This window comes from Castanea sativa, chromosome 7 (genome assembly GCF_040712315.1).
Source record: "Castanea sativa cultivar Marrone di Chiusa Pesio chromosome 7, ASM4071231v1".
Lineage (NCBI taxonomy): Eukaryota > Viridiplantae > Streptophyta > Magnoliopsida > Fagales > Fagaceae > Castanea > Castanea sativa.
Window position 1 is genome coordinate 44,648,497 of NC_134019.1, and position 72,089 is coordinate 44,720,585.

The 72,089-nt window shown below is 34.9% G+C and overlaps 1 long non-coding RNA gene and 4 other non-coding genes across 5 annotated transcripts; 1 reads left to right on the forward strand and 4 right to left on the reverse strand.

Annotated features, from left to right (window-relative positions):
* Positions 1-22,234: 22,234 nt before the first annotated feature.
* On the reverse strand, positions 22,235-22,348 carry LOC142605422 (U5 spliceosomal RNA). Its single transcript, XR_012839046.1, has one exon. It is a non-coding gene; the product is annotated as a U5 spliceosomal RNA (small nuclear RNA).
* Positions 22,349-34,336: 11,988 nt separating this feature from the next.
* Positions 34,337-34,450, reverse strand: LOC142605420 (U5 spliceosomal RNA). Its single transcript, XR_012839045.1, has one exon. It is a non-coding gene; the product is annotated as a U5 spliceosomal RNA (small nuclear RNA).
* A 2,274-nt stretch (positions 34,451-36,724) lies between these two features.
* On the reverse strand, positions 36,725-36,837 carry LOC142605417 (U5 spliceosomal RNA). Its single transcript, XR_012839042.1, has one exon. It is a non-coding gene; the product is annotated as a U5 spliceosomal RNA (small nuclear RNA).
* A 2,873-nt stretch (positions 36,838-39,710) lies between these two features.
* Positions 39,711-39,827, reverse strand: LOC142605425 (U5 spliceosomal RNA). The gene has a single exon (XR_012839047.1). It is a non-coding gene; the product is annotated as a U5 spliceosomal RNA (small nuclear RNA).
* Positions 39,828-40,020: 193 nt separating this feature from the next.
* Positions 40,021-41,707, forward strand: LOC142642326 (uncharacterized). Its single transcript, XR_012845640.1, has 2 exons — positions 40,021-40,139; positions 41,312-41,707. It is a non-coding gene; the product is annotated as an uncharacterized LOC142642326 (long non-coding RNA).
* The last annotated feature ends 30,382 nt before the right edge of the window (positions 41,708-72,089 follow it).

Here is a 72,089-nt window from a genome sequence, read left to right on the forward strand (position 1 = left end):
GGACTAGGAGGTCTTCGAAGGAAGTTTTTGATCAGGTTCTAAATCAAATACAAGGCTTTAGAAAATTCTTATGTGTATCTATTGAAGTATAGAGGAGCAAGTGTATCTATTGTTGCTATAGGGACTAGATGGCGGAATAATGGAAATTTGAGATTATTCCATCATAGTCATGGTCATTTGCCAAAAGGGGCAAGAGAATCAAGGATCCTAACATCTTCCATTAACTGTGATGCAATAAGTAGAGGGGTAGTTATAAGAGGTGAGATCCAAGGAAGGAAATAGCTAGGTTGCTGCAATTTCAATAATGAAGTTACAAATGATTTTTTCAAATGTTAGAGGTTCAAATGATTCTGCGGTGCAAGTAGACATGAAGAACGTGCTAAGGTCACGGAAAGGTGTTATTTTCTTGCAGCAACTGCAACTGAACAGTTAACATATATAGGAGATTGTGAGGGTTTTTTTATTTTTTTTTAAGCGGGGTGGAGTGGCTGGGGTTTAGGGGGGGTACCAGTACCATTTGTGATTTGATTGACTTTTGGGAGCTACTGGAAGCATCTGAATTAATCTCATGTGGGATAGACGAGTGACAGAAAGTTCAATTGCACAGTGGAAATTAACATTCTTTGTCTCATGCTTGTTTTGAAATGTGGAGAATAATCTTGAACGAATATTTTCTGTAATATATGGACCTAATGATGATAGGGTGAGGTTAACCTGTGAACAGAATTGAAAAAAGTTTTGGGATAGATGAGCAGCAGCTTGTGATCAGGAGGCAATTTTAATGTTTTGAGGTTCGCAAATGAATGATTAGGCTGAAAAATATTTGAGTGTGTGTTTGGAAGCTCATTTGTTTAAAGTGAGAAAGAGAAAAGCTGAGCGTAAAAGATGCTGGATAAAAATAAGCTGGTGTGCTTGGGATAGACGTGGCTTATATTGCTCATTGTAATTTGGAAAATTACTGAAATGGAGAAACCCATTTGACTTAGAGTTTGTCATCATTTTTTCTTGTCCATTTTTTATGTCATAATAATAATAACTAGTCGCTAACCCATGTTATGCACATAAACTTACGTATTTGTGAGGTAAATTAAAATAATTTTATAAAATCTTAAATTGATTAAGAAACTATACCATTGCATGATTTACTCTTATATAATTTCAATTTGTTTTACAAATTGTTGAAGAAGCCATTGCTTGAACATGCAATGGCTTATAAAAAATTTGTCAGACAAGTTTAGATACTGCAAAAAAATAACTCAAAAATTCAGATATTAAAACTTTTGAAAAACCAAAAAATATTAAAGAAAAATTATTAATGTTTGAGTTTAAGTTGGACTTGTTAGAGAAATAGAGTTTCACTCCTTGTTAAGTTTGGATTAAACAAAAATATATATTTTTTTTTAAATGATGAGTTTGAGTTTAAGTTGGACTTATCAGAGAGATAGAATTTCACTCCTTGTTAAGTTTGGACTAAACAAAAATAATTTTGTTTAAAAAAAGTGATGAGTTTGAATTCAAGCTGGATTTGTTAGAAAAATAGAGTTTCACTCCTTATTAAATTTGGACTAAACAAAAATAATTTTATTTAAATAATAAATATTGCGCTAATGTAGAAAATTGTGAGAGTTTCAGAGGTTTCGGTTATATATATATATAATAATGATAATAATAATAATAATAATATATTATTATTATTATTATTATTATTATTAATCATAATAATAACAATAATAACAACACCAAGGATTTAGTTGCCTGTTCTAATTAATAATACTATGGTTAATAATAATAAGTTAATAACATTGTTATATTCCCCTTTTTACTTATCACGGCTACAAATTAAAGTACTTCAAAAATCTGAAATAATATACTATGTAACCACTTAAATATGAATACAACACTACAATAATTTGTAAATTTTATCAAATAAGACAATTTGGAGAATATTAAAATTTACAACCCACACATGGATTACCTAGAGGCTAACACTATGCCCCTTTGTGTTTCAGTCATAACTCAGAATTGTAAGCAATTATTTTCACAGAATGACACGAACCAACAAAACATCAAAACAAGGTACAACCTAAGAACTTAGTTTCAAATACACGCCAATGAAGAATATCGTCGTAACTAGTTTTATACCCTTTCAATACACCATTACACAATTGTATCCATTCAATAAGACATTACACAGTCTAACATAAAGGACTCATACTTAACATTATGAAGATTCTTTAAGAAAATGCAACTTGACAAAATTACAAATTCAATATTTAATAAACATCATCTTCATCATCAAAGGTGAGTGGAGATGGTCTACTGGGTTATTAAGCACTTAAAATCCTCCTATCTTCTTGTCAACAACAACTGCAGATACACCAACATCAAACAATAGTATCACCTTCATCATCATGATTATTAGATATTATTCTAATTTAGTTTCATTTAATTTTTAGATTCAATTGTATTATTATTGCTCAACTGGATTTATTTTAGGTCTTGGTAATTAATTAATTTATTAGTATTTTATTTAATTTCCTATAGTCAAAGGCTACTATTGTAATTCAACAACTGACTTTCCTAAGTGCGCTAGACTTAGGGTCTGGTCCTAGTAGTCTATAGGACCGTTTGGATAGAACTTATTTTGCTGAAACTGAAAACTGAAAACTGAAAATACTGTAGCAAAATAATTTTTAAATGTGTGAATAGTACCGTGGGACCCATTTTTAATGAAAAAGTTGTTAAAAAATGAAATTTGTGGGACCCATAAACAGTGCATTTGTGCACTGTTCATGGCTGAATAGTCAAACCTTGCGGCTGGGTTTGAAAAAAAAAAAAAAAAAAAAAAAAAAAAAAAAAAAGAAGGAAGCAAAACGCAAACGCAGCCATAAAAGCTGTATCCAAACGGGCAATATATATGCGTATTATTGTACTCCTATGGAGTATGGAGACATTTTACAATTTGATTGATTAATAAATTTCTCTTAGAATTTTTCCAATAGTCGATCTAGTGCTGAATCTTAGGGTTGCTCTTTCTTGCATGGTGCTAACTCCAAGCAAGCCTAGAAGGTAACTCCTAGGTTATCAATCTTTTTATTTTTGTTCTTCAATTTTGTTGTTTCATTCATTTTGATTGTCTTGCATCATTATCATCATCTCTAACATGAGGACCGCCATCTCCACAAAACACCTTAACCAACAAGTCAAAATCTTGAACATAACTATTAATAAATTGCATATACAAGGTTCTCCTATATTGCTTAAAGCAAGCAACATTTTACCCATTTGCAATTTCACTAACAATAAAATTCCAATGAACATTGAAATAGTAAGGTGAGGAAGGCATTGTTTACCTTAGCAACCGTAGCCCAAGTAGCATTATCAACCACAACTCCACTTGTGGCATCCTCAAATCCTATCGTCATAACCCTACTCCAATGGTAACGGTTGCGTCTAAATTCCTCGTATTTGTTTTTAACTTGTGTATATCTTGCATATGCAATATCTATTATTCATACTTGGACAATATTTTCCCATCGCCTCCTAGGTGGTTTAGGGAACTTAAGAAAGATGGTGTATAAGATATCTAGAAAGATGTGTCGTGGGCTGAGTCTTCCCATCCAACACAAACAAAGTGAAGAGCTGTTTAAAATCACATGCACATATGCAATTCATTGTTGGATACCCTTTTCTTCAAATGTATAGAATTTGCTTGTGTGCAGGTACGACAACTAGGACATGGACACCATCAATTGCACAGATGCAATCATAATATACCACCATAATATACAAAATTAAAAATTTGGCTGCATGTCCAATATATGAATCAATTCATGAAACACACTAACTACATACATGGGACCAAAGTACCTTAAAATGAAGAATGTTGTTGACTTCCATGTATACATTCAAGAATTGTGGGAAAAGTAGGTCATGCATATGTCCGCTAGCAGCTCAAGCGTGTAATGCAAATGTCAACTTACTGTCTAACCCAAATGTTGAAAACCATCTTTAAGTAATCTACTAGTGTAGCTAATAAGGTTGAAAAACTGCAAAGGGACTTTCTTTAAGAAGGTATGAGGGGTGAATCTAAGCAACATTTGGTAGAATGGGATAAAGTGTGTGTTCCTATGGCCAATGGTGGTTTGGGGATAAGGAGGCTAACTACTTTCAATAAAGCTTTATTAGGAAAATGGCTATGGCGCTTCAAGGTATAGCAGAATCGACTTTGGAGGAGGGTGATAGCTATGAAGTTTAGGGAAGAGTGGGGGGATGGACTTCTAAGTTGGGAAGGGTTGTTCATGGTTGTGGTTTGTGGAGAGACATTCATATGGGTTGAGAGGATTTTAGTAAACATACTCGGTTTGAGATTGAGGTGGAGAATAGAGTGAAATTCTAGCATGATTGTTGGTGTGGGCTAATCAAAACAAACCTAAAGCCCCACAGTCTCAAGGCACAAATAAACCAACGTGGGGACGGCGACCACTAGAAGACTCAAGAAACACTCCTGGCCTGGCAAAGAAGAATGAAACTGAGAGAGTTTCCTTCCTAGAGAAATCAAAATCAACCATTAAGAGAGGAAAAAGGAGTCTTACCATACAGAAGGTGCAGGAACTCTCTTTTAGTTTCAGACTCTACACTCAATGTATAACGAAGAAGAAGAAGAATATGAGAAGGCTTTTTGATAAAAATGGAAATGAAATCAATGTGCGGGAAACTCAAGGAAAACTCACACGTACAGCTAACACAAACATGGAACATGGCGATCAGCTGACAAAAATGTCGCCCCACAATAAATATGATGGGACAAGAATCTCGAGGCACGTACAAAGTGATCCACCCAAAACAGACTTTCCATATTCCTTAGCTCGTCCAGACAATAGACAACAAAGGAATGAGGGCGGAAACTGACAAGTAGCATATAAATGGTTGTCCATTACTTGTAAATCATCCATTACAATGACGAGTTAAGGTATGAACGAGCGTAAGTGCATTAACTCTAGGCAGCAATTAATGACTAAGCAATGAATAGCACAAAACCATCACCATTATCTAATAATGCAGAATTAAGGACCGGTTACGAATAGAAAATGTTGGAGTTAATTTGCAATCATTAAGCATTGATTACCCAGCAGCAACATAATAGTATATTGAGTATTAACTCAACCTAAGGCTATATAAAGCCAAGAAAAATAGATAAAAGGACATGAACACACAACTGCTACATAAATCATAGTTTTTCCAAAGAGAATAAGTTAACTTAAGCATTGGAGGGTCCTTAGTAGGCCCCAAACCTGTGTCCTAATCTATTTAGTGCTTTTTGTGATACATGTTTTACAGGTCGTGCATCATACTAATGAGGGGCATGCTGATGTGATACTCTTCTTCGCTTGCTAGAAATCGAGTCTTTGAAACTCGATTTCCATTTAGGTGGCATATTCATAAATAACTTGCAAGTATTTTAATTAAAAAAAAAACTGCCAATACAAATCGAGTTTCAAAGGCTCGATGTATGTGTAAATCGAGTTTCAGGGACTCAATTTTCACTAAGAATTTTTCCAGTGGCAATTGGCCGTAAATAGATTTGAACTCTCGGCCTGGCATACTCGCTGCTGGTGAACTTGAGTACTAAATAGAAATTGAGTTTCAAATACTCGAGTTCTACTAGAAATTTTTTTTTTTTAGAACTCTATTTGAAACTAACAAAACTATGAAATTAACTTGTACGTATCTATCTTAAACTTCAATGTTTAATTTGAAACTTCTAGAATTAAATAGTTTAGTTTAAAAATTTTAAAGTTGTAAGATTATTTGACTCGTTACCACGAGAGCAGTGTTCCATTCCACGAGATGCCTACAGGCAAAGTCCATTTCAAATCGCGCGGACTCAGATTGCACAACGAACCTTCACCGTCCAATCTCGAATCGAGTGACTCAGACCTTGATTCAAAAAAGAGCCGAAACCAGCAGAAATGTCCTTTGGGGCATGGACCTCACTTCTTTCTCTAACCATCAAATCAGACGTATCCTCAGGTAACTAAAAGCCCCCAAGCCTGCTTTCATTATTGCATAAAAATGCCATTGTACTTTTCTCAAACACCATGAATGCGTGCTTGTTTTCATTTCAGGGTGGCTTCTCTTGACGAAGAGGTTTTCGAAGCTCTAATGCTAGTGAAGGTGGTTGCTTGAATTTTTTGGTTAGTTAGTTTGTTAATATTCTTTCTTCTTGTTGAAAAGTTTTTGGCTATGTGATTGATGTTGAACATAAGGTGTTTGCTATTTTGTCGCAAAGATTAGGGTCTGATGTTCGAGAAGGCAAGCGAAGGCAGTTCAATTATATTCGTACTCAAATTTATTCTTTTACTCATATTATGAAACTATAGTTGTGTTCTTCTTGAAACTTGCTTGGAAATGTGTTGATGTTGTTGGCTTGGAAAAACATGTTATAATGGTTTCTAGCTTTGACATAACATTAATTATTAGTGTCCTAGGCATTGTACCAGTTTAGTTCCAAACCGGTTTGGAGCTATCTTCCCCCAGACTATTATGTGGCAATTGAAGAGACCATTCAATTGTAGCTTTAGTCACATGACTTTTTGATCATGTCATGTGACTTGTTTAGTTTTATAAATCGCCACGGAGTGGGTTGAAGGAGATTCTTCCAAATTTGTTTGAAGTTATTCTTTGTTGGTCTGGGCCTATCTATTCTTTTGAAAGATTAAAAGACAAATAGTGAATAGAAGATATCTACTAGCTCAGCTTGTTAGATGTTTGAGTTATTTGGATGACCTAACCTGAAGTCTACACAAGCTTGGACAACGTTAATTAAACTCGATAACTTTCAGTAATTTTAGAATTAGCTGAAACTTGGAGATTTCAAACTTTCTTCATTGTAAGAGTTCAAAATTTAGAGTAGTTTGCTTCAGTTATGTCAAGGTGCACCCTGCATCAATTTATCAAAAAAAAAAGAAGGTGCACCATGCATCTGTTACAAAAATGCAAGTACTATAAGTTACTCTCTCATATAATGTGTTGACTATATTTTGTGTTCAATGGCAATGCCTAACTCTGTTATTTCTCAAAGATACCGTCAAAGTTTAGTGGTAAGCATCCAGATCACATAGATCTCCATATAATGCAATTGTACTTATCTAATGTCTTCATAAATATTTTCCTTTTTCCTGTATTTCACTTGATACTTGTTCTTATTATGTTGAAATTTCTTAGAATGTAACTTGTCATGCTCCTAAACTACTGAACTGGATTGTATGCTCTATGGTTCACATGTATGTTTTGTTAATGAGGATACTTAATTTTTGTTTGGTAAACTGCTACGGGAAGTGCAACCTGAATTGATGGATACTTTAATCCAGGCTACAAAAGATGGTAACGAGAGTAGACTAAACTATGAAACCTGAAATCTATATAGAAGAGGAGTGATAGATCATGTAATTACAAGGTGAATATTTGAGAGAAAAGAGAATATTAGTGGCAAATTACCATGATGAAGCTTGGCTGAAACCTCAAAATTAGATAATTACACATGACTGTGGGAGCTATCTTTAATACTTTCTTCTGTGAAATCTTTAAAAACCACGCATTTGCATCTCTGTTGTTGCTCTGAGAGATCCTGCCATGTTTCAGGATTTTCAAAATGTACAAAAAATTATGCCTTCTGTTTTGCACTTCACTTGAACACCACATCCATCCAAATTACATTTTCTCTTATTTTATTTTATTTCATTTATTTCCAATCCCATACCTATTAGCACCTTACTCATTTTCCTAGAAAAGGAAAAAGAAAAGAATTTTTGGAGTTGTAAAATTATGTAGGATGAAATGGTAATTGTACAATTTCAAATTTCAATCATCTGCCTGTGTCTTCTTTTGAAACTCATAAAATTTCTTTCAAGTTCAATGCAGGGAGTATCTGAATCTGCTTTTGAAGAAGCTTTACATACTCTACTGCCTCTTCTAACATATCTGCTGTGTTTGTTTGCTGCAAGTGACAATAAAAATTCCAAATTTAAAAATTGCCGCTAAGTCTGGATGCAAAGAGATTTTATGCTTCATTCAAAAATTAAAAATTCAAAAGGTGATTAATATATTCTTCTTTCATGATTCAAGATTGAGTTTTACAAAGTACCAAACCTGACTATGCAATTTGAAGCCAATTTAGATTTTATAATACCTTTTATTATAAGTACATTTTATTTTTTTTGATATCACCCTATGTAGCAAGATTGTGAAAAACCTTCTCTCTCTCTCTCTCTCTCTCTCTCTCCTGAAATCTAAAACAGAAAAAGATATTAGTGAGTTTTAAACTGAATTCTCCCAACTAACTGGAATGGACTCAATCATTCTATTCAGTTCTTTAAAGTGACATCTCCATTACCATCTTATTTGATAACCAAGATACATCAGGCAATTAGAAAAAATTATGACCACAAATTATATTTAGTATTGCAACAATAATCAGAAGATTAATTGGTTAATTTTGCTCAACATACTTGACATCCTTAACCTTCAAATATGCATCTTGTTTGTTTTTTTGCTTTAAAAAAAAAATATGGATGCAAAATATGACAGGTTAACTACAAAACCAATCCGCAAAAAAAAAGGTGTTACTTCGAAAAATCCCTCTATACCATATTCATCTCCTCCAGTCATGCAATTTACACAGACAAATCTGTTTGTAAAGCAATTTATTATACAGTGTGAATAGGAAGAAGAACGTTGTCTCCAACATTGGATGAGAAAAATCATAACATTAGGAGAAGCCAAAAGTAAAACATAAAAAAAAATAAATAAATAAACAAAAAAAAAAAAAAAAAATTCTTCTGACTCACCAATATGATTAGGGTTGCACATTGTAGCCCATTTATAAGGTCCAACCAAAATGGAAAGTGGTCACTTCTTAAGATTAGTTCCATTCCCAAGATAAGCATGTAACATCAATCCTCTCCCAAAAAAATTGAAATTGTTTATAAAAATAATGATTTAGCTCTAAAAAGACAATCCCCTTAAGTATCTTAATATATGACTGCACAAAATATGTTGAGAAGATAACTAATTTTTCCTGATATCCAAACACATTAAGGCATGAAGAGAAGAGAAAGGAAGGAGGAGGGAGGAGAGGGAAGGGAAGGGAAGGGAAAGAAATACATATTCATTTGCTTGGTTTGCAACAGGGAAAGGGAAGGAAAAATAACTATTACACGGGCCCCATGTTAAAGATTCTCTCTTCTCTCATATTTTCCTCTCAATTTGGGAGGAAATGAAATGGTGGGCCAGGGAGGAAACCAATTCCCTCAGCTTTTCCTTTCTCTTCATTCTTTTTGTCTAACCGAACAAAGGAGTTTGCTTCCTTTCCCTCCATTGCTTTCCCTTCTCTCCTCTTTCCTCCAATCCAAACAAAGGGTAATGTAACTAGCTTTGCAGCATATGGGAAAATTTAAAAACACACACAAAGCCTAAATTGTCCGGTGAAGGTTGAAATGAGGAAACAATAAATTTGGAATTTTCCACCTATATCGATATATTTTTTTTTTGGGTCTTTATTTTAGCTAGTAATTGACTATATATGATAAGTTGATACTGGTTATATACTAGCCTAAGAAGTGCGGAGGCATGATTATGTACTAGTTGAGAATTAAAATATTCGGTTTAAAATAATAAGTATTGAAATTAGCATTATAAATTAAAGAAGAAAAGGAAAATCAAATAATAAGTATTGAAATTAGCATTATAATTAAAATAAGAAAATGAATATCATATATGAATAGTGTGCCCTTTGTTATTTTTGTTAGATGAAGTTTCTTTTATTTTTCTTTTCCTGGCTTATAAAATATACGAAGTTGGAACCATTATTTGTTAGTATAAACAAAGTTGTGAAGAAACACAATCATTGGTCTAAGCAAAAGCTATGGCCCCTGGGAATAGTATAACTTCGTCACTGTGTTTCATCCATATAAACAACTTCCAATTGATTTAAAGTATAAAAAATGACAAAAAAAAATTATGCTTCAAAAGAAAACTTAATTACATTAAATCCCAATTGTTATTTTTGCTATGTTGAAGCTCTAAAATTCCTCTTTTGAGAAGTTTGTCGTGTCAATAGTAGTAGCTATTGTGGTGTTTTATGCTTGTACCATGATCTGTGTGTGTGTGTGTATATATATATATATACAGAGAGAGAGAGAGAGAGAGAGAGAGAGAGAGAGAGAGTACGGTAACATACAAAAAAATGTAGCAAATCAACCAAAAGTTAAAATAATTTACTCATATATTTCATATGTTATTCATACTTCACTCATACATTTTATATGTTTTTGCAAACATTAATTATTATGTATGTGCGGTGGATTCCTACAATATTGGCAGCAACATGCGCTCCGAAAGCAACAAATTGGCTGCCCTTGTGTGCTTCCAATAAAAGCTAAGAATGCCATTAATACAATCATAAAAGCCTTCACAACAATTTGTTTGTAGCCTTCCATTAAAACTTACTCTTGAAATTCTCCAGATAACAAGTGTTAATCGACTTCGTTTGTAGAATGAAAGATGTGTAACTTTTTTATAGAAAAATATGGAATCGGCACAACTAATTGACAATTCTTGTGTTCATAAATAGGTGAAATATTAATTTTGATATGGAAACTCTTGAGAACACACTAAAGAGCTTATTTATTGAATTTCTGTTTTTCCACCCTTATTGAAGAGTTTAATGAACGTTTCCTCTCTCTCTCTCTCTCTCTCTCTCTCTCCACATAAATTGTAATTTATTAATCACTTGCTGCTTGAGCCATTTCTTATATGATAAGAGCACTTACATCAATCTCTACAAGGTTTTAGCTAAAATAATCCTAAATACTTTTATGTTGCTATTTTAACAAGTAGACACCTACATCAACCTTCATATACTTTTTCTTTATCCATATAATTTTTTTCTCTCTCCTATCTCTATCCAATTTTCAGCCAAAAAACACAAATCACCGTGCTATACCAACCAGCCCAAACCACCACCCACACAAGCCACCACAAACCACACCAAAGAGCCACCTACCATCCAAACTGCCACCCACACAAACAATTACAAACCAAAATCTCTTCAACCACATAGAACAAAAAATTTCTTCACTTTTATAATTTTCCCAAGAATATAAGATAGAAAAAATAGAAAACAGTGACCTATTAAATCCACAATAATTAAGACAAAGTGGTGGTTGTGATGATCTTCAAATAACCAATTGCCCTCTTATTTCTTTCAATCTCCATATACCCATTTCGTAAAATCCATCATCATTAATTTGCGTCAATCCACCACATCTAACCAAAAAGCAAACCTACAAGAACTTCTAAACTTGTTGATGATTTGGACACCCTTTTAAGTGAATCACAAAACCCATAAATTGGGCACTAGTTTTGTCGAGAGGTAGGTTGGTGGGAAACAAGAAAGAGAGAGAGAGAGAGAGAGAGAGAGAGAGAGAGAGAGAGAGAGAGAGAGAGAGAGAGCTTCGGAATAAAAAATAATTTTCCTTTTGATGTAGTGATGAATAGTCCTCAATACATGTAGCAAGATACTATTCATTGTTAAGTATTTGATAAATTGTTAACATTGATGTAGGGTAATTTTGGTTGAGTTTAGCTAAATTTTTGTTGAAAAACTATTTAATTTGGTGAGGCTAGTGCTAATGCTCTTAAAAAGAATTGGGAAACATTGTAGCAAACACTTGAAAGTAAAAGTAGTAATTGTCCACTGAAAGTAAAAGCTATACACGTGAACCTCGAGCCTTTGGCAAAACCCGAGCATGAAGTGTTTAGCTTACCACCCCATATGGAAGGAGTCTCACAAAAGTGAGAGATGAGTTCGTCTCTAGACACAGTCCGGAGACGATCACAGCTAAGGTAGTTAGGATGCGCTACCCTAGGAACATGTAGTACCACAAATATAAGATTCGAAGTAATTACAATACGTGTACCTCTAAATCGCATAGCGAATTGAGGCATAAAGGTATCGATGCTGTGTATGTTGGAGTAAAACTCCTAAATAAACACGACGGGGCACCGCATGGGTTTCTGACAGAGAGATTCCCATCACCAAGTCCAAATGACATCAGGTTGCGGAATGTCGGCAAAATTCGACAGAATAACCTGGCATTCCGGATGAACACCACGGGCCTGGAAGTTCTCAAAGAAGTCCTTTTGGGCCTTCTCATCATGGAACCAAATATGAAAGGGAAGATTAGAAGAAGAAGAAGACCTGGAACCTTGAAGAGGATTTTGAGTCGGAATGGATTTGCGCTGTTTAGGGGCCATAGCGTAATCTATCTGAGAGAGAGAGAGAGAGAGAGAGAGAGAGAGAGAGAGAGAACAAAAATACAACACAACTAAGAATAGGAATAAAAAGACAGAACATATGCATGAAGAATGCATAAACATGTGACGTGCAAAAATTAAAAGCATCATGGGCAGAAACCCAATCCAACCTAATAGCACTCACAAGTTTAATCAAGCACACAATCCTAAAATGCACGAAACATTGTTATAATGTATAGAAGATGCAATGCACGAACATATAACAACAATTTCACAAAGCCCAACCCAAAAATTTTAGGAAAAACTCAAAAACCCCAAATTTTTTTGAAAAACCCAAAAACCTAGATCTAAAATGCATGAATGCATGAAAAAAGAAGAAGATGAGAACACTTACTAGGTGTTTGGAGCTTGATCTAGTCCAAAGAACATGCAGGTGAGGAGATTTGAGAGTGAGAAAGAGGTTTGGGGCGAGAGAGAAGTAAGATCTGTCGAGAGAGAAATGAGAAAAGTGAATTTTGAATCATGCCTGTCCTTTAAATAGAAAACGCAACTCGATGGATCGAAGATTCTATCGAGAATTTGTCAAGATGCTGTCGAGGATCTGTAGACGGCAAAAGTCACCTCGATGGATCGAAGATTCTATCGAGAATTTGTCAAGATGCTGTTGAGGATCTGTAGACGGCAAAAGTCACCTCGATGGATCGAAAAATCTGTCAAGAATCTATTTAGCAGACAGAGAGCATAAGAATTTTTCTCAATGGATTGAAGAAGCTGTCGAGATTCTATTGAGATGAAACCCAGAAACTTCAATGGATCGAGAATCTGTCGAGGATCTATCAAGAAAAGAGAAAGATAGCTCGATAGAAAGGAATTCATCGAGGAGCTGTCGAGCTTGAAGAAAGAAGGTTTTTCAAGGGAGGAAAAACATATAAAGATGAATGCAACAAACAAGCTACTAAAACAAAGATCCAAGCGACATATTAAGCTCTCAAAACATCTCTCAACATACATGCAAAGCATACATAGATCCAAACATACACACACACACACACACACACACAACAAGTCTAACCAATTTTATAGTTCAAAAACAAGTTAAGACAGTTTGATGAGCCTATATTAACACATGTATTTCCTGTGTTGGCCAAATCACATTGTACCTACACATGTATCAAACGTAGCAAAGAGTATGCGTGTTGTGTGTGAAAACATAGTAAGAGTACATAAGAGTCTCATATTATGAAGATTTGAGACTAAAGAAAATCAATTATTTACACACAATCATAACTGCTCGATGGGGACTATCACCTTTGAGATACATTCTATTACTCTCATATCTCCTAGAAACACGATTGCAATCATATTAAAAGCATTTTCTTTCTTCTTTTTCTTCACATATTTTTCTTTTAAGCATAGCATGCATGGGTATATAAGAGAGAGAAAAGAAGTACCCATTTATGTAAGCTAAAACATCCCAATTTTGCTGTGTCTAAGCACACAGATATTATTCATGATTGGCGGGCTTTAGTGATGAAATGGTTATTTATGTATTTCTCTTAAGATTTTTTAGTCCTTCCTATCCAAAAAAGTGATATGAGTATGAGATATAAGAGACAATCTTAATCGTAATTATCACAAACACGAGCCACAAGCTCACTTGCTTAGTTGTGCATTGAGATGCTCATCTAAGCTTCAAGAGATACAAAATTTAGAAAACTTTGTTTCAATGGCATCCATGGTACACAAGTACCAATATACACAAACACACACTGTTTTTGTATTTTTTTTGATTTTTCAATTTTTTTTATGAAAAACAAATAAAGCAAAACTGAAAACAACCAAAACAAAAACATGAAAGAAAATACACAAAGCACAAAGCATAAAAGAGAGAGAAAGTGATTTAATCACTTGGAGCCTTTTTCCTTCCACAGTTTGGAATTAAAGGAAGATCCTTTCCTAGAGTTAAACTATTTTTCTGGAGGTGAGGGGGAAGAATTGAAATCATTCAAATTCGAGAGGAACATGAAGGACTTGAGAAGATCTCCAAGAGGACCCAAAGATGGTGGAATCTGACCTTGACCACTAGATGATGACACACTATTTCTCTGTTGAATGGCAAACCACTTATAGCAATTTGGACGAGTGTGTCCTAAAGCTCCATAGTGATGACAGAAATGCGACTTCTTTGATTGAGACTTTTTATTATTATCCTTCTTATTTCTAAAGTTTCTAGTATCTTTCTTTTCAACCTTAGGGGGTGCTCCTAAAATAGATTTGCTCTTGTCTAAGTTCTCACTAACTATTTCAGTTTTAGTTATATTATTCTCAGCATCATTATCATTAGTAGGTGAAACAAAAACAATCTTACTAGAAGAGGAAATATTAGGAGAAGAGAATTCATACTCCAAACCGGTTTTATCAAAAGTAGCTTTCTGAAAACTTAGCGTCTCATCGAGCTTTGCACTAGAAGTCCTTTCCAATTGAGTTCTGACTTGAAACAGCTCCACTTCAAGCTTCTTGGTCCTTTCAGTCAAGAAATTGTTCTCAAATCACAGTGCTCCAATAGTTTGATTGGCTTCATCAACCTTGGTAGAGAGCTCCTTTCAATCTAGCTCCACATTGCTTAGCTTCTTGGTGGCCAACTTATACAGTTTCTCATGCTTTTCAAAAACCTTGTACAATTTTACATAGGTTGTATGGATGTCATCTTATTCATCAATTTTCTCAAACTTAGATTCCACCAAGTCTTCTTCATCATCTACTATTTCTGTAATCCTTTCAGTAGGATCAACTGTAGCAGTGAAAGCACTCAAGATTCCCTCTTCATCACTGTCATTTAACTCAGTCTCAGGCTTGACATCATTCAAGGTAGCAGCAAGAGCCTTACTTTTCCCAATTGACTTGAGATATGTTGGACATTCTTGTTTCATTTGTCCAAAACCTTTACATTGGAAGCACTTTGGTCTGGAGGGAATAGTGTAACGTCATCCTTAACATCCTTCTTCCCTCTATCTTGACCTTTGAATTGAGAAGAATTGGATTGCTTACGGTCCTTGTCAAAACCTTTCACATTGGCATTCTTCATGAACTTCTTAAATTGCCTAGTGATGTAGGACTTCATCTTGGAATCTTCATCATCTGAAGACTCATTAGTTTCATTACTTTTGGCGTTCAGTGCCATGTTCTTACTTTTGGTTCCTTTCCCAAGTCTAGTCAAACCCAATTCATAGATTTGCAAGTTTCCAATCAACTCTGTCAGAGGAATAAGCTTTTGAGTATTGTATAAGTAAGGAATAAATTATAGAAAACTATAGGGATACACCCAAACCCATGCTTTTGCTAAATTTTACAACATGTTTAAATATAAACTTGTAATTGGTACCCAATAATTCCACTGTAATCATAACCCGTGAGCTAAAAAGCCCAATAACAGCTATGAAGCCCATTAACTTGAAGCCCAAATTTTCTTGCTGTAATCCAAGAAAATATTAGTAATCAGAAGTTCAGAACCACTATTGTCTCTCTCTCTCACCCCCTTGTTGGAGTTCCAAAATGATGTCGTTATGGAAGATGACGGTGCAGCAACCTCTTCTACTACTATAACTACAACTACAACAACACTCAATGCCAATGCATTCTTCTTTCTTCATTTCATTGAACACGATGAATTAGAAGAAGAAGAGTATGAGTAACAAAAGACCCACATCAATTCACAAAGGAGAACCCACGTCTATGGCTGACAATTCCCTACGTTAAACTCTTCCCCTTCTATTTATAGTAACCCTCCATTCTCTTCTCTTTCTCAGACTCATAAAATCCTCAAAATTTTCTCTCTCTTTCTTTGTGTGTGTAAGGCTGTGAGCAATGGCTCACCTAAGCTTTGTGGTTTTGGTTTTGGCATTGTCTCTTGGCTCCACATTCGCAAACTCTCCAGCTCCCTCTCCATCATTGTCTCCTGCTAAGCCACCAACTGTGCCTCATTCTGCACCAACTCTATTACCAATTGTGCCTCATTCTACTACAACTTCGACATTAACTACGCCTCATACTTCTCCAACTCTGTCTCCAAATGCATTGCCACTGGCCTAATCGTCGTCTCCAAAGGCCACTCATTTTCCACCTCCACCCTCTCACTCTCATGCTCCTTCAAAACCTTCTGCTCTGTCACCAGCCACTCCTCCCCTATCGATCGCAACTCTACCAGTCGATGCGTCTACTCCATAACCTAACCCTGTTGTTTCAAGCAGATTTGCTGTTTTTGAGTCCCTAGCTGTCAGTCTCCTCACTACTATTTTGGTCATTTAGAGCCTTTTGATTGCTCTTGCATTGCAGTGAGTGAAGTCAACTACTCTCGTCTGGAGAATGGTCCATGCTTCCTTTGCAGTTTCAATCGAGAATATTTTTTTAAACTCCTCATTCGTGACAGCACTGAAAATGGTGTTCAATCCTTTTCTGTTGAAGTTTGCCACTTTGATCTTTGCATCATCCCAATTAGCTGGTGCTTCCTTTGGTTTAGTCCAGCCAATCTTTACAGCTTGCCGCACTTTCTCATCTAAAGACTGCAAGAAAGTTCTCATGCCTACTTTCCGGTATGCATAGTTAATTAGTGTCATCAAATAAAGGAGGTATAATAAGAGACTATCCTCTATCCATGACAAACAGGGGTCAATGGATCGCACAGCAATGATTAAACCTAATCAGAGTGTGCCTGCTCTAATACCACTTGTTGGGTTAAAATAAATTAATCCCTTACAAATTAATTAGTCAAATTACATGCAATAGTGTGGTAGCAAAAACAAATCACCAAATAACTAAATGCAACAAAAATTAAATTTGACATAGGTAAGTTGTTTACGAATTGGAAAACCATCGAGGCAAAACCCCATCGGGTGTATTTAAGGTCATCACTCTCAAGAATTCACTATAATCAATCACAAGCGGTTACAAGTATAAGGAATCTTACCAAACCCTTTGGCCTATCCCAAAATACCAACCTATAGTTGAACCTTTACCCCAATACTCAATTGGACTTGTATTGTAGAGGCAATCTTTTTGTTCAATGCACGAATCCCAATACATGACTAACCAATGATGCACAGATCCTAGTACATGACTAACTTCACCAACTTGAAGAAGATGTTGGTCACAAAGTTCTTCACTTTATCAACAATGAAGATCAGGAAGCTCATTGGTTACAAAACCCTTGTCGTAAAGACGCAGTAGCTTCTTCAAAGAGAATGATGAACTAGGTTGCTATATGCCTGCATGACGGCCTTTAAAATAAGTCTTATATATGTCTAGGGTTGTGAGAAAAGAAACCCTATACAAATATTTCAAAATGGGCCAAAAATCAGATCCGAAATTTTTGATTTCCCAAGTCTCGACAGAAATAGCTTGTGTCGAAAAACCCAAAACTGAAAAGTTGTAGATAATTAAGTCACGGTTCCAACCCATCTGACCTTGAGTCAATTGGATTTTTGAGGAGATAGATACGCCCAAAATACTGATTAGTGCTCAAATCTGATTTTTCCTTTTCTGATTATGCCTCTTTGATTTCTTTTCTTATTTGAAGCTTCCAAACATGGTAAATGACCCAAGCACTCCAGTAGCACCTCCTTAGAAATTTAAGCATGGTCCCCTAACCTCTCTTTAATTCTAGTTTGGCTTCCATTCTCTTACAAACTCTCATAAACTCATTTTTTCCACATGATTTCCTGAAATTAGAAAATTAGACATTGACCTTGAAAATGAGCTGGAAATCATTTGTGGCTGGTAGTTTATTTATGGTGGTTTCTTAAGCATTTGTAGTTTTGGAAAACGATATTCGCGCGGAAAACATATTCCATCTTATTGAGATTGTCCAAATACTGGAAAATACAGAAAATGCTACAAAACAAACAAAGCATTAAAGTAATCATTTTTAGTTCCTAAAAAACTTAAATTGATTAATTTTAGTTCTTAACAAAAATTTTAAGTGATCATTTTTAATCTCTAATGTGTCTAATATAATGATGACGTGTCAGATTTTAGTTTGTCAATGTCGTTAATGCACTAAAAATGTTTATGAGCTAAACTTTAGGAACCAATCGTGTATTTAAACTCATTGATGGAAAAAAAAAATTTTGTGGGAAAATGTTGATGCAAGAAAATAAGAGTTGGTGGTTTCTGTGAGAATATAATGTGTGGGATTTTATTATTTTATTACAGATGCCTATCTCAGAAAAACAGGATTGGAACGATCAGAAGCTCTTGAATAAGATTTAGAGTGGCTTGGGTAGCAGGGGTTTGTGATTCCTGAACCTAGCGGTCCGGGAATTTCTTATGCCAGGTATTTGGGGGAACTTTCAGAGAAGAGTATTGTTCATGTGCCATTTCTACAATATGTATTTTTCGCATATAGCAGGAGGTCAAGTGATAGCAAGGCAGGCATGCGTGATTTTATATTCTTGACCATGCTGCTTCAGCAATTTGATGCTGTATCGTGTTTTATGATTTGGAAAATATCCTCTTACATTAATTTATTTACTATTTGGAAATGATACAACAACAACAACAATAATAACAATCAAGCCTTAGTCTCAGCGTGATGCCCCAACATGTATATGTAGATGATTCAAGTTTAAAGTTGAAATGAAGTTGGTTTCTTTAAAGACATGGCACGGACACATAGATTAACTTGTGTGTATTTGTGTGATTTCTGTGTTATTTTCTTATTACATTTATCACAAATTTTAAGCAACACTCATTTATTGAGCCCTAAGCACTTGCAATAATTTTGGACAATGTATGGTTATTCTTTCATTGGATGTCCCTGGATGGGTGGATGGTCGATGGCCTATATAAAACTTTTCCCTATTTGGACCCATCAAGAAAAATTAAAGCTCTTCAAATGTTTATATTTTTTTCAAGCATGTGTATCAAACTATCATTACAGCACTTTCTTGTTGATTTGTTGTCTTTAGGTTTCTGAGAAGCTCCTAGAAGGAAGGGAGTTGGAGTTCTTCAGATGGGAGGGCGATGTTGCAGAGTTGATAAAAGATGTTCGCGAGAAGCTAAACATGTTTGGAGAGGTTAATGCATGTGCCTGTCATGTCTAATTGGTTTGCATTAGTTTGAAGTTAGGAGATGTCTAATACTTATCTGTTGGATGTTTGAAATTCTTTGATGTGGTACTGGTGTCGTGATGAGAAAAACAGATGCCTAAAAGAAGCAACAGAGGCTTTTCATTTTCTGGGGCAGATTGTTCGCTTGATCATCTTATGAAGTCATCTCAAATTACAATTCTGAATGTTTGTCAAGAGGTGCAGCTGCAATTCTTCTTTTTGTTTGTTCATTAGTAAATTGAACAGATATGCTGAAAATCATTCCAATGTTGGAGGAGGAAGACGAGGAGGAGGAGGAGTCTAAGATGGAGGAGGAGGATGAAGAGGAGGAGGAAAAGGAAGAAAAGTTGGAGATGGTGGAGGAGGAGGAGTAGGAGGAGGAAAAGGAGGACCTCCTTTTGTGGGAGAAGGAGAAACATTTGGTGCGCAACTCCATTGTTGAGGTGTTTTACGATTTATCATGGAAACATGCAATTATCTGGAAAAAAATGTAAGAAAAAAGGTTGCTTCTTGGTTCGGCTGCTACTTGGGGACAATAAGAAGAATTTAGTGAAGCAGGTACAATTCCATAAATCCCTTATCAGGAGTTGCACTATAAAGGTGTCCCATGACTGGTTGCGTTGCTTGCTATCTCAAACTATATTTGAAAAGTATGGGGGCAGGACAGAAAAGAAGGGGTGCTAATTTGTTTATCATCATTACAACGTTGTTTCAGAACATGGCTTTGGGATAACGAGAGAGACAACTTGGATGACGACCAAAATTTTGTGTAGGGTAGACGGTTGCACCCTGAGCCTGAGCTTGAGCCCGAACTCGATGATGCTCAAGACACCAGCATTCTTGACTCAAAATCAAATTTGACCTCAAAATCTGATCAGGACCGGGACTACATCCACATGCTGCATTCTAATTCCTCCGAGGCTAACCAGGCATCATCTTCATCTTCTGTGGGTAGCTGTACTTCTACTTTGGAATCTGCCTTCGTCACTCTCGATAGTGATGCTGAATCAGGATTATAGAGAGAGAGCCCAATGCACGTCTTCAGGATAATTCCTATCAATTTTGCACACTAGTAATGTTTAGTGCTTTATTATGTATTAATGGTTTCTTCCTTCTTCTTCTTCTGTTTTTTTTTTCTTTTTTTTTTTTTAATCCAAGGATGGTTTTGCATGTCCTTTCATTTGTTGTTCTATTCATTATTATTTGAGTAACAAAAATATGACACACTGATATGCACCCATCAACGATTGGATGAGGCTCTTATTAGATTAGCAACATACATATTAGCAATAACTATGCTTAGCTTCTTGTATCCAAGTCATAGTTTTATTTCATATGTTCAAGGGTGATAACTTAACATTGAAATGTACCATTTCAGTGAGTGATTGGAAGCAATGGAGATCAAATGTATCGACTTCAAGAAGCTTAATGCGTGAACAACCTGCAATTGGTGAAAATGTGCTGAGAGATTGTGTGCATCAAGTGCCATAAACTTGCGACCCAAAATCCTAATTGTCAAACACACAGATTTCATTTCATCAAAGGCCAGAGTTCCTTTTTTTACATAGAAGGCTTTAATAAATTTTCGAAGGACAGGGCCAAACCCAAGGCTAATAGCTTTCAATAGCAATACACTTACTCTGTTAGAACCTCATATTCTGCATCATATAGACCCAACTACAAAGGTGATTGATGAACCCAATAAATTTCCTTCGTCCAGGCAAATCCACGCTAGACTAAGAGAAGCACCATTAAAATCATGATAAATGGAATGCCGTTACACACCAATGAATGTAGACAACATGGCCGTTGGGAGAGATACCGGATCCCCTCATTCAAACCACTCAAGGATGTTACAAGAATGAAATCAAATGACACCAACGGCTAGTAGGAAAAGCCATATATATAGGCCGTACCAAACCCCAAGGAAAGGTACAAATTCACCTTTTATTTCACACTCATAACACAAACAGAGCTCTTAGTTATTCTTTTAAGTCATCTGACTTAATCATCAGAGGCTTGGTGTTTGGCACCACACCAGTGATCCTTCTAGTTTGAATCCTTTCTCTCTTGCAGGCCTTTTGACGATATTGAGTTATCTTCCGTTTGGACGACCACCTCGATTGACGATTTTAGCATCATCAGTGATATTTTACAATATTGTGCAACTCTTCTTTACATATAGCTACCTATCAAATTAATTAAACTTAATCTACCTCACCTCTCCGATATAGGATGACTCTCAAACTTTAGATATAGCTCTATCCCTCAATTAATTTCGTCTCACCTGGGTTACTTTAGCTAACGGAATATAATCTGACTCATAATTCAAAGAATGTAAGAGTTATAGAAAAACAAAACCCCTAATATTGACCAAGTGGGGGAAATGAAAGATCTTTTATTGTAAATAGGATTTGGTAACACAAGAAATGATTCCCTCAATTTAGATATAACTTTAAAGTATCTTTACTTTGTAATTAATAGACTGAACAACTTATAAGGACAATCAGGTCCCATCTTTCCTTTAGTTATTTATGAAAAATGATAGGATTAAAACAAATTACACTACTTTTGCTATAACTAACCATATAACATGAGTTGTGATTGATAGAGAAAAAGTAGTAGATTTATGTGGATTCACACATTCATCACGTAGTGAGTTATGACAAAAATGGTGTATTTTATTGTGACTCTAGAAAAGTACTATTCATACGTAGGTTTATTTGAGAAAAGTACTATTCATACGTAGGTGATGATTGGCTTAATAGAAAAAAAATACATGCCATGACATATAACTTTAACTAAACTTGGTCAGGGGTTTAGGTTAACCCCTTCAAAAATTAATGTACGCCGCTATAAGTGGCAAGCACACGGTATTCTTTAGTAAAAGGCGAAAAAATAGTTTGCTTTGTGGTCACCACACGGCTCCATGTGTTTAACCATTTGGTTATTGCACCTTATAATTAAGAGTCCCCGATTATTTGCTTTATCATCTTTACAATGTGGGACTACGTTATATTCTTTTTTTACAATGTGGGACTACGTTATATTCTGCATTAGGTATTAAACAAGAGTTTATAAAATATTGACCTATGGTATGCTAGACTAAGCTATATTCTAACAATTATTAAATAAAAAAGTGGTATTACTAGTAGGCCCAGATGAGAATCAATAAGAAGTTAACTGATAATTTATAAAAAAGTTGTAAAATAATTGGTGACTTTATCATTACTCTTACTCGAGTAGTTAACCACTAACCAAGCAGGCAAATAGTGATTATACTGTCTAGTTGGCTGATTGAAGACAGGTTTTTTATGGAATATTCATGAAAAATAGGTGTTTTTGTTTACACTTCTCAAAAAAAAAAATAAAATAATAATAATTGGTGTTTATGTTCACACTCCTATATACTATTCAGAATCCTTAACTTAGATATGAATTACCAAACCGAAATGTAATTGGCTGGTAGATTTATTGGTTACTTTATATATTCGCTATTATATGTATCTTTGTCGGCCAAATACTTATTATATGCAACAGAAGCTTCGCAACTACAGCTAATAGCATGTGTGGGATTACTGATCTTCATTATCAATAAAGCAAGAAGTACATTTGGAATTTCCCACCTGTAGCGAATTTTTTTTTCTTGGTCCTTTTATTTTAGCTAGTAATTAACTATATATGACAAGTTGATACTGGCTATATTCATTTTTACCCATGATTTAAAAAACCATCATGGCATAAGGCCCGTTGTACTCCAAAATTTTATAGAAAGACTCTAAGGCTCTCCATTAGAACAAAAAAAGGCCCCCAAAATGATTTTTATAAAGAGTCTCAAAAGTTGAAGGAGGATATTCAAATTTTTAACAAAAAAAAAAGTACAAAAAATTGGGTTTTGCATTATTTCTCATCCGATTTTGAAGTGGATGTGTCTTTGAAAAGTCAACAAGAAGTCAAACTTCTTCAATTTTATATATACTAGCCGAAGAAGTGCGGTGGCATGATTATGTACTAGTTGAGAATTGAAATATACGGTTTAAAATAATATTTATTGAAATTAGCATTATAATTAAAAGAAGAAAATGAATATCAAATAATAAGTATTGAAATTAGCATTACAATTAAAAGAAGAAAATGAATATCATATATGAATAGTGCACCCTTTGTTATTTTTGTTAGACGAAGTTTCTTTTATTTTTCTTTTCCTGGTTTATAAAATATATGAAGTTGGAACCATTATTTGTTAGTATAAACAAAGTTGTGAAGAAACCCAATCATTGGTCTAAGCAAAAGCTATGGCCCCTGGGAATAGTATAACTTCATCACTGTGTTTCATCCATATAAACAACTTCCAATCGATTTAAAGTATAAAAAATGACCAAAAAAAAATTATGCTTCAAAAGAAAACTTGATTACATTAAATCCCAATTGTTATTTTTGCTATGTTGAAGCTCTAAAATTCCTCTTTTGAGAAGTTTGTCGTGTCAATAGTAGTAGCTATTGTGGTGTTTTATGCTTGTACCATGATCTGTGTGTGTGTGCACACACACACACGCACACACACACAGAGAGAGAGAGAGAGAGAGAGAGAGAGAGAGAGAGAGAGAGAGCATACAAAAAAATGTAGCAAATCAACCAAAAGTTAAAATAATTTACTCATATATTTCATATGTTATTCATACTTCACTCATACATTTTATATGTTTTTGCAAACATTAATTATTATGTATGTGCGGTGGATTCCTACAATATTGGCAGCAACATGCGTTCCGAAAGCAACAAATTGGTTGCCCTTGTGTGCTTCCAATAAAAGCTAAGAATGCCATTAATACGATTATAAAAGCCTTCACAACAAATTGTTTGTAGCCTTCCATTAACACTTTTGAAATTCTCCAGATAGAAAGTGTCAATTGTCTTCAGTTGTAGAATGAAAGATTTGTAACTTTTTTATAGAAAAATATGGCACTACAGCAAAATGTATTTTTAGTGAGGAAAAAATTCGTCACTAAAAGTCCAGTTTAGTTGCAAAATCTCTGGTTTCTATACAATTGACAGTGCACTGATAATGATTCTTCTGTTGAAAATACTTGTGTTCATAAATAGGTGAAATATTAATTTTGATATGGAAACTCTTGAGAACACACTAAAGAGCTCATTTATTGAATTTCTATTTTTCCACCGTTATTGAAGAGTTTAATGAACGTTTCCTCTCTCTCTCTCTCTCTCTCTCTCCACATAAATTGTAATTTATTAATCACTTAATGCTAGCAATTTCTTATATGATAAGAGCATTTACATCAATCTCTACAAGGTTTTAACTAAATTAATCCAAAATACTTATATGTTGCTATTTTAACAAACAGACACCTACATCAGCCTTAATATTTTTTTCTTTATCCATAAAATTTTCTCTCTCTCTCCCATCTCTACCCTTTTTAGCCAAAAAACACAAATCACCATGCTACACCAACTAGCCCAAACCACCACCCACACAAGCCACCACAGACCACACCAAAGAGCCACCTACCATCCAAATTGGCACCCACACAAACCATTGCAAACCAAAATCTCTTCAACAACCTAGGAAAAAAATATTCTTCACTTTTATAATTTTCTCGAGAATATAAGATAGAAAAAACAGATAAAAGTGACCTATTAAATCCACAATAATTAAGACAAAGTGGTGGTTGTGATGATATTCAAATAACCAATTGCCCTCTTATTTCTTTCAATCTACACATACCCATTTCGTAAAATCCATCATCATTAATTTGCGTCAATCCACCACATCTAACCTAAAAGCAGACCAACAAGAACTTCTAAACTAGTTGATGATTTGGACACCCTTTGAGTGAATTGCAAAACCCATAAATTGGGCACTAGTTTTGTGGAGAGGTAGGTTGGTGGGAAACAAGAGAGAGTCACAGATGAGAGAGAGAGAGAGAGAGAGATAGAGAGAGTCAGCTTTGGGATAAAAAATAATTTTCCTTTTGATGTAGTGATGAATAGTCCTCAATACATGTAGCAAGATGCTATTCATTGTTAAAAAATTTGATAAACTTTTGAGGCTGATGTAGGGTAATTTTGGTTGAGTTTAACTAAATTTTTGTTGAAAAACTATTTATTATGGCAAGGCTAATGCTAATGCTCTAAGAAATAATTGGGAAACGTTGTAGCAAACACTTGAAAGTAAAAGTAGTAATTGTACTGTTTACTTTTTAATCATTTTGGGGGGACAAATTTGTAATTTCTGCAGAGAAAATATTCTTAATAGTTATATTAGATATACTCTATAGTGTCACTTATTTAGACAAAAGCAAAGGTTAGTCAAATGAAAATAATCGGATGAGTGGCATATTTTAAAGTTTGCAATTATATTTTCATTATTATTATTATTATTATTATTATTATTTTATAACATTGCATATATAGAAACTTAATTATGATATTTTAATAATTTATTGTTTATTTGATAAATTTTAATAATTATTATTTGGTGTTTTGAATTGTAAGGTAGAAAAAATAGGGTTTGAGAAAATTTGAAAAATTTCCCTAATTTTTCCAATTAATGATTGTTAAGTTTTATTAATTTTTGAGTTACGATTTTTTGGTGTTTTGAATTGTAGGGTAGAAAAAATAGGGTTTGATTTTTTTTTAAAATAAAATAATAATTTTCAAATTTTATATACTTTTTAGGGTAGAAAAAAAAAGGTTGTATTAAACTAAAATAATAATTTTCCAATGAATATATGCATTAACTTGCATTTTGAATTTTTGAAAAAGAAGTTTTATTGTTTACATTTTGGTATGTTTCGTTCATCTTTTGGGCTCTGTGACTCTGACATCGCAGATTCTTTTGATGTAGAAAAGAGCCATAAAAAATAAGTTTCAGTTTGCTCAATTAGTAAAATATTTTATTGAACAAAAGATGGAACAAGAGATAAAGGAGATTAGGAATCTCCAATTCTTTTATAGTACTCCTAGTCTTAATTTGGTCTGTGTAAAGAATCCTTGGGCCTTAACGTAGTAGGCTAATTAGCTACATTATTCAGGAATGGGCTGCTTCCTACGTACTCTATTTGACCATGTTCTGTTTGTTTTTGTTTTTTGTTTTTTTTAAGAGAAAGATAGAGTTTTGTTTCAACTAATTGGGTTCTAAAGTTATGCATTGGGTCCATTCAGAAGAGATAAGAAATTGAAAATACAATTGTTGTTGGCAATAATTTTGTACTTCAAACAGCACCTCAAGGTGTTTCTAATGAAAATATATAGGATTCAAATATCTTTTACTCATGTTGTGGCTATTATATAGATGGAAAGAATTTATTTATATATATTTTTTGGGATAATTCATTGTTGTTTAACACTTAACTATGGTTCTAAGTTCTAACTAATTAATTTTGTCATAATTGGAATTTTTTTTGCATATTATAATTGGCACCTAAAGTCTAATCTATAAATACTATATAATAGAAGCTTTCGAATTTTTTTTTTTACCTCACTAAAGCTTTCTCTTATTCTATATCCTTGTATTACACTATTATATTTGCAACTGTCTTTACTAGATTAACTGGCCTCTATAATCTATATAAAGGCTTATTCTATATGCGTAATGCAGTAATATATTTCGAATTCCAGTGGTAAGAATTATAGAATAGTAATTAAAAAAACCCCTAATATTAATCAGGTGGTGGAAATAAAAGGTCTTTCATGGTAAATTAGCTTTAGTAACCCATGAAATGAGCCCAATAAGATTTATGTTTAAGTGGGCTCTACGAAGAAATGAAAATGAACAAATAATTTCATTAAAAAAAAAAAGAACAAATTATGTTGGTATATTTCACCATAGAATCTTATATTTAGGTCTTTTTTTTTTTTTTTTTTTTTTTTTGGAGGTGGAACCCCCAACTCCACCTTTGCTAGGCGCAGATTTGGGCAGGTCTATACTATACATTTAAGAAAATCATTTGCCATTGCTTAGAATCTTGTGGTTCTTCGATATTGTCATTCTCCTATATATAAAGTAAAATGAGAACCTATAAAAGGAAACTTGGAAAACTTGTATCCCAACTTTAATTACCAATAGAGTTAATTACAAATGGTCTATGTAGATATTATTGTAGGAAAAAAAAACTGGTTTTGTATCTCATACAAAATACATAACGGAAGCAACAAATAATGATCTATTTCATTCATGACTGATAACGTGCACTATGTAAATTTCAGAATTTAAAAACAAGATAGCGTACTTTAGTGTGGAGAAATTCAAAATAAAGATTAGAAGAACTTGGGAACACTTTTAATCTTCACTCCAATTCCACTTTACGCCCAAGATATGTGGTCTCTCAATCAGTTTTCAAAGTGAGAATGAAAGTGTGTCTCACTCTCACATACACACCGTTTCTTATATCACAAATAAAAATTCTGTATGTTTCTCTTTTTATAACTAACTGATTATCTAATTGGGCTGGTCTATTGAGCCTTTCCAATTGGGCTTTAGTGTATGGCTTGGAATGGAACCAAAAGGGACCAATAAGACACTAGCTCCAATGGGCCTTGGACTTTTCCGTCAACTCTTGACAAGTCCAAAGTTACCATTAATTATATTTAATACCACTATATAAATATAATTGCACTCTAGGCCTTATAAATAAATTATATCTCAAGACTTTATTATACATGCAACCCCTTCATTAAAATATTCGTAGTAATACAAAGTCATGAATATAGACTGCCACTTTGAAGATTACTATATCTTAATCCTTGAGTACCCAGTTTAATCTTTTATATTATTCATCATATATTTATGAAATCCGATTTCATAAATATATACTTTAGTAACTCCTTACTAAAATGGTTGGGCCCAACACTCTGAATAACTAAACCCATTAAACTTATCTCAAGGGAATATTTTATATCTCCATTAAGAGATTATGAATTCCATCTTGAGAATATATGTTCCATCAACACTAAATGCAGCTAACCGACATACTGAGGTTTTGACCGTGATTAATAGATCTCACTCCTGATATATCAAAGCAACCTACATCTCATGATCAGGTCCATTATTCTCTCAAGATTTAGAATTGAAGTTAATAAAAGTCGTGAGATTTATTATTCATTGACAGTCATTAGGAGAATAATAAATCTCACAGCGGTCCAGATCAATATGTCTTAACTCTTAAAACATATCAACATACCAACTAGAAGTCTCCACTTCCATGATCAAGACAAATCATCTTAGTTGATATGTTATAGTATTCGCAGATGAAATGCCCATTTTCATTACCGACTATGAACTACATTTTGAGTTTACAAGGAACTTGTGATTTACATCTTCTGTGACTAAATCACATACAATGCATCTCATGGACTATGATGATGTCCCATTAGTTCATTTATAAATAGTCTTATATAATTAAATAATTTAATTATTTATGACATGCCAATAAATTGGATTTTAGGGCATAAACCCCAACAATTATTGGTGCTAGATTTCTTTTGAATTAATTACAAAAATGTCAATACTAATTTCTCTGCTACAAGATTTCATTAATGTAATGTGCGTCGCATTATGAGCATATTACTGCGAACCAAACACTCCCAGATGATCCTTGGATTATAAAGAAGAAATATATATATATATATATATATATATATATATATATATATATATTTGTGTGTGTGTTTCATTTTAAAAAAAAAACTTGGTAAGGGGTTTAACTCAATACACAAAATTTTTTAGTAAAAGGCGAAAGAATAGTTCGCTTTGTGCTCACCACACGGCTCTATGAGTTTAACCATTTTGGTAGAGCACCTTATAATTAAGAGTCCTCATTTTGAGTTTTCTCTCTTAGCCAATGTGGGAAGACTTTATATTCTGCATTAGGAATGAACCAGAAGTTATAAAGTATAACCTATGGTATGATCTTATTAGTGGAATTTAAGCATACCGAGTTAGATAAACGAAATGGGACAAGAAACATTTATATTATAAAGATTTTACATCCTTGGAATCTATTTTGGTGGTGACAAATTTTCAATTCTTATTTTAATTAACCATGATATTGAAAAGTGTTCATGTATATATAGTGGATTTTTTGAAATATTGATTTTATTAGTTATATATTTTTATTCTAGGATCTATCAAAAGTCTTTTCATTTTTTAATCCATTGTAGGCAAATGAATTATAGATTTCCAAGCATTTTGATTAAAGGGAAGAGAGAGATCGAAAGAGAAAAGTACGACAAAGAAGGAAAAGTGAATTCAGGAAAGAAAACTTGTATTATACTATTATTCTCTGTCAATGAATTACATAGCTTCTTACCCTGCGTTTCTACACAACCTAAGGTTGAGAGAGAAGATGAACAAACTCTACTAATTCAACTTTGTTACATCAGTTACAAATTATTGTTAAACTACAAACACACTACCTAACTAACTTGATAGTACGTCTGGATTCTAGTTAGTTTAACATGTGAAGTCTCTTATTACTGAATAAAAGATTTGGTATTTAATTCTCACCTACACAACAAAAACTAATTGATATTTTGACTTAGGGTCCGTTTGGATAGAACTTATTGCTGAAAACTGAAAACTGAAAACACTGTAGCAAAATAAATTTTAAATGTGTGAATAGTGCCGTGAGACCCATTTTTAATGAAAAAGTTACTAAAAAGTGAAATTTGTGAGCCCATGAACAGTGCACGGATGCACTGTTCATGGGGAATTAGTCAACAACTACGGCTGAAAAAAAAAAAAAAAAAAAAAAAAAGGCTCTAAACGCTGAAACGCAAAACGCAGGCCTGATAAGTTGAATCCAAACGGCCTCTTAATAATAAAGAGCAATTATCAAAATACAGATGACAAGGTTTGAAATAATATCTTCTCAAAAAAAAAAAAAAAATTTGACAGCCTATTAATTCATAATTGTGTCATTGTAATTATTTCATACATCCAATATATATATATATATATATATATATATATATATATATATATATATATTAATTGTGTCATTGTAATTATTTCATACATCCAATATATATATATATATATATATATATATATATATATATATATATATATATATATATATATATATATATATATGTCATTCTATGTTGTTCAATGCATGCATGAAATAACTCCTCCATGATTGGTGGAGCTAAACCGTAGAAGCAGGTTCTTCAATCTCAACGGGCACAACCTTTCGACACCGATCTATATCCTTAAAGATAACCACGCAGGTTGTCAAACCAAAGAGAGCTAATGTGACAATCGGAAAGATGCATATGACAAGCCCTACGATATCGAATACATGGCTCCCCAGCTTCTTTTTCGCCTCGTCTTTCAATGAGTTTATGTACATGTGAATCGCAACAAACAGTAAGAAAATATAGAACAAATAGATACCAAAAATTACAACATATATTGCACAAGTATTCTGCTTCCCCTCGTCCATCTCAACATTCGTGGTGGCCAACATATATTGTCTCTTTTCTTTTTTTCTTTCTTAATTTTCGAATACCACATAATTTATACATAACTTCTAATTTATAATTGCCCAAGCATGTGAGTATGTGAAATTGGTTACGAAATGTTCTAAAGAGTAGTCTCAAATCTGTCACAGAAATATGCTGGTAAAGACTTGGCAAATCTACATAACCTTTAACAAAAACGACCTTGGAATATGGCAACAACCTGACTTTAGGGTTTGTTTATAAGCGTGTAGTTACTCTCCTATATTTGTATGCTTGCTAATAATAAAAATAAACTTTTTCTTTGAAAAAAAAAAACGGATTGAGGGTTTGAATTGAACCAACCTCATCCTATATGTTTGAAATGGATCTATTCATGGTCCAAATGAAACAATACGAACTTAATGGTGCATCAAATGCTTAAATCATTTAAAATTGTAAATGACATGACACTATAATATGTTAGTTGTGACAAATATAAGTTTGACCATAAAATGAAGAGAATTATATTCCAATTAAGGAAAGGATGAAATCTCATCAGACCCTTAAACCATTTGCAAAAGAAATACTATCAACACAACAATAACAACCAAGATTTGGTCCCAAAATTTTAAGCGGGTTACGATTCTGAACAAACTAGTCAGGGTTAACTATATGCATTATTTTTTGTCATTCTGTTCTATTTGACATCATACAATATGCTACTTTCTTAATTGACATGTCTTTTTTTACTAATTCTTTTTTTGTTATTTTTTTTCTTCCTCTACCTTTTGTGGTTAACTTGAATCAATTCACTCTTTTTCACTAGTGTATTAATACTTGTTCTCCTTGATCATGACGACCAAGTTATCCCAAGAGATTCTCTCTCAGTTTTAATCAATAGGGACCACCCCTATCATTAAGAGAAATTTATTGTTTCAAATCTTATTTTTCTTTGTATTTCTAATGTTCTTAGAATCCTCATTTTATCTACACTCATTTTATAAATATTCAACATTCTACACCATAAAAGCATAGTTGGTCATACAAAAATCTAATAAAACTTTCCTTCAACTTAATAGGTTTTTACAATCTTAGAATACTCTTGATGAACTTCTCAATTTCATAAACACCACTCTTATCTTATGATTCTTATACTCTTTCAATATCTCTATCTTATGAATTATTGATTCGAGATAATGAAATATCTCATCCTTAATTTGGTATCTTGAAAGCTCAAATTTGTGCTAAAAACACACGAGCTTATTTAGACTCCAAAATTTAAATTATGGCTAGATTTTTTTACTCTTACTTAATCAAAGTGCGGAACAAAAGTAAACGTGTGCAATGAGTTGATATTACTCTAGTGCATAAACATGACCAACAAACAATAAATGTAAAACACAAGAATAAGGGAAGAGAGATGCAAACACAAGATAACACCAAGACATATTATTAAAGATGAAATCAAAGAACTCGGCGAAAATCCTCTTCGCGACCCTCCAAGTCGAAATCAATCCACTAGAGAATAAAGTTGGAGTACACAAATAACAAAAGTCCCTCCAAGCCTAGTCTACCCAATGTACTTGAGCCTTCCAAGTTCCTGCCACCAACGGACTTCTCAAAGTCATGTCTCCTTTAGCTTTTTGGATCCCGCAATACACTCGATTGCATCTGCCAAGCCTCACCGGCTTCTTTTGGAAAATCCCCAAAGCTTTCTAAGTTCCAAAACACTCTCTATACTCTGAATAAGTGTGAGTTGTGTTTGGGTGCAAATCTCCTCTCACGGTATGATAATGGGAGAGGGAATAAGGAGAAGAGGCTACAATGATTTCTCTCTAAGGATAAGTAGCTCTTTCTCTAAAAGATGGGTGTGTTGTGTTGTAGAAACCTATCTAAGGTTTTCTCTCTATGAATAGCCTCTCATACTTTTGTATATATAGTATGCATGAAGGGTAAGAAAGTTACACTTAAAATCCTCAAAGCAGAGAGTTTCGCAAGTACCTCACGGATTGACCCTTCTCGCGAGACATTCCAAAAACTAACAGTCTGACATGACTCTTCAGCTTCCAGCATGTGCTTCTCACGTGATCTTTTTGCGAGTTACTCTTCTCACAAATTTCTTGCAAGCTAGCCGCGAAACTACAATGATTTTTCAATCTATGCTCAATTCTTCACCAACTTAATACTAAACCCAATACAATAAAATCTCATAAAATACAAAGAACAAAATTAAAGCAAATACAACACTTTTTGTTATGGAATAAAGTCAACATAAAATATAGTTGTAAATCACAACTTTACATATCTTTTGACCATCAAGTTTTACAACCCTTTCATCTTTGTTTCTACTTTTATTGAATTTACATTCCATGTAATATGTTTCAATCTTTAACCAAGTCTTTAAATTCTAAAGCATCTTGCCAAATCTCTAACTTGAAGTTCACGACTTCAATGGAGATTTCATCTTGCCAAATCCCATAGCTTTTTCCATTTTCATCCTATCAATGTGTCCTTTACCTCGGTCATCCAGAATTTTTAAACAAATATATAGTTTTTATCCTCAATTGTTTATCCTATTCACTCCAATATTTTGTGTCACTTCTATTCAATATTTTATCAAAATATATGAATTTTTCATCTTTCTTTAATCTGCTATTATTTATAAACACTCTTCGATCTTCATCTTTAATGCATTTGACATCATTCTAAGTCTATTGTTTCTATTTCCCGTATCTTAAGATGTTTATAAGTAATTAGTTTCTCCATCACTTGTCCCCAATTTGCTATTTAATTCATCATAAATCTTAGATTTAGCAATTAGGACAATATTTTTTGCTTCCCACTTTTCACTTTGTAATTTTCAAGAGCATCATTGCCTCTACATATAGGCTTTGATCTACAGCTCTCTTTAATCTAAGTGATACTTAAACCTCCTTACTCCACTATTAAGTCTCTCCTTACTCGGCCGTTCACCTGCTTCAAATTATCCAAGTACTCTGTTCATTATTACATAATACATTGAGAGAGAGAGAGAGAGAGACTACAAACCACTTAATTTCTTAGCTTCTATTTAATTAATAGCTTTCTTTAGTAAAAAAATAGCTTTCTTTACCTCATTTCAAAGCAACAAAGTAACCAAGCAAAACATGTAGTTGATTCCAAGCTTCTTTGGTGGCCGACAAAGTAACACAAAGATTGATGTACAACAAGTTTTAAAATTGGGGTTAAAATGTTTAATTACATGGGAAATGACTAGTGCACACTCGAGCCATTACTAACAAAGTAGTGCACACACGCAATTACATACAAAGTTGTTTACTAGTTTTTAAAACTAAAATTGTGACTTAGATATTGTTCAATTACGCATTAATTACCAAATAAAATATTGACGCCATATTAATCTTAATTTAGTAAACATTATCATGTAATAATAACTTTAACTAAACTTGGTAAGGGTTTTAGGTAAACCCCTCCAAAAATTAATGTATGCCGCAATAAGTGGCGAGTACACGGTATTCTCTAGTAAAAGGCGAAAGAATAGTTCGCTGTGTGCGCACCACACGGCTCCATTAGTTTAACCATTAGGGTAGAGCACCTTATAATTAAGAGTCCTCCATTATTTGCTTTATCTTCTGGACAATGTGGGATTAAGTCATATTCAGCACTAATTAGGTCATAATATAAACATACGGTATGCTTGATTGAATTTGTGCACACAGAGTTAGATAATCCAAAATGGACAAGAAATATTGATACTAAAAAGTAGTCAATAAGAATGGTGCAACATGAGGAAGCTCAAAAAAGAAGAGTGAAAAAACAAGGAAGAGAAACGAATTTAAGAAAGAAAAGAGGTTGTATTATTCTCAATCAATGAATTACATAGCTTGCCTTGTATTTATATACAACCTGAGGCTAGGAGAGAAGATCGATGGAACAAATTCGAGCGGTAGGATTAGCAACATATTGTAATTATTGTCAAAAAAAAAAATTTAACTCACAACATTTACAACTGATTCTTAATTTCACCAACACGCTATTGGATATATGCATAAGATACCTTCTTCATGGTTGGATCCCTCTTTCAGTGTATGAATCCCATAATCACATTCCTCAACCATGTGGAAGCTACATAATTTATCCGATGTATAAGATACCTTCTTCATGGTTGGATTTACTGAGCCACGGGTGCAGGTTCTTCACTCTCGATAGGCACAATCTTCTGACTCTTCTTAATTTCCCTAGAGAAAGCTACGCAGCATGCCAAACCCAAGAGGAACAAAGAGCCAAATGCAATGACACACATGAAAATCCCTAAGTCAAAGCTTAAACTACTCTCTCGCTTCTTTTTAACAGACACTTTCATGGAACGCATATAAGCGAAAACGGAAACAAACGTTATGAAAAGATAGCACAAATAGAAAAAAAACAGGATAATGTACATTGCACAAGCATTTGGCCTCCTCTCCTCAATCTCGCCCATCCTATTGTCCATGTCTGCCTTTCTTCTTTATTTTTTCTCCGCCTTTTCTTTCTTAAATTTCCATGGCAGCAGGATACCACTGCTGCCTATCTTCTAATTTGTAATTGCCAGGGAAGCATTTTCGACTATATGGGAATTTGGTTAGCAATGCTCTAAAGAGTGGTCTTAAAATAGTCACACAATACAACTATACAAGTAAAAAACGACCCCTGAAATATGCCAACTACTTGATTTGCTGTTTTATATATTTGTTTATATTTAAATTGGGTGGCCCAATGTAACATCATATTTAAAATTTGAAATGACTTCGTACAATACAATATCATATATAGAAAATGAAAACTAAATCGCGAAATGAAGAGGGTTTTAGTATCCTTTAGATATGTGAAAAGAATATATTTTATTCCAAAAGTACCATCCCCTTTGAAAATATAGAGCCTTGTTCAATTCAAAAACCCATGCCCATTATGTGGTAAGATTATTGAAATATAATTACTCAGGAGAAAGCTGCACGTTGTTTCTCTACCTCAAATTTATGGCTGTTATTGCATTAAAATAAACTAGTTTCTTTATCCTAGTCTCTTGGGCGAGAGTAATCAAATGTTAAACGAATGATTTCCCATGTTTACGTGATCTTATACAAATTTTGATTGCATAATCCTTACAAATTAGAGAAATTATAAAGTCCTCACTGTGGACAAGTGATGTAATCTATCATTCCACTAAAAGAATTCCACATGTTTAAAATTGTTAAGTCAATTTTTTTTTAAAATAGAAACTGATTACTAACTCAACAATTTTAAACAAGTGGAAGTCAATTAATAGAATGGTAGACAAGTGACATAGTCTACCATGAGAACTATATAATTTCTCTACAAATTGATATTATTGTTGTATCCTTGTTAACCTTTTATAAGATTAATGATCTAAATAATAACAATTTTATCACAATATAGTAGTAGGCTTTGAAAAAGCTCATTTTGTAATATACTTGATATAAGTAGGCTTTGAGCATCCCGCACCCATCACAATATGACAGATCATACAAGAATTAATAGTTAGCAAATTAGTCATTCGTGCTTTGTTTGTTATTGGAAACTTTGTACTTTTATTCTCTCACATCCACTTTTATACATTCACAGACTCACATTTATGTTTTAAATGTGGACTCTCTTGCTTTTCTCCTTTTTTTTTTTCCTATTGAAATGTGTAATGTGTAAATTAGACATTAATTGTGAATATTTTTGTCACTTATCTTTCTCTAAAAAAGAGAAGTCAATACTTGCATAAAATAGTGGCTATAAACTAGTATAAGAGAACAATTTGAAGACAACTTTAACTAGTTTTGTGGGTGTTGGATTCTGTTGAAATCAACACCTCAAAAAATTGGTGTATGCCATTTTGAGCAGCGAGCACACGGTATTCTTTAGTAAAAGGCGAAAGAATAGTTCGCTTTGTGCTCACTGCATGGCTCCATATGTTTTTTCTATTAGTCATAGCAACTTATAAGAAGTCTTCATTTCATTTTGGGGTTGATCTTCTAATCGATGTGGGGCTTTTACACCTTGTGTTCAGCAGTGGGCTAAACAAGCAATGAAGCAAACGAGTAATTGAACACCAAATCCATGATTGATGGAATTTGTGCACACAGTCATCATACTAGAGGAACTAGAATCACTCTTAAATACAAAGGTGCATCATCATGTCTGTTTCAACAACTCTGCACAACAATAATCTATTTGGAAAATCTATATATATTCTATCTGTTTCATTTCCTAAGCCCCCCTTCAAACAACCATCTTCTAAAATGATGCTCTTAATTTGAAAATTCTGGATTTGCAAAAACTACATTTAACTTTTAAATCCATGGAGAATTACCGGAATGAAGTAGCAGCTTTCACATCATAAGCCTATAGCATATACAAGAAAGGTAGGGAAAATAGAACTGTATTGATTTCTCAATGTGCAATGTACGATTAACTTTACAATGAGACGAGATTTAGTGATAGCCCAATGGAACAGACACCAATGTCTAGGGTTCGAATCCAACTCGCCCCTACCCCACTAGTTTACCTAGGAAAAAAAAATGAGGCAGTGATCCCAACCTTATTATATATAATAGGAGGAAAAGATCACAAACTAAACCAAGGGTGCCGGGAGTTCAGTCAAAAGAGGCACGATCTTTCCATCCCTTTATATTTCTCTATAACAATCCACTTTGTTCAAGCTTACGATAGTTACAACTGATTGTTAACTACACCAACACACTATCAAATATATGCATGATCCCTCTTTCAGAGTATGGATTCCATAATCGCGTTCTTCAATCATGTGGAACCTACATTATTTATCTGATGCATAAGATACCTTCTTCATGGTTGGAGTTACTGAACCACGGGTGCGGGTTCTTCAACATCAACAGGCACAATCTTCTGACCCTGCTTAATTTCCCTAAAGAGAGCCACGCAGCATGCCAAACCCAAGAGGAACAAAGAGGAGAATGCAGTGACGCACATGACAATTGCTATGTTATAGCTTATATGAGTCTTTTGCTTCTTGTCCACAGACACTTTCACGGTGCGCATATAAGTTAAAATGGCGATAAGCGTTATGAAAAGATAGAACAAATAGAAAAAAAACAGGACAGCATACATCAGACAAGCACTCGGCTTCCTTTCCTCCATCTCACCCAACCTATTGTCCATGCCTGCCTATCTTTTTTTTCTGTTCTTTTCTTTCTTATAGTTTTCGGTAGCTGAATACCACAGATGCTTATCTTCTAATTTGTAATTGCCAGAGAAGCATTTTGACTATATAGGAATTTGTTTAGCAATGCTCTAAAGAGTGGTCTTAAAATAGTCACACAATACAACTATACAAGTGAAAAATAACCCCCTAAAATATGCCAACCTACTGACTTGCTTTCTTTCTTTCTTCTTTTTTTTCTTTTTTCTTTTTTTAATTTGAGAGACTTAGTGCAAAATCAAATTTAAAATCTTAAATGATGTCGTGCTATGTACAATATCATATATAGAAAAAAATCTTAATCGTAAAATGAAGATAATTTTAGTACCCCTTAGATGTGAAAAACAAAATATTCCAAAACTACCATCCCCTTCGAAAATATATGCCTTGTTCAATTCAAAAATCCATGGCCATTATGTGGCAAGATTATTTAAATATAATTACTTAGAGCCTAGTTCAATTAAAAAAACCATACCCATTATGTGGTAAGATTATTAAAATATAATTACTCAAGGAACCGGCTGCAGGTTGTTTCTCCACCTTCATTCAGGGCATTTTTTTGAATTAAAAATAGATTATTGTCCAATTATTTCGCAGAAACAAAAATGTAAGGATCGGATAAAATGAGAAATAAGGATATGTGATAGATAGTGATCCATCTAAAGTTTCTTTGTCATGGTTTCTTCATTGAGAGTGGTCAAATGTAACCGAATGATCACCTGTGTTGACTTGATTTTCTACCAATTTTGACTATATAATTCTTACAAACTGATGTTATCGATACATCACTGTTAACCTTCTATAAGATTAATGATATTTTTAATAATACAAATTTTATCACGTTATAGTAGTAGGCTTTGAAAATTGACAATGCCTATTTTGTAATGTGATTGATATAAGTAGGCTTTGAGCATTGAGTACACATGTACAATATAACAAACTATTCAAGAATAATTAGCAAATCAGCCATTTGTGCTCTATTGTTACCGGCAATTTGGGACTTTTATTCTCTCACATCCATTTTTATACATTCACTTTTTAACATTGACTCTTATGTTTATACATTCCATTTGTGCTCTATTTGTAATTGACAACTTTGGACTTCTATTCTCTCACATCCACTTTTATACATTCACTTTTTAACATTGACTTTTATATTTTAAATCTAGACACATTTTTTTGGCCTTTCAAAATGTGTAATGTGTAAATTATAAAATGAGGACTTTTAAATTATTTTCTTTTTTTGCCTTTTTTTTATATCAAAACTCTCTTATGAGAGAGTTTTAACCTATAACATCCGTTCTTAATGATAACTCTTTATCATTAGACCAAGACACCAATTAATTTAAATATTAGCGGAAATTGATCAAAGACTTTACCAATAAGTTTTTTTGCCTTTTAATATGTGGAAATTGGCACATTTTTTTTTCACGAGATAATTACAACATGCTACTAACTTCGCAACTCAAACTATTTCCTCCCTAAACCCTAAAGCACTTTGTACATGAAGAGGTGTCAATTCAACTACAAGGCCATCGGCGTAAATTAGCACATAAATTGTGAATATTTGTGTCACAACTTCAACTATTTTTGTGGGGATTGGATTCTATTGAATCGACCCCTCAAAAAATTGATGTATGCCATTTTGAGCAGCAAGCACACGATATTCTTTAGTAAAAGACGAAAGAATAGTTCGCTTTGTTGTAACATCCCAACTTAAAAACAAAAGAAAAAAGAAAAAAAAAAAAGGATAAGAGTCAGATTTTTGGTGTCCCATGTGACCCACCCTCCCCATGTGCTCCCCACCACACATATATCATCTCACACTCTCACTCTCTTGGCCGGTCAACAAGGATCCTCTACTCTTGTTTTCTTTTTCTTTTTCTTGCAAATACAAACACTCATCTTTCACTCTCTCATTCTCTCCTACCAATACCCACTCCACACCACCATCTCCACTATCATTTTTCCGGAAAGTTCACCGAAAAATCCTTAAGAACTTCTAAGCATCTTCATCCCTTTTATTCGAGGTAAAGATTTCTAATCTTTTTGATTGGTTTTATGTTTTTGCTAAAGTTTCCCTTTATCTAATATTTGATAATAATATTCATGTGATTTATGAGTTTTGGAAGTGATATCCATGTGTTTATATGTATGGGTTTTGTATTGGTGGAATTATTTGATAAGTAGGTTTATAATTTTTACAATGGTGGCTATCTAAGTGGTGAAGTTTTTGGGGTTTTGGTTTTTTAATATGGAATAAATGGTGAAAATAATTTTTATTGATTATTTGGAGCTAGTTAAAGATTTAAATTGTTTGTCTTGGGGAATATTATGATTTTGGTGTCATGGGTCTTTTATTGATATTACATAAATCTTGTGAAAACTACTTATACATTATTGAGGTTTTAATGTTAGAGATAATACCTTGGATTATTCATAAGTATAATGGGAGTCTATACCTTGTCAATTAATTGGTTGAGAAACTTTGAAAGTGGAAAACATTATTTGTGAGGCTAAATACTAAGCTTGCCTAATTAAGTGCTTATTTGGCAATTCCTAATTTGTAGTTAGATACAATTTCAAGCTTTATGCTTATTGTGATAGGTTTGCTTAATATAGTTTAGGTTCTAGCTAATCTTCATTGGAGCTTATAGAATTAGGTTTTTTACGAGTTGCAAGGTAAGTAGCTTTTTTAATAGGATTTTTGGAAAATAACCAAGTTGCATAAACATTGTTTTTTTTTTTTTTTATCAAATACGTTTTGGAAAATTATTTATAGAACTATGTTTTCTTAAAAAGTGTTGTGTTGTGACCCTATTATATATGATTTTATATGAAAAATCCATTATATATGGTATTGCATTTGGGGAAATGCATGAATTGTTGACATGGAAAATATGAGCATCTTTTGTTTAATTTTTGATAATAAATTCATGGATTTTATGGTATATTGGAAAATTTAAAGGTGCTTATATTTTCTTGTATTATTTGGGAAATTGATAGAAAATCTTGTTGACAAGGAATGAATTTGGAAACCTTACAAACTTTATGGAAGTTTTGATTGTTTAAGGTTTTTCTAAAACGACTTGAATATAAATTATGTGTTTTAAAGTACATATAACCAGTGAGTTTTATGTGGTTTTAACCCTATGCCATGTGTGATTTCCTGGTGATTATCCGATTTGATTTTTATATTCAGATCCAGGTCAATGCCCTTTCACTTTGGATGACATGTTTTTCCCTGCTACCCATGGGGAGAAAAGGTTCCTTGATTGTGTGTGGGTGAGGCTGCTGCTCATGTGGCCAAAAGACCACAAGCAAAAGAGATCTTATTTGACGTGTTCTCCTTGCTACCCATGGGGGGAGAGAAAACCTTGAGGGTATGGGTGAGGCTACTACCCGTGGGGCCAAGAGACTGGATACTAGAGAGGACAATATCATGTTAGTTGTGAATGGGTGGATCTATTAACCGGTCTATGTGGTAGTGTGGTATATTTGTGATAAATTATCTTATGATAAATTTTATGGCTTTGGAATTATATTGTTAGTGCTCACAGATTATAGTATATAGTTTCAAGGTATTTACCTTGAGAAATTTTGTGTTTCATTTTTTAATCATTCTTATCACGTTATTATTGAAAAGATCTTGTGGTATTCAGTTAAAAATTTCTCAAACTAGAACATGCTTTGTAAATTGTTCATCATTATAAAACTTGCATTTTCCCCACCACCATTAATTATGCTACTTAATGGGCTTTGTCTCAACCCATTATTTTACAATTTTTCAGAGTAGGCAATCATTGTTTTGAGACATGTTTTTGTGGCTTGCAGTAGTTAAACTAACTACTGATGGAGGCTAGACTTTTGTGATTGAGATATTTAGATGATGTATATCCTAGTGTAGGCTTAACTCATTTTTTTGTATCTAATAGCGGTTATGATTTTATTTCCACTGATGGGACAAGTTAAATGATATGTAATTGTATTTATTCAGATCTCTATTCTTTTGTGACCAATGGTCCTTGTAATTATTGCATAGAGCTCTGACTTATTTTGGGAGTATCATTAATGAAATTATTATGATAATTCTTGATGTTGGTGCATTGATAATGAATTTTGGATTGAATTGTCAAAAAGGAAAAATCTACAGATACCTTTGAGATGTTTTTCTCATGTTTTGGACTAGGTTCCAAGTATGACATTTGTGCTCACTACATGGCTCTATATGTTGCTTCTCTTAGTCGTATCAGCTTATAAGCAGTCTTCATTTCATTTTGAGGTTGATCTTCTAGTCGATGTGGGAGTATTACCTTGTGTTCAAAAGTGGGTATAGAGTAAACAAGCAATTAATCAAACGAGTAATTGAATGCCTATTCCATGCTTGATGGAATTTGTGCACACAGACTTCATACTAGAGGAACCAGAATCACTCATAATACAAAGAATGGACATCATTTTGTCTGTTTCAGCAACTCTGCCCAAAAATAATCTAACTTGGAAAATCTATATTCCTAGTTAACCAACAATTTTTCGCATTGATTCTATCTGTTTCATTTCCTAAGCACCCCTTCAAACAATCATCCTGAAATGATGCTCTTATTAATTTGAAAGTTTTGAATTTGCAAAAACTATATTTAATTCAACTATTAAATCTGTGGAGAATTGCCCAAATGAACTAACAGCTTTCACATCATAAGCCTATAGCCTATACAACTAAAAGCATCATGATTGAATTTATTCAAACAAGAAAGCTGGGGAAAAATGGAACTGTATTGATTTCCCAATTTGTAATTTAAGACTAACTTTACAATGAGACGAGATTTAGTGATAGTCCAATGGTACAGACACCCTCTGTGACGCCCAATAATGTCTAGGGTTCGAATTCAACTCCCCCCTCCCCCACTAGTTACCTAGCAAAATAAATAAATAAATAAATAACAATGAGACAGTGATCTCAACCTTATTATAAAAGAGAAAAAGATCACAAACTAAACCATGGGTAGTGCAGGGAGTTCAGTCTCGAGAGGCACGACCTTTCCATTCTTTCGTATTTCTCTATAGCAATCAATGAAGCTTGTTATAACCAAGAGTAATGAAGCTAGAAATGAAATGATGTAGATCACAAAATTCACGATACGGTAATCTGGCATTGAATAACTAGGTAAGCGAATTCCTTCAAGCAATACAAGAAAGAAAATACAACAAGAAGATATGGGGCAAGCATAAATTACACAATAATTGATCTTCCTCTCGTTCCTTTCTCCATTCATCGGGGCCAGCCTATTCTCCAAGTCCGCCATATCTTCTTCTTCCCCTTCTTCTTTTCTTCTTTTGGTTAAGATGATCTGAGATTCTCCAGATAAATCAACAATAAAATTATTAAAATCTTAACCATTCATTTGTCAAATGTGTGTTTTAGATCTTGTCACATTATCAATAATTAAAATAGTATTAGTCAATGATTTTAACTGACGATGCTAAATATGTGTTAGTCAAATGTAATTTTAAATAATTTCCGGAGAATTCTAAAGGATCCTATTCTCTGGTCATGATATTAGATTTCTCTTCTTTTTTTTCTTTTTCTTTTTTTCTTTTTTTTCATTTTTTGGTAATATACTAGATAGGCTAATATTGAATCATTGAGCTCAAATTGGGGTCAAAATGGCTATATACCACTGGTTGGCTAAATATTTAGCAATATACCACTATTTGTAAAATATTTAGCAATCTACTACCTTCTTGAAACTTAAGTTTGCTGTAGAACTCGAGTTCCAGAAACTAAAGCTCTTTGAAAAAATAGTCTTCAAATTTGTTGTGTTATTTTTTATGGAACTCAAGTTCCATAAAAAAATTTCCAAAGAACTCGAGTTTGTAAAACTCGAGTTACCCGGCAAATTCAAGTTTTAAAAAATTGGTAGATCCCTAATTATTTCGCAAATAGTAGTAGATTTATACATATTTTGTCAACAGTAGTACTTGGCCATTTAGGCCCAAATTGGGACAAAGGATTTTTATTCCTAAAGTGAAAAGGCCATTGGTTGCTCAAAAGTAGGGATGGCAATTCGTGTTCATGAGTCGGGTTCGTGTCATATCGAGTCATGAGTATTCGGCTATATGGGTTGATCCGAACCCGACTTGTTTAGTAAACATGTCAAGAATTCTCAACTCAAACACGATCTATATATTAAACAGGTCGACCCGACCCGACACGTTTAACTTGTTTAATTAACAAGTCATGTAAAGGTCAATACAAATGACCCATTTAATAATATATTTGATTAATAGGTCATACCAAACTTATATAATTTTTATCAATCCCCATATATTTAAAATTAAAATACAATTACAATTATAAATATAGTAATAAACATATTCAAACAACCATTAATTAAGCAATAATATCAAAATAACTAATAATTTTATAAGCTAATCGGATCAAACGGGTCAAACGGGTTCATATGTTGAACATGAACACGGCCCGTTTACTGAATGGGTTAATCATGTCAACCCGAATATGACCTGAACTCGAATAGCCTCAACCCACGACTTGTTTATAAACGGGTTAGTCGTGTCAGATTCGCAGGTCGTGTCAGATTTTATCACCCCTACTCAAAAGTTGGTATATAAAATGAGAACATGACTTAAAACGCATAGCTTTCTGAGTCATTTATTGCTTTGGCTTTCGTCATTTTATTATATAAACCTTAAAATTTGATGTGTTAATGCATTAAATTTGAGTAATTTATACTTTGTAATTATGAGGTGATTTCTCATGTATATATCCTTAAATTATAAAACTGAGCAATTATTATTCTCCTAAAACAGGACACAATAGCAACATTATAGCAAGTAGCCCATTCTACATGTCTGTGCCATTAGAAAACTTAGTATTTTGTGGGTTCTAGTTAACTCAATTGATAAAGTCTCTAATAATTGAATAAGAGATCTGAAATTCAATTCCCGTTTACACCAAAAATCAATTGGTGTCTTGGTTTGATAATAAAAGACTATCATTAGAAGTAAATGGCATAGGTTGAACTCTCTATAAAAAATAATAATAATAATAATAATTTGTATTTTAGCCTTCTCTGATGGGTATTCTAGCCTTCTGATCACATCATTAACCTAATATTTAGGACAAAGATTCCTTAATTGGCAATGCCTTAGTATTTCAGGTGTAAGTAATTTAATGAGTGAAACATTTTTATCTAAAGTGAGTGAAACATTTGAAACTTGGTATTCTAGCCTTCGTATCATCATATCATGATAGAGATGTTATGGAAAGAAGCACATTAATCACAAAAAACTTGTGCCAAAGGCCTTATAGCTAAATTGACACCTCCCCATATACAAAGTGCTTGGAGATTTAGGGGGGAAATGGTTTGACCTGCGGGGTTAGCAACGTGTTGTTATTATCTCTAAAAAAAATCACAAAAAACTTGCAGAAAGCATTTTCTGTTGGCATTCACGGTTAGTCACTATTAAAATAGGCCTAACCACTTAAGGATAAATTGCAATTAACCTATTATTATATGATACTAGATGATGTCCCGTGCAATACGTGGACTACTTTACAGTTTTATTTGAAATCATTTTTATGTATATTAAAACCTACATATAATACTTATTTTGTTATATAATATTTATGCTTGTCCATAATATTGTTAAATACTTTAAAACTTGATTTTTTTGATGGGATATTAGGCGATCCGAAATTCTTTTGAATGATATTCAAGAAAAGAGTATTCTAAAAAAATTCTGAGAATTCGAGGAACTCTTTTTAATTCTTTTTTTTTAATTGTATAAACAGTATTAGACTATAACATATTATAATATTTACCATTAAAAGTAGATTTTGTTTTTTAAATTGATTAAAAGTAGATTCTATATTTATCCCAAAAAAAAAAAACTGATGAAATGATTTTGAAATCTTCAAATAAGAATTTAAAGCATAAAATACTTTTATATCCTGAAATTACATGAATTTAAGCAACCTCCCAAACACTTCCTTAACCACTCTATTCTCACGACCAAATATGGAGACCTCAAGCTTAAACACTCAATTCATTATAACAATGAAATTAAGGAAATTTTTTGTAAGTATCAACATTAAAAAAAGACAACGTAATTAAACAAAGAGAAATTGGTTAAAAACACATCCAATTATTAAAATTTATTTATTTTTTAGTTGGGCTTCCATAAACTTAAAAAAAAAGTGAAAAATATTTTGAAATCGTCATTGATTTTTATTTTTATCACTATGGCTCATACTACATAAAATAGCAGTAAAAAAACTACAAGGAAACCTACCAATTATGAGTTCAAACACAAAAAAATTTTTTTAAAAAAATAGCTAACTCAATAAAATAATCAATTAGAATGTTTGTGTGTGTGTGTGTGTTTTATAGTTAATTTGTTTCTTAAAAAAATTAGAATATTTCTTTTTCTTTTTCTTTAGTTCTAAACAAAATACATTTATGGCTTTCTCAAACCAAAATCTTAAACACTCAAAAATTCAAAGCAAATCACAACCTTCACAATGTCTGACTTCAATATTAAAACCATAAGTTATTGTTACTGAATAAAAAATGCAAGCCTCCTTCCTTGGTCATACCCTACTCATTTAGGTTAGGATCAAACTGAACTGTAATGTTGGAGTTATGTAGGTTTCGTTAAAAGGTTGAAGTTGTAAGTGCACAATTGCACCTGGACCCAAGAATAGTTATGGGCTCAGACCCAATGAGCCTTAAACAATAAGAATTTGTAGAGTGTGGGCTTGAAACCCAGGTTAGAAGTGTATGAGGATGAAATGACAAACTAAAGATTCCAAGTACTTAGAGACAAAAAGGAGTAATGTAAATAGACCTCCTCGGACGTAAGCCGAAAGCTGTTCTTATATTATATCTCTCTCTTTTTCCTTCTTCTTTTTAGGTTACAAAAAGTTCCGTCCTGTTTCTGTTCCCGGTCCCTCCTTAAATACTCCTCTTTTTAATACTTTATCCACGTGTTGCCCCCCAATTCCTCCCTTAGCCTAGATATTTCTTTTCTTAGTGCCTTTGTACAGTAACTAGAAGTTTCCCTTCCACTGTTTAAGTGTCACTTCCTCATTAATGCGGCCAGGGTGGTAGGTGCAGGGTCTTTAATGTGGAGGTAGCAGCCTTTACCTTTGATATTCTTCCAACATCGGCGCTTCTAGGACATTCAAGGGTTCTCTCCCTTTAACCGTTGGTCTTGACCGTATCATTCCCTAATCTTTACCATGAAGTCTCAGGTTCTTTGATGTCAGTCCGAGGGGAAAACCATCCTCGGCTGGATCCTAGGATCCTCGGCGTATAGGCCGACCCATAGCACCAACAATCTCTAACCCCAGGGTCAGGTCGGCCTTCTTTAACAAGGCCCAAAAGGCCCACATTCCCACCAGGATCCTTTTGCCCCACACAATAGCCCCTCAAAACTCTAATTTTCGACATCCGAGGAGAAAAATAGGGTTTTGATCCGACGAGAACCTGCTCTACACACTTTATAAGTGACGACACGTGTGGAAATCGTTTCGCGTCCCGAGAAGATGACACTTGGCGGTTTCATTTTCGAAAACGCGCGCATTTATTCTTGTAAGTTACTCTTTGTCTCCCACGCTCAACGGTGAGATGGGCATCCAACGGTTCTCCTCGCTCCACGAAATTTTAGGCGGGACGGACATAATTTTCGAGGCCGCCTTTTCGCACGTCGTGACGCTTCGGGAACCTGCGCCTTCATTTAAGTCATCGGGGATCAATCCCATCAAAACAACAACAATCATTCTTCACCGGCGAGAAAAACGTGGAAACCGTACCTTGACCTTGTAAGTTCTTGCTCTCTCTAGTCTTGACCTTTTCTCCTCGGATACGGTCCTCGGCTACCAATACAATCACTCTCCCTTTTAAAGTTTAGTCTATCGTCTCTCTGTAATGGGAAGATTCAAGTGTCTAGTTGATACCGCCATTGGGATGGAAGGCTTTAGAGCCAAATACCATATTCCCGGCGACGTAGGGTTAGAATCTTGCCGGCAACGGCCGTGGCTGGTTCTAGGAAAGAGGGAGAGGTTATCATTCCTATGATAGCCTTCATAGAGGGTGGGATGACCCTACCAATGAAACCCGTAATGAGGGAGTATCTTCGCAACCACCGGTTGTGCCCCGACCAATGCCTTCCAAATGTTTTTAGAGTTTTAGGTAGTGTATATGCTCTAAACGAGCGAGATGAGTTTAAACCTCACATGGCACGATGTCGTGTTCCTATATGAGTCCCACAAACTCTCTAAGGTAGGCTATTATATGAAATCTCGGTCTAGCACCGTTAGGCTAATCTCTGTACGCCCAAATCAAACAAAGGCATGAAGGACGACTACTGATCGTGTACGGGAGCGGCACGACGGCCTCCTTGCCCGGTTCGGTGGGGGGATCCGAGTGCGACACCATAGGATTAATCTCCCCACAACACAACTTCTCCTAACACACACACGAAATGCGTATTTGTATTTACTTAAATTCGTTAAATATTTGTGTGAATCGACCAGGTTTGTTTGTTTGATGTCTTTTTTGCGGATAAGCAACACGTGCGTCCTCGTCTAAGTCAACTGTAACGTTGCCGATCTAAACCGAGTACTTCGCTCCGAGGTATTCGTTAGTGCGGACCTACAACTCCGGGCTGCTCATCTCATTCTAGGATACACCCCCTTTCCAAAGACTTTCGGGGAGATAGAGGACGCCATTATTGCCGGCGACCGAAGACGGAAGAGGATAAACGTAGCTCGGCCCCATTTTTTGGACGGCCGTGACCTCCGGACGCTCACGACACTATTTTGTACAACCGGCCGATAGCGGCGGTCCCCCTCGCCATACACTCACAAACAAGCTGTCATTCCGGAAGAGGAGGTGTCTTCTTCACACACTCTTGACGACGAGATAGACCAATTCCATCTTGAAGACAGAGAGACCTCGCGGAAACCGGTTCGTGGTACTTTCCGACGAGGAGGAAGAAGCCAACGAGGCCTGCGGAATCGCGGGGTTTGTAGTTGCCCTTCCCGAGGACGAATCCGTAGAAGGCATGGGACGAATGGAGGGTCTTCTCACTAATAGGGCTGCCAAAGTTGCGAGAGAAGAAGAAAACGGGGACGTCCCAAGTTCCCCCGGCCTTACCTCCTCCTCCTCCTCTAGGCGAGCCAAAACTACCAGCCGAGGATCCCAAGAAGAAGAGGAAGGGAGATAATGAGGGGACGATTACTAAAGACCCCAAGAAACCACGCCAACAACTCCCGCGGCCCGGCGGCGAAGGCTGGACAAAGGCAAGGGTAGAGCCCGTTCGGTGAACTTGGGGAAATCGGGGATGAGGCCGTAGTGCACCGAGCACCGGCCACTTGGTCCCCCGATCTAAGGGGAGTGGACGGCGCTCCTATCTCTGTCGGTCCGGTATAAGGGCGGTTCAACAAGGCCACGCCCACCACTGGCCGAGGTCCTAGAACGCCCTCTTCTGCTGCCCAAGGACATGGAGACCTTGGAAAAGATGGGCCAACCACAACTATTCCTCTCTCTAAAAAGAGACTTAGCAGTTGGTAAGTGTTTCTCCTTTTAACAATATTTATAAGTAAATTAGTTTTTGTTATTCCTAACTCCATCATGCTTTTTTACGGGCTATTCGGGAGGTCTTTGTAGCTGAAAAGTTTATTGAAGACGCTCGGAAAGTAGCCGGGGCTGAGCTCGAAATTAGGGTGGAGACCGAGAAGTCCTTGGGTACGGCCTAGCTTGCCGAGAACGAAAAGGCGGCCTCGGAGGTAGCGGGCGAGGAGAGAGAAGAATGGGGTCGAGTCAAACTTGAAGACAATGAAGACCCGGATAGAAGGACGGCGCAAGCTCCTTCATGCAAGAGATGAAGAGCTCTCCCAAGCTCAAAAGGAGTGCTCGGATGCGAAGAAGCGGTTGGCGGCGATGAAAGAAGAAGCCGGTTCCTTCCAACTCTCTCTTCAAGCTGCGAAGCGAGCAAGTTTTGATGAAGGGGTAGCCACTACCGAGGAGCGGTGACGGAGGAGTTCGCGGCTTTATGCCGCGAATGCTGTCAAAAAGTATGGGGGAAGCTTTAAACGTAGCGGGAGTTCCCCGGTCTTCGGATTTGAGGAAGTCGAGAACGTTTGGCTTCCCCTAGAAATACGAGGAGATTGAAGAGGCTCCTGCTGCTACTCCTACCCACGAGACAACTCTTCTGTCCTACCTCCGATGGTCCCGGCAAATTCTGATCCTACGAACCTTGGTTCCAATAAAGAAAAGGAAGGAGGGGTGGATGCGAGAGAGGGACTTGAACCAGATAGTGGAACCCAACGTCCTTCCACCAAAGACAGCGGATAAAGGAAAGCAGGTTATGACTCCTTTTGAGCTGGAGTTGAGAAAGACCGAGGGCACTAGTACTTCTCAGCAAGATCCTCCTCCAACAGCTTAGGACTTAGCTTTGGGCTTCTTTTTTTTCATTTTTTTTTGTTTTTGAATTATATATTGTAATGTATATTCACCTTGATTAATGAAGAACAATTTCGTTTGCTTTTCACTTGGATTGTGTCTGCTTTTTCTTTATTCTTTATGTACTTATTACAAAAGTTTTCCCATTAAGTCATATCGAAGTTTCTCAGAGCATAAAAATCTAACTCCAAGGATTGCATAGTCATAACTTTCACATAATCATGCGTATATTATTAAAGATTTAATACAAGGTGACATGGTTAATTCCTTTGAATAATACCTCGATTAAAAAAGGAAAGAGGACTTCATATAACAATTAAGCCCTTATAATGCATAACCTTGTTTTTAGTAGGTTGTAAGATCCGAGTTAATAAACGGTAAGGTATTAACATCCAGGCATAATCGAAGTTAAGTTTAATCAAAGTCATAGTCCGAAGATAAATCTTAAGCAATCTTTCGTTTAATTCTTCAAAATTGTAAGCGTAAATGGTAAGACATCAATTTCCTCAAGGTTTGTGGTCCGAGGACTACACTTAACCAAGTTTGTTTGATTCTCAAAAATTGTAACTTCAAATGTTAATTTTCCCAAAGTAGGAGGTCCGAAGACCCGGCATAACTAAGGTTGTTTAACAAATGACCAGACATCAATTTCCACAAGGTTTGTGGTCCGAGGACTACACTTAACCAAGTTTGTTTGATTCTCAAAAATTGTAACTTCAAATGTTAATTTTCCCAAAGTAGGAGGTCCGAAGACCCGGCATAACTAAGGTTACGTTTAACAAATGACAAGACATCAATTTCCACAAGGTTTGTGGTCCGAGGACTACACTTAACCAAGTTTCTGCTCGATTCCCAAAAATTGTAACTTCAAATGTTAATTTTCCCAAAGTAGTTGGTCCGTTTCAGCTGCATACCAAAGTTAATGTTAAACAAATGACCAGACATCAATTTCCACAAGGTTTGTGGTCCGAGGACTACACTTAACCAAGTTTGTTTGATTCTCAAAAATTGTAACTTCAAATGTTAATTTTCCCAAAGTAGGAGGTCCGAAGACCGGCATAACTAAGGTTCGTTTAACAAATGACAAGACATCAATTTCCACAAGGTTTGTGGTCCGAGGACTACACTTAACCAAGTTTGTTTGATTCTCAAAAATTGTAACTTCAAATGTTAATTTTCCCAAAGTAGGAGGTCCGAAGACCCGGCATAACTAAGGTTACGTTTAACAAATGACAAGACATCAATTTCCACAAGGTTTGTGGTCCGAGGACTACACTTAACCAAGTTTGTTTGATTCTCAATAATTGTAACTCCAAATATAAGAGCTAGCCATAACTTTAAAATATTAATTGACAAAAGCTTATTTGATTAATAATAATACCTTCTAAGGTTATTTACATTCCATGGACGTGGTACAACTCGTTCATCTAGGTCGGCTAGCCTATACGACCCTATGCTGCTATTGAAACAATGCGATAGGGGCCTTCCCGGTTAGGTCCTAGTTTACCCCATGCTTTGGGTTCTTAGAAGTGCCTACAACTTTCCTTAATACAAGATCACCGGGTGCAAGTGGCCTTAGCTTCACGTGGGCATCATATCCTCGTTTTAGCTTTTGCGATAATAAGCCAATTGGACCATAGCTGCCTCACGCCGTTCCTCGAAGTAAATCAAGATCTTTCTCCAAAAGTCCCTGGTTATTCTCGGGGCTAAAAGAACTTGTCTTTAGAGTAGGAAAACCAGATTCTAGTGGTATCACCGCCTCGGCTCCATAAGTCATAGAAAATGGTGTCTCTCCGGTGGACTGCGTGGTGTGGTCCGATATGTCCACGAGAACATGAGGGAGCTCTTCTACCCATCTGCCTTTCGCATCATCCAACCTCTTCTTGAGCCCATTGACTATGACTTTGTTAACGGCCTCGGCACTGCCCATTCCCTCGAGGATAAGCTGGGGTAGAATATCTATTTATGATACCCATGTCACCACAATATTGCCTAAAGGCGTTCTTTGTCAAATTGAACGCCGTTGTACGAGACAAGAGTGTGCGGTATACCAAATCTAGTAACAATGTTTTTCCATATAAATTTCTTGGAATCAACATCTCGGATATTGGCTAATGGCTCGGCTTCAACCCATTTAGTGAAATAGTACGTTCCCACGAGCAACCATCTTTTGTTGCCGGCGGCTCTCGGAAATGGCCCGACAATGTCCGAGGCCCCATTGTGCGAAAGGCCAAGGGCTAGACGGAGGGTTAAGAACCCCTCGAGGTTGGTGGATATTAGGAGCGAACCTCGACATTGATCACACTTTACGGCATAGTCACGAGCCTCCCTCTGCATATTGGGCCACCAATAACCACGAGTAAGGGCTCTATGAGCTAAGGACCTTCCCCCGGTGTGACTCCCACAAATTCCTTCATGCAATTCCTCCGGTAATGATTACGGTTGATTCGGGGTGTACACACAACAAATACGGTCTGAAAAGGATCGTTTGTATAACACGGTCCTCGGACAACCGGAAACGCGGCGCCTTTCGACGTACCTTTTACGCTTCAACTTTGTCTTCGGGAAGGATGTCATTTTTGAGAAAAGATATGATCGAATCCATCCAACTAGGACCGAGGCCTTATTAGATGGACGCGAGGTGCGTTAGCGGCTATAAGAGAAGGTTCTACCAAATCCTCAACGAGAATAACCCTTGGTAGACCTTGAGCCGAGGATGTTGCCAACGTAGCCAAAGAATGCATGAGTATTTCCACTCCTAGAGACATGAACTAAGGCAAAGGAGTCGAATTCGGCTGGCGACGCTTGACTGGGCCAAATATTCCTGCATTCTGGAATCTCTAGCCTCCATGGTCCCCATGACTTGGCCGACCACTAATTGAGAGTCCGAGAACACATGGATTTCCTTGCCACCCATCTTATGTACCATTCGCATGCCTACCAAGACTGCTTCATACTCGGCCTCATTATTAGTAGCCGAGAAAGCCAATCTCAAAGATTTTTCAAAGACAATTCCTTCGGGGGACATTAGAACAAGTCCAACGCCGGACCCTTTATGATTAGCGGCCCCGTCCACATAAACTTTCCAAGCCGAGGGCGATACGGGCGTGATCACACCAGCTGATTTTTCACCCATGTGCGCTACCTTTGAAGTTTCTTCTAACAATGGCTCGGCAAACTGCGCACCAAATCGGCGAGGACACGACCTTTCACCGAGGTGCGAGGCTTGTACTTAACATCAAAGGCTCCCAAAATGGTTCCCCATTTTGCCACTCTGCCAGAATAATCGGCACTACGCAACACGGCCTTGAGCGGCTGGGTCAAAACAACCACGGTATGAGATTGGAAATAATGAGGAAGTTTGCGCGTGGCGTGGACTACGGCCGAAGTGCTTTTTCCAAGGGCAAATAGCGCACCTCGGCTTCATTCAAGGACTTACTAACATAGTAGATCGGCCTCTGCACTCCATCTTCATTCCTTATAAGGACTAGACTCACCGCATGAATAGCCACGGCAAGATAAGCGAATAAAACCTCGTCCACCTCGGGCGAGATAAAATGGGTGGCCGAGATAGATATTGCTTAAGCTGTTGGAAAGGCGACTCACAATCCTCGGTCCACGAAACCCTTTCCACTTGTTCAACAAGCGAAAGAAAGGACGGCACCGGTCGGTGGCCGAGAAATAAATACGTTCAACGCGGCAATCATTCCGGTCAATTTACGAATCTCCTTTGGGTTCCGAGGCGGCTGCAAATTTTGAATAGCCCTAACTGCCTTTGGGTTCACCTCTATGCCCCTATGAGTGATCATATATCCTAAGAACTTTCCGGATCCCACTCCAAAAGAACACTTGGAGGCGTTAAGGCGCAACTTATACTTCCTCGGCATTTGGAAGGTGTCGGCCAAATACGTGATGTGCGAAGGTACCGTCTTACTCTTTACCACCATGTCATCCACGTATACTTCTATGGTTTTCCCCGATTCTTTGTTCAAACATTCGGGTCATCATTCTTTGATAAGTAGCCCCGGCATTTTTTAACCCAAATGGCATGACTTTATAATGATAGTTCCCCGTTGGAGTAATGAAAGCGGTCTTTTCTGATCCTCTAATGCCAAGGGGATTTGGTGGTAACCACGAAGGCGTCCGGGAAACTCATCCGAGGATGTCCGACGGTAGCATCTACCGGTTGATCAATCCGTGGCATTGGGAATGAATCTTTAGGACGAGGCCTTGTTCGGATCGGTAAAGTCTACACATACTCTCCACTTGCCGTTCTTCTTCTTAACGACAACGGTATGAGCCAACCATTCGGGGTAGAAAACTTCTTTGATAGCCCCCGCCCTTTTGAGTTTAAGAACCTCTTCCTTCACGGCCTCGAATGTTCTCGGGAAGATCGCCGAGGTGGCTGCCTCCTCGGAACAATGGCCGGATTGACGTTTAGATGATGACAAATAAAGTTCGGATCCACACACGGAGCCTCATAGGGGTCCCATGCAAAGACATCTAGATTATCCTTCGAAATTTCAACAACTCCATCTTTTCTTGGTGTGGCAATCGTATGCCAACTTGAAAGAACCTCTGGATCGTCGGTTATTACAAACTTCTCTAACTCCTCGCAAACGGCCTCGTCTTGTCATCGCTCCGGGTGCCTCCGGAGGCATTAATTGCTATGACTCTGGATGGGCAAGGTTGATAACTCGACTTCGGCGACGAAATCTTGCGGCGGAGATGCATTGCACAGCCACTTGCATTGCCGAGGATTTCCTCAACATGTTCCCCAGGGAATTTAACCTTAACGTGCAAGGTAGAGGAAACGGCTCCCGGGGCGTGCGGCCATGGCTGGCGAGGATGGCTGTATATGGAGAGTACGCGTCAACCACAATGAAATCTACTTCAACCGTTTACGTGCCGGATTGAACGGGTAAACGGATCTGTCCTTTTGGCACAACGGCTCTCCCTTCAAAGCTAATAAGAGGTGAGTCATAAGGAGTTAAATCTTCCAACTCCAACCTTAACCCCTTAAATAGATCGGGGTACATGATATACGCACCGCTGCCACGATCTATCATTACCCTCTTCACGTCATAATTACCTATTCGAGGGTAACCACAAGAGCATCGTCATGGGGCTGGATAGTCCCTACTTTATCCTCCTCGGAGAAACCCAAGACGAGGTAAAGTGCTCTTTAATCTCTTCGGCACTGCTACCCACATCCTCGGCTTGCGAATGGGAAACCGCCATAACCCTAGTAGGACTGAGCTGTCCTACAGTGCGGCGAAGATAACATTAATCGTCCCCAATCTTGGCCGAGATGAACTATTCCGCTGGTTGTTTGAACCAACTTGGTGACTTGCCCGGTGGGGTGACACAAGTCTTGCTTTAACTTTCCCTCAGCGACGAGCTGCTCTAGATGGTTCCACGGGGTTCGACGGTTCTCGGTAGTGTGGCCCACATCTGATGGTGCGACGAGAAAAGGTTTTGATTTCTTCTCGCGGGGTCACTGCCATTTTGCCGGGCCACTGAAGAAGGGCTCTTTACGAACTTTTTCTAATAGCGATGCCTTGGTTCTCGGAACACGGTATTTACTGACTGAGGTCTTTGCCGAGCCGGATTGTCCGAAGTAATCCCTCCTCGGCTTGTTGTTGTGATATCTGTCCGACACGAAATCCCTTCTCTCTGCGGGATAACCTTCTCCTTTCCTTTTCCTGTTCTTGGTCTTCCTCTACCCTTTTATATTCATCAATACGATCCATAAGACGACGTACGGCTGCGGACGGGCTTTTTCGTCAAAGACTTTCTTAGGTCGTGATCGGTAGGGAGGCCTACCTTAAAGGTATTTAGCGCCACCTCATCAAAGTCGCCGTCTATTTCATTAAACATCTCCCAATATCTGTCGGAGTATGCTTTCGGTGTCTCCCCTTCCTTCATGACCATGGATAGCAATGAGTCCGGTGGCGAGGGACTCTGCTACAAGTAATGAACCGAGAAGCAAACGCCCTAGTTAGTTCCCCAAACGAGCCTACGGACCCCGACTTGAGACCGTTGAACCATCTCATAGCCACGGGTCCCAAGTGGAGGGGAAGACTTTACACATCAAAGTCTCGTTATGAGAGTGCCTTGCCATCCTTTGGTTGAAGTGACTCACGTGCTCCACGGATCAGTCCGGCCATTATAGATGGTAAACGTGGGCTGGGTGAACCTCTGGGGAGCCTCCCCTCTCAATCCTTCGTGAAAACGGAGATTTAGAGAGTTGGTGCAACGCCCTACTCATGGTATCGTTGCCTAAACCCCTAGGACGAAGCTTCTTACGTACGCGGATTGGCTGGTCGTTCTCCTCACCGAGAGGATGTTGCCTTGGTGGGGGAATATGACCTTGAACCGTAGCCATGTCCCCCATCCTTCTGCGAGGAAGAACTAGATGAGGACGGGGAAACCTTACGTTTAGCACGGCGTAACTTCCTCTTCAAACGATTGATTTCCTTGCATGGATTTAGAGCCCTCATCGTGGGTAGTGCTACCCCCTCCATGAGTATGGCTAGCCTGGATATTACGTATGGACGCTTCCCTCACGATCCCTACGTTGTTCAAGACGTTCGAAATGATCTTCGGGTTGTGACCCTTGTGACTCTGCATGATGAGAGCCTAAGCTGCCATAATATCCCTACTACTTCTAGACTAGATTCCCACGAGACGGCGCCAATTGTAAGTGCACAATTGCACTGGACCCAAGAATAGTTATGGGCTCGGACCCAATGAGCCTTAAACAATAAGAATTTGTAGAGTGTGGGCTTGAAACCCGGGTTAGAAGTGTATGAGGATGAAATGACAAACTAAAGATTCCAAGTACTTAGAGACAAAAAGGAGTAATTTAAATAGACCTCCTCGGACTTAAGACTAATTTTTTTCTTATATTATATCTTTCTTTTTTTCCTAATTCTTTTTTGTTTAAAAATATTTCCGTCCTTTTTCTGTTCCCGGTCCCTCATTAAATACTCCTCTTTTTAATACTTTATCCACGTGTTGCCCCCCAATTCCTCCCTTAGCCTAGATATTTCTTTTCTTAGTGCCTTTGAACAGTAACTAGAAGTTTCCCTTCCACTGTTTAAGTGTCACTTCCTCATTAATGCGGCCAGGGTGGTAGGTGCAGGGTCTTTAATGTGGAGGTAGCAGCCTTTACCTTTGATATTCTTCCAACATCGGCGCTTCTAGGACATTCAAGGGTTCTCTCCCTTTAACTGTTGGTCTTGACCGTATCATTCCCTAATCTTTACCATGAAGTCTCAGGTTCTTTGATGTCAGTCCGAGGGGAAAACCATCCTCGGTTGGATCCTAGGATCCTCGGCGTATAGGCCGACCCATAGCACCAACAATCTCTAACCCCAGGGTCAGGTCGGCCTTCTTTAACAAGGCCCAAAAGGCCCACATTCCCACCAGGATCCTTTTGCCCCACACAGAAGTTAAATGACATCACTTTTTTCTGAGCGTATTTGAGATGGGATGGTATGAAAGGTTGTGAGCATGTATATATAAAGGAGTAGAAGTTAAAAGGGTGAATGGAAATGAAAATAGTTTTATGTGTGTGTGTGTGAGAGAGAGAGAGAGAGAGTCTTAAAATATTGAACCAAATAAAACAAATAGTATTCTTAAAACATTAAATAAAAAATGTAACAAAAAGTAATCTTGAAACATTGAACCAAAGGAAATAAAGAGTCCCTATTTTTAAATTTGTTCTTGTCTCTATTGTGATTTAAGAGTATTTCAATTATCTTCATAGTGTGCACCACATTGCAAAACCTCATGCTTTCTCGAATGAGATCTCTACTTGTATATATATTCTAGGCGAAATTAGTCCTTACAGTTTGGAATCATAGTCAATTTGGTTCCTACATTTTGATAACAATTAATTTGGTCCCCACCGTTAAATCATTAACGAAAAATATCTAAATGGCAAAAGGTTTGCATTGTTGGCATGCTTAATATTAAAAAAATTAAATAAGATGTTGACTTGTTTAAATTTTATGGCCATATTAGCACTGAAATGGTAAAAAAAAGCCATGTCATCTTTCAAAAATAATTTTACTTTATTTACCATTTTTTTTTCTTTTATTTACTTTATTTTTTTTTAGTTTTCTCATAATTTCTTTAAAATTTCATTTTATTTTCTCACATTCTTCACTGTTCTTCTCCAAACCCAGATAAGGTCACCGTCTCTCTCATTAACTGCATGCACTCATGCTCTTCTTTATATAGAGATGATTTGGTTGAGAAAGCTATCAAGCCTCTATTAAAGTTTCTCCAGCATATTACCTCAAATTACTCAGTGAACCTAACTCCGAAATTCTCTTTTTTATCTTATGAAAGTGTGAGCTTGGTGTCTTATCACTTTAGAGTCCACTTAAAAGTTGGATAGAGCTAAAAAAATTCAATGTGTTAGTCAGTATAGTCCAAAAGAGAAAAAACCCATGAGCACAGCATAAGAAGCTATCTTTCATGGAATCCAAGCTTGTAGATCCTTTCCCAACAAGGCCAACCCCATTACCATAAATTGCTCCATCCCCGCTTCACTCTTCTGTCGATTACTCTATTCCTGCCATTGTGACCAAAAACCCACATCCCCAACTTGCCCAAAAAATTTACAGATATAGGTTCTAATACCCATGGTAGATCCAATCCCACTCCTCTCAAAGCACAAATTCTATGTGGGTCACAAGCTTATGCTGATCTGATGAGTCCGCCTTGTGAATCCCATCATTGCCAATGCCATTGCATGATCTGTGCGACTTTTGTGCTCAGCTCATGTTCTAGTCGCCACCCACAAAAGGTCGCAATTTCGGGTCGATTTGTGGGTAAAAATGGCCAAATACCTTTTTTTATATAGATATTTTACAATCTACCACTATTTACAAAATATTTAGCAATCTATCACCTTTTTTAAACAAAATTTTGTGAAAATCGGGTTTTTTCATGATACTCGAGTTCATGGAACTCGAGTACCATAAAAAAAAAAATTTGAAATTTTTTGATGTAACTCGAGTTCATGGAATTCAAGTTCCAATTACATCAAAAACTTTTAAAAAAAATTCATGGTACTCAAGTTCCATAAACTCGAGTACTATAGAAAACTCAATTTTCACAAAATTGAGTTTTAAAAATGTAGTAGATTACTAAATATTTTACAAACAGTGGTAAATTCATACATATTTTCTCAAATAGTGGTATATGACCATTTTGACCTCGATCTGTGAGAAGTTGCGATAGTGGTGATGAATAATATAACCTATATTAATGCTATTGACCGGTGGCTAAGGTGAGGAAGAGGGGATTCAGATCCTCTAGAGTTCCTAGGAACTCTACCAAGTAGAGTTCATTAAATCCTAACCACTCTTTAATGATTTAATGGTTTAGATTCTGCCATTTCAGCATTTCATTAATAATATTCTTAAAATAATAAAATAATGTTGTAAACAAAACAATTAAGATGATTGTTAATGAAATGCTGACATGGCAGAATCTAGATCATTAAATCATTAAAGAGTGGTTAGGATTTAATGAACTCTACTTGGTAGAGTACCCTAGGAACTCTAGAGGATCTGAATCCGAGGAAGAGGAGATTGAGAAAGATGGATGCCTTATCTAGGTTTGGAGAAAAACGATGAAGAGTGTTAAAAAATAAAATGAAATTTTAAAGAAATTGTCAAAAAGCTAAAAGAAAAAATAAAGAAACGAAAAAATTAGTAAACAAGAGAAAATTATTTTTAAAAGATGATGTGGCTTTTTTTTCCATCTCAATGTTGACGTGGCCATAAATTTTAAACAAGTCAACATCTTATTTAATTTTTTGATATTAAGCATGCCAACAATGTAAACCATTTGCCACATAGGTATTTTCCATTAATGACTTAACGGTAGGGACCAAAAATGATTGCAAATTGAAAATAATAGGGAGAAAATTTACTATTATCAAAATATAGGGACCAAATTGACTATGACCCCCTGTAAAGACCAAAATAGTGTTTTCGCCTATATTATATACTAGCCACAAACTCACGCAATGCATGGGAATAAATAATTATTTTGTATTTGTAATACAATTTATAATTTTTTTTCTCTAAAATTTGTTGAAGATAATTATTTCTCCCTAAAACTTGAAAACTTTCTTGAAATTTCAATATGTGTATAAAACACCTTTGAACACTTAGACCCTCAATTTACAAATTACCAATTCAAGCTTACTAACAAACAATTTACGTGCAGAAAATGTAAATAAGCTAAAACAGAATGGATAACATAATCTAAAAAAAAAAATCACATCCACAGCAGAAATTAAATGGCAAAGATTAAGGAAAGAGAGATGCAAATACAAGGACAACACAACAATGTGTTATCAAAGAGGAAACCGAAGCCCTCGGCGTAAAACCTCTCCGCCGTCTTCCAAGCGATCAATAATCCACTAAAGAATGTAGTTGGGATACATGGACAACAGAAGACCCTCCAAGCCTAATCTACCCAGTGTACCTAAGCCCTCCAAGCTCCTACTCCAACGAGGTTGCGCCGAACCTATTTCTTCTTTAGCTTACCAGATTCCGCTATAGCCCATAGCATCAACCAATAATGAAATTGGTCCCTTCCTAACTGCTTCCCAAAATACCAAACAGCCTTCTCACAGATATGAGTATGGTGAGAAAAGATTTTGGTAATGTACCTCTCAAGGATGTAACAATGGAGAGGAAGAGAGTAGAGAAATTTGAAGAGTCTCTATGTAAAGATTGTAAATGAGTCAATCTTGTTTTTCTCTAGGGTTTCTCTCTCAAAATTCTCTTTGGAAGCTCTCAACATTTCGTGGGTATAAAGTGTATTTATACTGGAGTGAGAATGGAATGCGAAGAGTTAGGTTTTTTAAAACAGAGCTGGCTGGTGACTTGGCCTCGCGACTTGACTGAGTCGCGAGTTCAAGCCGCGAACAAACAGAATGGCCAGACTGGACTTTTTGTCCTGTAGTGCTTCAGCTAGCATGACTGTTTGTCTTCTCTACGTGCTTCACTCGTGTGCATCATCTGGTGGCTTACAAGCCGTGAGCCATCCACGAGATCCAGCCGCAAGTTCCTGCTTCATTGAACAGTCTTGAGCATTTCTTCACACTTTCTCTTACACTATCCTTACATGAATCCCACCTAAAAATAGGGTTTCTAAGTGCTGAATTACAAGCAAATTGGCACGAAATAAAGCCAACAAAGTGGTTGATAAATTTCAACCTTACATTTCTATTCGGTCTAATTAGGTCTACTTCGGTCCAATTAGGTCTACTTTGGTCCAATTTGGTATAGTTGGTCCAATTCAGTCCACTTGGTCAATTTCGTACACCTTTAGTCCATTATATACTATTTGAGCCTTAAATTGGTTCTATTTGTGAGTTGCATTTTCAAGTTTAGCTTAAAAATTCATTTTTTCTTAATTTTTGAATTGAAAGGTACAAAATTTTATTATATTTGGGCTAAGATCTTTAGTTTTAAGTTAAAAAAATTCAAAGATTAGAAAATAGATATTAGAAATTATAAATATGAGCCCTAAAAATGCAATAAAAATGAAATATTCAAAATTATTATTCGTTCCACATTGGTTCTATTCGGTCTATTATGTCCTCTTTGGTCCAAACGGTCTAAATCAGTTCATTTGGTCCTATTTAGTCCATTCTGTCCACTAAAGTTCTATTAGGTCTATGTCAGTCCATTCAATCCATTTCGGTCCACATTGGCCTTATTCGGTCCACATTAGTCCTATTCTGTCCACTTTATTCTTATTCGATCCCTATTAGTCTTATTCAATCCATTCTCTCTACTTTGGTCTTATTCAATCCAATTTGCACTTATTCAATCCATTCTATCCACTTTGGTTTGATTTAGTCCTATTCAGTTCACATTGGTCCTATTCGGTTCACTTCGGTCTAATATGTCCACTTCAATCTAATTTGGTCCAGTTCAGTACATTATGTCCATTAGTTCTTATTCTGTCCACTTTGGTCCTATTTAGTCCACCTTGTTCCTATACTATCATATTCTATCCATTTGGTCCACTTTGTTCGATTTAGTCCAACTTGGTCCATTTGGACCACTTCGGTCCATTTTGATCTACTTCAACCTATTTTTGTGGGCTTACATAATGGAAAAAGACATGTTTAGGTTGAAAACACTTATTCTAAATTAAAATCTATTTAAACATATATAAATATTAAACTCGTAATATCAATAATATTAAGCATAATATTTATTGTTACTATACTTTTGTTAAGTCACATTAACGTAGCATTTCAGTCTACTTTAGTACGACTAAATTTAAGTGAAAGTCTTTCTAAACATAAAACCTATTAAATTTGTATACTAAATTTAAGTGAACCACATTAATGTAGCATTTCTAAACTTAGCATAAATTTGTATACGTAGCTCATAAAGTCCACGTTAACGTTAATGTGGCTCATAAAGTCTACATTAACTTGGCTCATAAAGTCTACTAAATTTATACAAATAAAGTCCACTAAATTTATGACGTTAAAACAAATGAATAATTGTCACAAATTTAATTGTCATAAATTAAAGTGAGCCACATTAATTTTAAATGAATTGTATGAGGTTGATTATACATTTAAGCAATATGTGTGTGTGTGTGTGTGTGTGTTATAGTATAATTTTTATTTACAAATAAATTCTTCATTCTCTTAAAAGAGATTATCATAATAATCAAAACTACTCATATCAAACTTATACTAAATATGTATAATTTACTCTCTAAATTTTATTATAGAGAGAGGGAGACTACTTGTGATGGAGAACTAAAAAATATAACATCAAAATGTATGAACCCAAAATAAAGTTTTAAGCATTAAAATGATTCATCAACATAAAGTAGAGTTGCAAGAAAAAATAAAAAAAAAAATCAAGGGAAAGAGAATAACACTTTTTCAAGAGAGAGTGTGAGAGAGAATAATAAGAAATTTATTGAAAATAATATGGGAAGAAAAAAAGTAAAAATAAAAAATATAGTAATAAACACCAAATTATCCAAGTCATGTTATGCTATGTTATTAAATAACATTATATTTTTTATATACTATCTTTATAATACAAAATGATAACGTCTATGAAATTAAAGAGAATAAAAATGATAACAACTTAAACACACAAAACTTAATCGCATCAATCCAAAGTAAAGTTCCAAACAATACAAAAATTCATCAACCTAAAGTAGAGATGCAAGAAAAATAATAAAAAAATCCACCAAAAAGGAGAGAGAGAGAGAGAGAAATAACCTTTTGTATGCGGGAAAACTATGTATAGAATGAGAAAGAGAATTGAAAATTAATAGTAAGAGCAGTGGAATAAGAAAAAGAAAAAAAAAAAATATATATATATATATATATATATAGAAAGATAAAGAGATAGAGGAAAAGTGATAGTAAGGTAGACAATAGTGAAGAGATTAAAAATGTAAAAAGGAGGGTAAAAGTTAGAGAAAGTATAACAATAAGTTGGGAAATTAATTTTCTTTTTTTTTTAAATAGTTAAAAGTAAGAGAGAGAATGTTGAAAATAAGTAGATGATGTGGTCATTAATGTGGTTCAACAGTAGTGTAAAAATAATAAATGCTACGCTATATATATAGATTGATGATTGATTTATCATATCCATTATCATGTCAATTTATAAACTTTCTATAATAACAATTTGATCATAGTTTTGAGAATTTGCTAATTAGCTAAAAATCCCACCAAACAGTAACAAATGATTCAAATGATAGTACAAACGCCAAGAGAAAATGAAAGCATGGTTTCCACATCTATGTCCTTCCACTCCAATTCAAGTGGTCATTGGCCAACCCATTCTCCATATCTACCATCCTTTTTTTCTTTTCTTTTACTTTTCTAATTTTTCCCTACGTAAATACACAGCTACCATAGTCTAATTTACATTTTCGCAAAATGTAGCTGATTATGTGAAGTTTGTAGGTGGATGCTCTTAACAGTGGTCTTAAAAATAATCTCAGAAATCACCAAAATTGAAATTGGATTCTGACAAACATGTGTGAGCATTGTTGTGTATGAAAAAGCCTAAATTAAGATGCTTACAACTTACTAATAATAAAAGAATTTTTTTTTTTTTTACAAAAGAATCTTTCAAATTTCCATGACTCTATAAGTATTTTATAGAAAATCCTCTTGAAAAATAAATAAACAAGAACAATGAAACATTAAAAAGAGATAATACATGTACTTAGATAAAAGACAATGTCTTATTATTAATTCAAATTTCTCCTTTAATTTGCCTTGCTTTAGGACACTTACTTATCCCAAAGGAGGAAATATTCTTAAAAAATTAACTTAATGATAAAACTAATTACTTAAACTTGAAATCTCTTCTCACGTAAAGGTAGTGTTTATATGAAAGAAGAAGATGCATATCATAAATGGACCATCTCTCTCACAACCTATTGATCTCATAGAATGTGGAGTCCACATATATTTACAAGAGAGACTACACACACAAACTATATATATGAGATCGATACTATCATGTGAGAGACTGGATGCATGTACAAGAACGTCTTCAAAGATTTCCTCGATGTTCTTCATTACTTCCCAACAAGCAATATATAGCACCAAAAAGGCCAAAGAAAACGATGGAAATCACAAAAGCCTTGATGTCGATATTGCGTATATCATTGTCCTTTTCGTTCCGATGATCGGCTGATGACGTGACAGCCAGTGTTTTTCCAATAACGAAAATCGTTCCAAGGAATAGGAAAACAACAAATATAACAATAAAAGAGCCGCAAGCAATGTCTGCCCATTTCCAATGGTTCCTCCTCTCCTCCATTTCATCATGTTCATCTTGGGTCAACTTGCTCTCTATATCCTCCTTCATCATTTTTCTTAAGTTTTGTCTACTTTCCTTGGTTTCTTCTTCTTTCTTTTTTTTTTTTTACCACCCAGGCTAAATCAACAAATTAATAGAATGAAATACTAAAATTGACTGAGTTCTTGTAATCTAGAACTGTGCAAGAGTGGTACAAAAATACTGAGAAATTTTTGGTATGTTCGGAGACGTGGTCTACGATCGTTAGGCTTTGACTAAACCAAACAAAAACTAACGCAGATAATATACATGACCTAAAACGGCAATTTGTTAACAAGCGTGTGAAATGTGGCTACAGAGCTTTACTTTTTTTTTGTTTTTTGAATAGCAAAAAATACCGTTTATCGTTACATGTTTTCAGTTTTCTTCTGTTGTCGTTTTATAGGGGTGTTTTCAAAAAATTGTTTCCAAAAATGGATTAAACTGTTCTTTAAACCATAACTTATCTCATATTGTATTCTATTTTTATTTTTAGTAATGTTATAATTACAAACTATTTTATAACATTATCACAAATTATTGTTATAATAAATTCCTACTAATTCTCATTTGAGTACACTATTAATATCACTTTTTTATTTATCAATAAACATTTATCACTTTATCCAAAAAAAAAACATTTATGATATTAGCAATTTTTAAAATAGTTTGTAACTAACATTTATCTTTTATTTTTATAAGTTGATTTTTATTACAAAATTGCAACTTAAAACATGTTGTGACTTGTGAATAATTTAGAATATCATTGAGAGGAGTACAAGGGAAAGAAACAATATAGCTTCTGAATTGTTGCTCTTAACTTGAAAAAGTTTTCCTTTCTCCAAAAAAAAAAACAAAAAAAAAAAGTTTTGTATAATCTAGGATCCATGAAAATAGTACATACACTTAGATAAAAGAGCATGTTTTATCGTTAATTCAAATTTCTCCTTTGCCTATCTAGTCTTAGCTTAGGCCACTCACGCATCCCAAAAAGAACTTTATGATAAAAAAAAAAATAAAATACCAAATTAATTAAGCTTGACAAACACACTTCTTCCCCAATAAATGTAGGTTGTGTCAAACCAACAAATAAGTTCTACCCTTACAAGAAACGAGGAGTAAATATAGTAGACATATATATCGTCTCTTTTACAATATATTAAGAGAGTGCTTATGTCATATACATGAAATAATTAATATACAAAAGAACATCATAATAATGTACAATTCCATCTTAAAGAAAGATGGTCTTTAGTTGCTTCTTTCGTTCCCTATAGCTATAGGAAATCAAGCAATATACCAAACCATGAAACCAATAAAGAGGACAATGAGAATAATGTACAACACAAAATTCTTCGGGTTGAGATTGCCAAAATGAAAGTCCTTGGGGTTTGGGTACCGTTTCTCTGACACTTTTTTCATTGATTTTTAAGTAGCTAAGATCGTTCCCAAAAAAAAAAAAAAAAAAAACAACAACAACAACAACCAGCAGCAGGCAAAGTGATGGTGGCCAACCTGTTCTCTATATATATCCGCTATCTTCTTCTCTCTTTTTTTTCCCCTTTTTGGGTCTAAGTCAGTAAATAAAATAAGATGCAAATGTTGTCTGTGTTCTTCTAATCTAGAATTGTGCAAGAGTTATTATGAAATTTTCGATTGGATACATAATATATAAAACAATATTAATATTTGGTCCCTCACCCCCCCCCCCACCCAAAAAAAACTTGCAAATTATTACTAATATACATCATTAAATTTTGGGTATCTTATAAAAATAGAAAAAGAGTATGTTGTGAGCTATGATTAGTAGAGTATAAAGTGAAATATTCAAAATGAGGTAGTTTTAATTCTATAGTGAAAGGCCATAGCCCATGAGTCCAAATCTTCTATCCCACTTTTCATGCTCCACTCTATACTCCACCAATAAAAACTTGTTACGTGTTCACCTAATTAATTAAATACTATCATTATTGACTTATTAATGCTACTATTATTAATTAATAGTAGTATTTAATTAATTAGGTGGACACGTAGCAAATTTTTATTGGTGGAGTATAGAGTGGAGCTGGAAAAGTGGGACAAAAGATTTGGACTCATGGCCCATGACTACTCAAAAGTCAAAAGTTAGTTGGTACCTTTATATTGAGAGGATTCAGAAAGCTAGTCATGAGTCATGGCTTCAACAAATGTCAAAATATACCTTATCTAATTAGATAAGGACAAAGTTTAGATAATCCTTATCAAAGAAACTTTTTTCCCTAAAAATTAGCACATACTCTCTATTTAAATACATCTCATACACATTTGATACATTTTTTTTCCTTAAAATTAGCACACACTAAACTCAATAGTTTACTCCTTTTCAAAATCCTAAATTGTAACTTCTTAAAAATCTCTTCCCGTGTAACCTTACTAATAATATAAACAAATTCAAATTGAAGAATTACAACATTAAACTCAAAATGAAAAAAGAACCTCAGTGCATGTGCGAAAGCACGTATGATGATGCTAATATAAAATAAAAACATGGCTTAAAATACATGGTCTCATTGATTTTGACTATATAAAATAAAGAGGGAGTAATACTATAAATTTTGTTATATAAACTTTACAAGTTAATGTGTGAACTTATTTGCATAAAACAAAACAAAAACAAATATTTATTTTTATATATTATTATATATTATAAATTACATTTATTTTCACGTCAGTTTATAAACTTTTGTAATAAAATTGATGAGTTTTAAGATTAAAATCCCACTAAACAGTAAGAAATTATCCAAATGAAAGCATAAACACCAACAGAATCTTAGAAATAAGTTGGTAAGGGCCTTTGATATATATAATTAACAAAAATCGAAGCTAAAATTTGGCAAAGAACATGTGTGGAAATTTGTTTACAAGGGTTGTTATGTATGAAAAATCCTAATTAAGATGCTTACAACTTACTAATAATAAAAGAAAACATTTCTTACAAAAGACTCCTACAAATTTTCATTTCTCTACTAGTATTTCATAGACAAATAAAAATTCCACATGCCATCCTCTTCGAATAAAAAATAAATTAAAAAAAAAAAAAAAAAACGATGAAACGTTAACTTTATGAGTAGTACATATACAAAAAAAGAGCATACCTTATCACTAATTGAAATTTCTTCTTTGCCTTGCCTTAAGCCACTAATCCCAAACAGAATAAAAAAGTAAAAACCAACTTTATGATAAAAATAAATAATCAATAATCAATTAATCAAGCTTGATAAACTCCTCTCCTTCTAACGAAATAGGTTTTTTTTTTTTTGTTTGTATGAAACTGTTATATGCATCATCTCTCTGACAGCTTATTGATACCATAGATTGTAGAGCCCCACACGTTTCCGAGAGAAACAATTCATAATAATTAGTGTACAAGAGGAGGATGGAATCCACGGGATGTGCGTACGATGCCTTCTTTAAGAAGCTCAGCCTTCAGTCTCTTCTTTCTATCACAGCTGTATTTGACGCCAAATACCAAAACAACGAGGACAATAAGAATGATGTACATCACAAAAGTCACTGTGTCTCCTTTACGATTATCAGAATCCTTCATCGGGTCCCGTTCTTCAGAATGAGGGTCCTCTGGGTCTGAGTTTTTACTCTTTGATACAAGCGCTACCACAAATAGGACAATAAAGAATATAAATATACACCAACAGGCACAAAAGTCTGCAAATTTCCATTTGGACCTCCTCTCATCCATTGCAGCATTATTATTCATAGTGATAGTGGTGCCCAACCTGTTCTCTATATCCCCCATATTTCTGTCCTTTTTTTTCTTTGTCTAGGACAAATTCAAAAAATAAGATACAATACCAAAATTGTATGTGTTCTTGTAATGATCTATAACTGTGTAAGAATGGTTCTTAAATACTGAAAAATAAGTTGGTATGAAGGAGGCCAAAGATTATACCCCTATGATATAACCAAAAAAATAAACAGACACGGAAAAGCCATTACCTAATACGGTATTTGTTAGTATGTGTGTGGATACAAAGCTGCTATATCAGAAAGCTTACTATTTTATTTTTTATTTGTTATTTATATAAACAGAAAGCTTACTATTAATAAAGAAAGAAATGGATGTTTGATTGGATACATAATGTAAAAACAATGTTAAATATGTTGGTCCCAAAATAAAAAATAAAATGAAAAATGTTTCCCTCTTTGCAAGTATATGGAGGATATAATAAGAATATGCTACATAGTAGTTAGATTTTCAAAATTTACATTCAATAAAAATATATATGAGAAAAAAACATTTTTTTTCTATTTTATTTGAAAAAAAAACATACTTGTTTCCCTCTCTAAATTAATTTGAAAAAAAAAACATTTTCCAAAATTTAAAAAAAAAAAAACCTTGTAGATCAATTGTAGTGTGTGTCTCATACTTTTTTTTCTATTTTTTTTTATTTTTCATTATAAACTTTGGATAGTTTATATGGAAAGAATAAAAAATATATTATAAGTTGTGATTAGTGAGGCATAAAAGTAGAACACTTAAAATGAGGTGGAAGAATTTTTATACCTAAAGTGATAGTTAAATGGCTAAAGTAATTTAATTTAACACCAAAAAAGCTACTACATTTTTTCCCCTTTAATGATGACTGATGAGGAATCCCATTCTTTTATTTTCTATATATAAAAATCGAATACCAAGGTATACTTTCTTTTTTTTTAGATTAGTATACCAAGGTATACTTAATTGGGAAATTGGCCTCTTTTTTATTTATATATAATTTATATCCATGGCTCTTAGGCCATTTTTTATTTAAGGCAATCCATGCCTCTTTGAACCCAAGTCTACTACTAGCTTACAGTTGGCTTGCACTACTTGAGAAATTGATAAAATATAAATAATACTAATTTTGATGAGAATTTGTGTGATTTCATTCGGGTGACATTGCAAAATCCAAAAAGATTAGTATGAAATCTCACAAGTCAATGAGAAATTATCAAAATTGAGTTTTTATTTTGTATAGGTGAAAAACTCATTTTCGTCTTTACATTTTTATGCGATTCTTACGTTAGTTCCTAACTTTTATTTTCACCACTTTTAGTCCTTATCCTGAAAAACGCGTCTCGTTTTTGTTTCTGCCGTTACATTAGAGAAGAAAAATGCATACGTGACAAACGAAATGCACTGTTAACACACTAAAAGCTGATATAGCTATTAAAATAATAATAAAAAATATTATTTGGCATTAAAAAATGCCACGTCAGCATCTAAATTTTAAAAAAAAATCTATTAATTTTAACTTAATAAATAAAATTAAAAACTAAAAATCATATGAAATGAGATCTTATTGTGTCTTGAACAAGAATAACAAGAAAACAAACTCAGATCCAAAAACACAAATCCAGGAATTTTAAAAAAAAAACCTAGTAAATCTTTGTCGCTGAGAAAGTTTCTGCTTCGCTTGGTTGCAAGAAAACACAGACGAATGAAGTAAGCTACAACTTCTAACATCAATTTATTTTTGTGAGCTGAGAATTCAAAACCTTCACTCTACAAAGCTTAAAGACTAATATTTACCTCAGCTGGTAGAAGTTATTCACTTTTTTTTTCCTTCAAAACCCAGAACGTAAAAGAGGGTTTTACTATAAAGAAAAGAACAAAACTTTCACTTTCAAATTATTTTCTTGCGTTTTCTTGGCAACCAAACAGAGAATGTTTTCATTTCTACTCTCTTTTTCCAAATTTCTCGGCTAACCCAAAAAGCTTCCCTACCCGTTTCCGCTTGAGAAATCAACGAGCTGCTAGGACTCGCTTCCAGATGTGCCATTGAAGACCCATTAAAGAAGAAGAAAATAAAACCCAACAAACGAAAGCAAGCTCAAAGGTCAATCCTTTAATATCAATAAATCCTTTATTTTTTTGCAACACCATCGTTGTCGCGTTGATATCAGTAAACCCAGATCTTTCATCTTCTTAGTTCAATCTCTTGATGTCTAGTTCGTTCTCTCTCTAACTCATCATATTTGTCTCTCTCTTTAACCCCATGGCTAATCGGTAGTGATCGGGTGGTCTATCGGTCCAAACCTGAAAGAGAGAAGCATAGAGGATCCAGGTTTTTTGGGGGGTTTGTTGAGGATCTGTGGTTTGATGATGTAATTTATGGATTTTGGGGTTAATGACTGGGTTTTCTCTATGGTTTGTTGATGATCTGTGGTCTGATTGGTGCTATGTTGTTTTGTTGTTGATGTTGGATGATTTAGATGTTTTGTCGTTAATTTGGCTAGGTTTTGATTTACTTTTTTTTTTTTTTTTAATTTCTGGGTTTGTGTTCTCGGATCTTGGTTTGTGTTCTTGTTGTTCTTGTTCAAGACACACTTAGATTTCAATTCATATGATTTTTAGTTTTTAATTCTGTTTTTAATTTTTTTAGTTAAAATTAATAAATTAAAAAAAAAATAGATGCTGACGTAGCATTTTTTAATGCCAAATAATTTTTTTTATTTTAATGATCACGTCAGCTTTTAACGTGCCAACAATGCACTCCGTTTGTCACGTATGCATTTTTCATCTTTGATGTAACGTCAGGGACAAAAATGAGACGCGCTTTTCAGGATAAAG